Genomic DNA, 72,089 nt, shown 5'->3' on the forward strand with positions numbered 1-72,089 from the left:
GGGGCTGCCTTTCGCTTCTGCATAGCAGAGACGAATATAGCCAAGTTGCCTGCCCCTCCCGAATCTCTAACTTCCCTGGGAGAATGGAAGGTTAAGTGCTGGAGGGCTACCTCCCCCACTGATAGTGCTTACTCTTTTCGTGAAATCAGCCCAGTGTCACTAGACCTCTCCACTGAGGACATACTCTCTCAGCTTCGTTGTCTGGGGTCAGGAGGCCGCCTTGTAGAGGTTTCACGTCTCACCTCCCGATCTGGACAGGACGGCACATGGGTACAGTCTCGGGTTGTCTGACTCAAGTTCGAAGGCCCCCTGCCAGAGAAGGTCTTACTAGGACATTCCTGTTATGTGGTAGGTACTTATACCTTTCCTCTGCTACGCTGCTTTACATGCCATCAGCTTGGGCATGGATCCCTCTCCTGTCGCAACAAGGTCCGATGTGCACGCTGTAGCTGCTTTAAACCCTACCGCTCCACCACTGGGGAGCCATGCACAGAGGACCCTTACTGCTTTTTCTGTGGCGATGCCCACACTGTCACATCACGAACATGTCCAATATATCAACAAGCCCTTGCCATTCATGAGACAGCCCGAAACAACCCATCCTCCCTCCAATCTGTGAATACCAAGCTACGCTCCCTCAACCTGGCACCACGGACTGCCACACCCCCTCTCCCCGCTCAGTCAGCACCATCCGTGTCCTCTCATCCACCTAGCCGCACTGTGCAGAAGGGCCTCAGTTTTGCTGCAGTCGCCTCCAACCGTTTCTCTGCCCTACAGGACCTGCAGCCACCAGAGGCGGACATCACCAACAAGGAATCAGACACAGACATCCATCCATCCCCACCCCCTGAGATCGTGTCCCATCCTGTTCCAGATCTGAAGCCACAGCGTTATCGTCCTTGTCCCACCCATAGTGAGAAGCCAGTTTCTGATCCCCCCACCCCCCCTGTGGTCCCCTCGACCAGTCCCTCCTAGCCGCGCCCCTTTTCCTCAGCACCCCGTCCTGCCACTGCACATCGCTCATGCTCTCGCCCATCTGTACTACCTCCTCATCAGGATGACTCTCTGCCACCCTCAGGCCTCCATGAAACACCAATAACTGACTCCTTTATCAACATAATTATGGAAGCTTTATCCTTGTACCAAAGTGGTCTGTCATTACTGGATATCATTACCAGACTCTTACCGCGCGTGCTTTCTCTCCTCACCCGACAATAATGGCGCCCCCACATATCAACCGTTTCATCCTCTGGAATGCCCGTTCCCTCCTGCGTAAGACGCACGACCTGAAGATGACAGTGTCAACCCTTTCCCTTGGGGTCATTGGCATTTGTGAGACCTGGCTTTGCCCTAACCTCCATCTGTCTGTCCGGGGCTATCATGTTGTCCGCGCGTATCGCCAAAGAGTGGGAGGGGGCGTGGTGATTATGGTCCATGACTCCATCCCCTGTTCAGAACTCACAATCCCTAGGCCAATCCAGGGTGTCATGGAATTCCTTGCCGTCCGTCTTTGCCTCTCAATGGGCTGGATCTCAGTAGCTATCGCATACAACCCCTGCCAGGACTTGACCTTGGAAGAGCTCCGATACTATCAAGACCACCTCCAGCCACCATGCCTCCTTATGGGAGACTTTAATGCCCGCCATCCACACTGGGACCCGTGTGTAGCCAGTGGCTCTACAAATCGATCAGGCAGATCCATCTTTAGTTTCCTTTTTGAGAGTTCCCGCTTCGCCCTCCTCACACCTATGGGCCTCCAGACTCGTTTCGACCCACAGACTGGTCATCCCTCCACCCTATATCTCTGTGTTGGTGATCCGCTTTTTCAGCACGCGGCCGTGACAACTGGCCCTTACCTCGGGAGTGACCACCTCCCGGTTCTCCTTGATATTGCCGGCCTGTCGCCCCCACCTGAGTATGCCCCACGCCCCTGATGGCGGTTGGCCCCAGATCAGTGGTCACAATTCTGCGCAGCCCTTAGCATCCCTCCCCCCCAGTCAGACTTGTCCCTTGACGAACGGGCGGCAAAGTTCTCTTCATCCCTCGTGGAGGCAGGACGTTTTGTTTTCAAATTATCATCATGTCGGGGTGCGAACCGCCCACCGGTGCCATGGTGGACGGATGACTGCACCCGTGCCGTCCGAGCTCGTCGCTCAGCTTGGAATGCTTGGAGACGTAACCCCTGTCTCCGCCTCAACATTCAACATTGTCGCCGAGAGGCAGAATGCAAACGCATCATATCATTGGCACGACGTACAGCCTGGTCAGCCTTCTGCTCCACTCTGTCCTTCTCCAGCTCTACATCCAGAACGTGGAAATTTGTCCGATCCATGAAGGGACTCCCCAACGTACACTCATACCCTCTGGTCAAGGACGGTGCTACCCTCTTCACCCCTCATGACAAAGCAGAGTTCCTGGCACAGTTCTTCCAGTCACAGCTTGGTGTTCCCGTCCCCCTGACGATATTAGACCGCCTCCACCAGGTCATCCAGGATGGAATCTCATCCCCCTCGCCGGAGGGACTTGCCTCCCCATTCTCCCCCCCCTGAACTCCAACACGCACAGCATTCTACCAGAAGTGGAAAAGCTTGTGGCCCCGACTTGGTCCCTAATGAATTCCTAAAACACCTCCCACCCCTCCTCCTTACCTCCCTACTAGACCTGTTCAATGACAGCTGGCTGTCAGGCGCATTCCCTTCCTCATGGAAGGAATCCCTCCTTCTCCCCTTTCCCAAACCAGGACTGGACCCCTCCCTGCCTTCCTCCCATCGACCTATTGCCCTATTATCAAATGTCGGCAAGGTGCTTGAACGCATGGTTACCAGGCGCCTTACATGGTGGCTAGAATATCATGGTCTCCTCTGGGAGGACCAGTGTGGCTTCCGACCAGGAAGGAGCACTGCGGACATCCTCCTCCAGATCGAACACCACATCCGCTCCGCATATTGCCACCGTCGATATCTCCTGGCAGCTTTTGTGGACATTCAGAGCGCATTTGACTCAGCCCCTCATATTGGTATACTATATAAGCTCAGCACAAAAGAGGTGAGAGGTCCAGCCCTGGCCTGGGTACGAAGCTTTCTCACAGACCGCACATTTGCCGTTTCCCTAGGGAATATAAAATCATCTTGTTCTGTGATTCACAGGGGCATCCCACAGGGCTCTGTTCTCAGCCCCCTCCTTTTTAATGTCTTACTGTCAGACATCCCCCGAGTCCCGAGAGTTTCCTTCCTCATCTATGCGGATGACGTTTCTCTCCTCTATAGTGCAGATCAACTACACGATGCCCAGTCAGGTCTCCAGCAGGCAGTAGACGTCTTTGTCGCCTGGGCCGAGGCATGGGGTCTGACAGTGCGAGCCGGCAAGAGCTCTCTCATATGCTTCACCCTGCGCAAACTCCCTACCCTTCCACATATTCGGATAAACGGCTCTCTTGTACCCCTACAGTCTAGGCACACCTTTCTTGGACTGCGATTAGACGGCCCCAGACTGACTTGGAAACACCACATAGACTACCTCCGATCCTTCTGCCTCCGACGACTAGGCATCATGCGTAGCATAGCAGGAGTGCGTTGGGGTGCAACTAGGGAGAGATTGCTCCATCTGTACTCCGCATTCATCTTAAGCCGACTCACTTATGGCTCATCAGCTTATGGATCTGCCTCCTCTTCTCACCTGCTGAGGCTGGATGTAATCCAAAACACTGCCCTCCGTATAGCCCTAGGGGCCTTTAAGTCATCCCCAGTTGTATCCCTCCATTCCAGATCAGGAATGCTCCCCCTATCTCCTCCACCGTCTTCTTGGACATCCCCCCCAGCACCCGCTCTCTATCCTATATTCTCGAATCCCTCTAGTCAGTCCTCCCCTTCGATGGCCCCGTGCAAACCCACCCTTCATCTTTCATGGCCTACAGGCCTGTTATACCTTATCTATCCCACCCCCGTCTTCCTCCCCCACTCCCTCCATCACACCTGTCCCTCCGTGGTTTGACCTTTCCCCCATGGTGTCCCCAGACCTCCCTGTCCCATTTCAAAAGTCCTCTGATGCTTTGTTGGCCAACCAAATTTTCCACCTTATGGATACCTCTCTCTATGGAGGCTTCTTCAGAATCTTTACTGACAGTTCATACTCCCCTCCTGCCTCCTACGCCTCAGCAGTGTACTTCGAAGACCTCTCTCTCTGCCAGACCTGGACCCTATCTGGACCACACTCTGTCCTCACTACAGAATTATATGCCATCCTCCAAGCCCTGACTTTTGTCAAATGCCACTTGCCACCTCAACCAATAGTGCTTTACACTGATTCCCAGTCATCTTTACACCTCCTCCTCTCCAGTTGGCCATCCTCTCATGTGCGACTACTCCGTGTGAATCACTCCCTCCTTATATATTTTGCCTCCCCCCTCTGGACTGTACACCTTCAGTGGGTTCCTTCGGATGTAGGCATTTGTGGCAACGAAATTGTGGATCATGCAGCTCAGCAAGCCCACCACTCCCAACATCTCACTTGCCTTGATCCGGATCCTGCTGCTCTCCGCTCTCATATCTGACAAGCCTGTACATCTCTTTGGGAGCATTCCCTTTCTCTTGAGCTAGACACAACCTCTCTAGGACTCGTCCTTGCTGATGCTGCAATCCACCCCTGGGCCCGCCATCCCTGCCGCCAACTGGACGTGGCATTCACCCGCCTGTGTATTGGCCATACGGGCCTGAATGGCCACCTACACCGTCTAGGTTTGGTAGATTCCCCGTGGTGTCCCTGGTGTCCCCGTGCCGAGGAGACTGTTGAACACTTCCTCTTGTGGTGTCGCAGATTTCACTCCTACCAGGTGGCCCTCCAAGAACACTTGGCTACCCTTGGATACCCCCGCCTCTCCCTCCCTCTTCCTCTTGTGGTGTCCCAGATTTCACTCCTACCGGGTGGCCCTCCAAGAACACTTGGCTACCCTTGGATACCCCTGCCTCTCTCTCCGTCTACTACTTGGTGGCTCCAGTGACCCTGATACACGTCTGCAAGTCATGCGCCTGTTGTGTAGATTCCTGCGATTGTCGGGGCAGCTCACCTGTCTGTGACGTAAGACTCTGCACCATCAGCTGAGGAAGGGCAGTGGGTTGTGACCTCGACCGTTGCCCTCTACACCCAGAAGAAGAAGAACTGAATAAAGGAAGGTCGTAGAAGGGCTACCGTGTTGAGGTAGGAAATTTGTGGAAAAGTAGTGTGCCTTGTCCGTGAATACCTGCGAGCTGCTGGGCTTGTGCCCCGCATCTAGATTCTCCACGCACCTTGACAAGAGAGACAGAGCAGGCTGAGTTCCCGTGTCCTTTTAATTCACAAGGGGAGCGTGGTAACTCGGTGGTAGGGTGTCGGGCTCGTAATCGTGAGGTTGCAAGTTCACGCCCCACTCGGTGGCTGCTGTGCTGGGAGGGGTAGCGCTCCCCTGTAACTCTAGCAGGGCTATATGATCTGATGAGGTCAAGCTCGGGGATTAATCCCTTTAATTCACAAAGAAAAACGAAGACAAATTACACTTGTGTTATCTGCATTCCAGTTAAATTGATGAGAATTATAAGGAAGATGCATGGCACAGTGCAGTATCACTAACTGTGTATTTGTACATTTAAGCACCACACAGGTCAGTAAGTAGGACATATTGTTGTTGATGTGCAGTACAGTATGTAATGTTAAAGAACGCTGTCAGTATTTTGTTAGCGACCTCATTAACCCGCGCCGTCCCGAGGACGTACTTCCACGTCCTCACGTTTTGTCACAGCTAATCCCGAGGACGTACTTCAACGTCCTGCAATTGCAAGGTTCATAATTTCCACAATTTTCAATTTTCGCGAGTCATTTTTGGTATGTATACACGGGACACCTGCCTCAACAAGATGCCGGGCAGAGACAATGCCTTACCCAGCATGACCTCCTCCTCCCCCCTGCATGCCCTTTTCTCAGCAATTCACCTGTTATCAGTGACCTGGCCAGTATAGCCATGTCATGCCACGGTACGAAATTCAGGGCCAGAGTGATTCCCCAATCAATGACAATGTGGAGGACAAACTTTACATAGCATTAGAAGAAGAAACAGTTAGAAATGATGATCAGGTAATGTGGCAAAAAAAGGTCAGGTATTAGTGAGTGAAACAATGCTTATAATGCCTATATTACTGCTTGAAAACCAATATACTTTTGTACTACATATAAATTCGTAACAGTAAATAAATAAATACCGTTTATGAGTGATGTGAAATAGTTATCCTCCCATAGAACTCGTTTTCTTTGGTGCCAGCCTGATAGAAAACCCAGTAAAGTAAGGAGGCTCTCCTACCTGTAATGAGTATTTTAAACCTCAGGTGAGCGATTTCTCTATGAATTTTCGATGTTTCTCACCAAAAGCGAAAGTTTTAGCAAAAAAAAAAAAGATCGAAAATTGCCCGGGATTGGGGGGTACCAGTGGTCGAAAAGTGGCCGGGACGGGGCGGGTTAACTGTTGACATTTTTCTAGTGATAATAAGAGTTAATGATGATGGCAAATTATGCTAACTTTCTTGCTACCACAGTCAGCAGTTTTTAACTTTGGCAAAAAATGTAAATTCATACCATGGCAGTAGAGCTCCAGTGCCAAGATTATAATATTGTATCTTATCCTTCATAACATATAACCTGATTATTGAAGTACAGTAATGGATTTAAACAGTTGCAGAAATGCACAATTTTGAAGTTGTTAATTCAGAACCTCATCAGTTTTATATACCAACCAAGCCTAATAGAGCCTAACCTGACCATGAAAGCAGATTTTCTTCAGTCCTACCTTGGGGTCATAGTAATAGTTATATTGCAAAATTTGGATGTCATAGATGTTGGAGAGGGGCACCTATTGGTGGCACTGATATGCAGTATCTGAGCAACTCTCCTGCTCATTTATGAAAATGCCCCACAGGAAGGAAGGAATAATGAAGAACTAGCTTTAACCATGATATGGCTAAATACCACAAAGGCAGATGGAAGCATGAGAAATACACTAAATGTATGATGTGAAGAGTAGTATGAAAAGTGATAATATTGGAAAATAGAAACAATGGGAGTGTCACCTAGGAAACCAGCAAGTTATGGGGCTAACGTAGTGAGGAAAGGAAAGAGAAAACTGAGATGGCGTTGGAAGAAGGAACGGTAGAAGAAAAGGGCCTTGCAAAATTAGTTGAAGCAGCGATGGGGACCTAAAGAGAGAACAGAACAGAGTGGAGAGACACAACTGAGATGTCCACCCAGCAACCAAACCTCCACACACTACAGTAGAGTCCACTAAGGTACCCTGTGAGAGCTTCCCTACACATCGTCCCAGGTGACATCTCTAAAGCCTCCCAATAATGACATCGAGCAAGTAAACAAGGATGTGGGGGGGGAAATACCTCGCAGCTCACTCTCTATCCTCGGAAAGGGGTATGGTGGACTGCAGGAATGAAACATATTCAGCCTACAGTTTGCTTGATTTACATTCAGATGAACCTGGGACTGCAACTATTTTGTCAAATTATTTGCACTTTGATGACCCTTAATCGTTATAATAAACTTGTAATTGTTAAAGAGAGTTCTCCCAAATTTTGTCACTAATTTTTTCAATCCATGGGTTTCAGTTTGCACTGTATATTGTATATGCCGTATTTACAGATCTTTCAGATATGAGTGCAAGACGAGGACCAGCAGAGGAGGACAGTGAAGAGCTGGACGGAGGCCCAGGCTTGGCATACATGCCATTTGTGGTGATGGATGACTTGCTTGATAAACTCAAATTGCTCAGCTATGATAAGGAATTTGTTGTGGAGCTCAGAATGAAACCATTAAGCAGGTAAGACAAGATTCTTTCAATGCACATCAATTTGTCTAGAGTAAAGATATTTGTCACTATTACTTTATATTTATTCCTTTTTTTTAATATTATTTTTTCTGTTTTTTCTGTTGCCATTCATCTGTGAGCTGGAAATATGTGCATCACTTAAAGGTGTTTGGTTAAAGTAGCAAATTGCCTGTGCATATCCTAGATGTTCCATGAAAAGTGCCATTATGTAGCAGTAGCAGTATGTGGTCACATCTCCACTAAATTAATTTCCCCACAAATCCATTCCTGAAATAATCCAGCCATACTCTGAATCATTTCACCCAGACTTTGCCAAGTTGAGTTAATGTTTATTCATTTCAGTATTTCTCAGTGCCACATGTCGTGCATAACAGCTTTCTTCTGTTATTAATCCGACTGACTGTTGGCCTTTTTAGGCTTGAATGATCCGTGACTGGATGCATGACATTTCACTAGCCACTCTTTACAGATATTTCCTTATATTATATACTTGTGATTTTATAGTCTTAGTTCCTGTCTATATTCAGTTTCAAGTTGAGAATACTGTACCAATCATGATGATGATAACAATGATGATGATGATAACAATGATGATGATAACAACAGTGATAATGCTGATGATACCTTCCTTATTGAGAGTTCTTTGTTTTAACTTTTTCCACTTTAGGTGGGAATGATAATGATGATAATGATGATGATGATGATGATGATGATGATGGTCATTATCCGTAATACCATGTGTGCCATTTTTCCAGACATTATTTTGCCATCATGTCCAACCCCAGTGAACATTTCTACCTGTTTACATTGCTGCTGCAGTTGATGATGATGATGATAATTTCTACCTGTATATTTCTGCATTTTTTCCAGACATTATTTTGCCATTGCAACTAACCCTGGTGAACAGTTCTATCTGTTTACATCACTGAGTGCCTGGCTGATACGCAAGATTGGCCACCAGATGGAACCTCCACAGGAATTTGATGACCCAAACTCCACTGTATCCAGTATCCTTGACCACCTGAGGCAGCTGGTGGGTACATGTGTCCACAATACGGACAGTCTTAGTGCTGTAAAGGGATTCCTTCACCCAGTGACACCAATAAAACTGGGTGGCTTCACTGATTGGTTATATTCATCACTCATTTTTCATGGTTTCCACTTTCCTTGTTTGATTATGCGTGGATGAGTGATTCATCACAAAATGCCCTAGCATAAGGTGTATTTTGGGATGATTTAATAAATTTGTTTTTAACTTATCTTAAAATACACTTTCAACAAGTAGACTACAATGTCTAATGATATCTGGGGACACTGCAAAGGGTTTCTAAGCTGTGGGGACCCTTAAGATGGGTTTTCATTTTCTGTGGAGTTTTGCTTTTTGTGAGTGTGCTTGCAAAGGGTTTCTAAGCTGTGGGGACCCTTAAGATGGGGTTTCATTTTCTGTGGATTTTTGCTTTTTGTGAGTGTGAATGTTTCTAATATGAGGCGCTGAGTGGAATAACCTCTTGTCCGCCACAGTGGCCATTTGGAGTTAAGTACACCAACGAATTCCCCAAACCCTCTTCTACTAGTACAGTAATGAATCATGTGACAAAATGCTCCCAATAAGGGTGAAAATTCCATTTTATAGTGGGTACTTACTGACCGTGCTGCACACGAAGGTGTTTATACCTGCTAGGTGGACTTTAGGTCCATTTAGCCTGAATAATCCAGGCAGAAAATCGTTGTGGTTTAGCATTGTCTTCCCCAGGTCCTGAACCTTGGAAACCAACATCAGGCTTAGTTATTCCAGTGGTATTAAGGTTGATTTTTCTTATGTATTCACGTTAAGACATGGATCTTTTGTCAGCTCCATGTGGGGGAAGTTCCAGAATGCTAGTAATAACCACTCAAGCGCCACAGGCCACCACGTACTGAGTTGCTGGCCAATCATTAAATCCAATATTTTTGAGGATGTAAGTGTTATTATTCTTATAACATTGTTCATTAATTTTTATTATGGTTTTAGAATAACAATATTGTGGGAGAAAAATGTAACTATGAGTGTTCAAGGTCAACAGTATGTTACGGGCAGCAGTATGATACAGACAGATTTTCTTAGCCATATTTTATATTTTTGTGCTGGTTTTGTGCTATAGTAATGGATATTGTGAAAGTATATCCATACATCGTAAGGTTGGCTTGCAATAACACACATTTTGGGGAAAATGCAGTTCATTGTTGTCAGGCAAGAGGAGAAAGACACTGTTAATGTATTGTTCTTTCAAAATGCCATTGATTTACATACTGTAACATGCAAGCAGATGTTTTCAGCTACATTTGAAAAAAAATTCACCAGAATATATTTATTGGTTGAAAAGATATGGCATTTTGAAACAAACTTTAGCAGTGTTTTTTCCCATTTTTTATAAATGGCGCACGAGAGGTTATTCCACTCAGCGCCTCATATGGTACGTGCTAAAAATGAGGGTTGACTGAACGAGCACCCTACCCCTCTCTACCTGTCCCCCAAAAGGAGATGTTTGAACTGCAGGAAATGAGCATCTTGTCTACATTCAACCAGGTTCATGTTCAGATGTTCCTGGGGAAATAGTAAGAACAGCAACACAGTTCTTATTAAGCTGTGGTGTATTCCAAACTCTTATAGCATTTTCTTACAGCTTTTACAGTACCGTAAGTGAGGTGAAGCTTTCAAATTAACTTCATAGGTAGCAATGGAACTGTACAATATTAGCAGGTGCTATGTAGTTTACTGAGACATTGTGAGCTGAATGGTGTCAGATATAGATTTCATTAAGCCCTTCTTCTTCATCATGATGATCATTATCATCATCGTCATTGTCAGTCGTCATCATCAATCATCATCATCAATCGTCATCATCATCATTCAGGCCTCTTTTCCAGCCTAAGGATGGAGTGAGGTAGGGTCCAGAGAGCCATAAGAAAACTGATGGAAGGAGAATTAACCATAAGTCTTTGCAGCTGAATGGGCCACTTTCTCATTTATTGAATGAAAAAAAAAAAATCCATGTTAAACAGAAAAATATATTTTGTACCATAGGTAGCAGGAATGAAATTTTAAAAAATAATGTCCTCAGGTAGAATGACTCAAAAATAAAGTTGGCTTATAACAAGAGTCCATGTTCACAAACAGCCTGTTAGAGGAACGAAAAGAGACAAGAAAAGATTTTACACTCTCCCTTCCATGTTCTTTCTACAGTAAAAAGTCTTGATTACATTACGATATTCCTTTCACAAACAAGATTTGTTTCACAAGAGGGACAAGGAGAGATGATTGCATTACCATCCCAGGTATCTTGTTCCTGCAAAACTAAATCTAGTTATGACACAAAATAAGTTGTAAATATGTTCAGGAATCTCATCCAAGAATTTACTGTAGTTGGAAATTATCATATCTGTCTGTCTATCTATTTGTCTATCAATCTACCTATCCATCCATAGCCTCTTGGCTTAATTCTGGAAGGGGTGACCACAGACAGATCCTTTCGGTGTCCTCCACCAAAAGACCACTTTGTCTCGAGCCCACACCACCCTCAGTCATATACAGTATTTCTCCACCTCATCCTTAGTCGCTCTTACCCCCCTCTCGTCCTCCACCTCACATAGGCCTACACCCTCCTAGTGAGTCCCTCACTCTCCATTCTTTCTGCTTGCCATACCATGCCAAGTTGCTTCTCCTAACACTTTCCAGCACATCCACATGAACACTGACAAGGAGCCTACATTTGGTGGCACTGTGCACTCTGGGAGGACCAAAGCAGATGTGGCATCCACCCAGAGTCAAACCTCATCATGTTTCCCTGCACCTCACCACAGGGAAGGATCCTGGTGAGGTGCTGTCTATCACATGGGGGCACCAGTTACTTATATAATGTATGTACTGTAATGTACAGTCACCAAACTTTCCACCTGGCCCAGCTAGCTGCGAGAGGTGGGAAACGGGTGATGGCAACAGTGTATCTGTTTGTTCGTGTGTACATGCTCGACAAAAGTTCGGATCATCAACTCTCTTCTTCTGTGATGAACCTCCGCCAGTCAGAGTTCATCCCATAGATGGCTGGGTACAGAATTGGGTTAGGAGAAAAATGTCACAGGAATAAGGTGGCTCTTCCATCAACTCAGCCAGCTGCATGAAACTGGTCGCGTGGAAAATTGTTGTAATTCACCGGGTCGGCCAGGATCACTTGATGGTCATGATCGTCAGCTTTTTACCCTCCCGGAAGGGAGCTGAGAGCTCATATAGTCCGATCTAAGGGCAAGGCTGTGACCTTCACACATGCACACACCCGTCCCCTTGCTCAAGGGGAACAGTAACCACCCACTTCGTCAGTGAAACTTTTCGCAACCTGAGCGAGGCGCGAACTCCCGTCCACCAGTTGGCAAGCAAGAACGTTACCACTGCACCAGCGAGCGGTGTGCCACAGGTCGCGCTGGCCATGGCCAAATACATATGACTATATTAATTTTATAATAAGGTAATACTGTATATATATAATATTATGATATAAACATATACTACTATGTATAATACAATAATATATATTATACTATACTTATTTGGCCTTGGTCCGTACAACCTGTGGCAGGCAACAATTCCATGCGACCGGTTTCCTGTAACTGGTCGAGCAGGTGGAAGGGCTGCTTATGGGGGGAGCTTGGCATAGTGAAGGCCAGGGGAGGCACCGGATGGAGAGGGGGGGTTACGTTATTTATACCGACAGTGATAATAATTGCTGAACTAGTTTCTGAGATCCATTAGCAATCTACTAAATATTTGCAGTCTTAACAATACTAAACATTTTATTTTCTGTATTGGTTTTACATTGTTACCATAACATGTTAATCCACTATATCCTGGAATCACTTCAAGCCTTTCTTTCTCACACTACTGTATCTCCTTATATCAGTAATTCCATTTCACAGCATTATCACTTGATACTATTATCAGTATAGGGTGAAGAGGAATGCATTTACCTAACATCGACATCCAGTTACAAGTAAGATTACCTGCCATATTCACATCATGAGTGACACTGACCAATAAACATTAGGATAATGTTCAGACACTGTTAACGGTTGCTTATTTCCTTGTTGGTACTTCAGGTAGATGTTTTTATGTGTTCTGTGGTGCACCACGAAGAGGTAGGAGGTTAAAATACTGTCACTTCAACAGGCGAAGAGTTTATACATACTGTTGTCGAATGTGGTATTATATCAGCAATGATGATGACTTACCATATCATATTTCATGTGACTGTGGTTAATACAGCATACCTTTATAGTCCACTCATCTGTCGAATGACTGAATCACACATTACAAAGAAAACTGATTGTGAGCAGTGCCGCTTATGTGTGACGTCACGCATTTACACATATCGATTATTCACCGAACAACTTTATCTCACAATATAGGAAGATGAAGACACCACCTTTCCATCACAGTATGTAAAAGCTTCCAGTCGTACTAAGCACAGTTGCTGAATTGGTGGGACATTTACATCACCATTGCCTGTGATATTCCTTTGGTGATTGGTAAATGCAACATAACCAACATGAAGTTATCATTACAGGCTGGAACACTGTTTTTTTATTTTTTTTTATTTTACTTTTTTATCCCATGAACCTAGGCGCTTTAGCGCCCGTCACCGAGGCCCAGGGTGCGAAGATATGTGATGTTGGTTGTTGTCTGGCTGCTACTAAGACCTTGGTCATATGATAAGGGCTTGGTGTTTAGTAGGTGAAACCCATATCTCCTGACGGGGGTGGAACCACGTCACACGGATCGGCTGACTCGAGGCAGCATGCTGCCTCAACGAATGAGTTTCAACCTCCGACATCTACTTCCTATCTCTCCTACTTGGTTTAAATTAATATTCGCCCAGTGAGTAATCCTGTAACGATTAATGGGCTAACTTATCTAATCATGTCTCGGATCAAGAATGGTACAGTATTTCAATAGGTTTAATCGAGACTGACCCAGGACTGGCGAAATGCATAACTAACAGTCAGACACCGGTGCCTTTTTTTCTACCATAAGGACTGGTCATGCGATGGCTCTTCCCTCCAATATTCAGTAGACAGTTTTTAGCCATGGGTTTATCATGTAATAATGAAAAAGAATACTTTTATAAATATGTAATATATGTAAAGATGTGGTCTTTTAGAGTATTTTACTTGTAGTTTTCAATACTCGCATTACCCAATACTTTCAAGAAGTTCCTTTGAAATTCTATCGGCTAAAATTGTCAACTGAATATTGGGGTGAAATCTGACTGAGGTTCACTACATAAGATGAGAGCTGATGATCCGAACTTTCATCGAGCATGTACACACGAACAAACAGATACACTGATGTCAGCACCCGTTACTCACCTCCTGCGGCTAGGTGGCCCAGGTGGAAAGTTTGGCGACTGTACCGATTGGATGTCCCCACAGAAGCAGTTGCTTACTTGGGGTTGATGGGTCTGCTTGGCCAGACAGACTGGGGTTAAGCAACAAGAATGACAACAACAGTAGTCCACATGAACACCACAACATTCCTTCACTTCCCCGTTTGTCTGTCATTGTCACCATATAACTCCCCATTCATGTCCACCTCACCCATTCAGCAAAGTCCAAGCATCACTTCCATACATTAGAGATGGAATTGCAATACTGTATTACCATGCAGTGACTTCTTTACTTCCATGCTTACTTTCCCATTCATTATCACTGCCCTCAGTGAACCTTGAACCTTTCTTTCCAGCTGTTTCCTTGTGCGAACTTAATCCTTTAAGATTCTACCCTTGCCCATCACTCTTGTTACCTAATTATCAGAAGACACACATGATCTCCATTTCCTGACCATTCCTCCAGTTCCATATTACCCTTTCCAAGGTGGGTGCAGTGGCCCAAGGGTAGACTACTGTAGTTCAGTTCATGTGAAGATAAATGGCCAACCTACTTCCCTTGAAGGCATTACACGATAGAAAACTCCAACCACCTCTTGGGTAGATCGTGCAAGCAGAGTGAGAGAAGTTCTGGACAGTGGAAGTGTGCATGGAAAAGTTTGGAAGGAATGAGAGAGTGTTTTTGATTGGTGATATGAATGGCAAAGTAGGGAATGTCATGGTGGATGGAATAGTTGGTGAGTGGATGTGTGCCTGCTGAGATAGATGAGAATGGCAGTGTGTTAGTGGACATTTGTGCCGGGAGGGGGTTGGTGATAGCCAATACCCTCATCAGGCACAAAATGATCCACAGGTATACATGGCGAGTGATGAGAAGGGTGGGTGGTGAACTGAATGAAAGGAAGGCAATGATTGATTATGTGTGTGTGGATGAAAGGATGCAAAGATGTGTAATGGATGCAAGGGCTTATAGAGGTTGGGGGAGTGGACTTTCTGACCACTACTTGGTGGTGGCCAGAATCAAGATCCAAGTAAGATGGAGAAATAGAAGAAGGGAAGGATGGTAGGAAGGAGTAGTTGCAAGGAGAGTGGAAATGTTACAAGAGGAAGAGAAAAAGGCAGAATATAAGAGAGAAGTGGAGGAACGATTGGGTAAATATGAATTGGAGCAGATGGGGGACGTAGAAGGAGTGTGCAAGATATTCACAGAAGAAATATGTGCAGCATGTGATGTGGTATGTGGGGTGAAGAGAAGACGGAAGGGGGTGCAAGGAACAGCATGGTGGAATGAAGAGGTGAGACAGGCTGTGGCACAAAAGAAGAAAGCATACAATGATTGGATGAGAAATAGGGGCATGGAAGAAGTTGAGAGGCAGAAGAGAGAGTTATATGTAGAAAGGAAGAGAGAGGTGAAAAGATTAGTATGAGAGAGTAAGAAGAGGGTGGATGAGGAATTTGGAAGGAATTTGACTATCAAGTGGAGGGACTGTAAGAAAATGTTCTGGAAAGAGGTGAAGAGAGTAAGACAGGGTGGCAGTGAAGTTAGTAGGGGAGTAAAAGATAAAATTGGTAGATTACTAGGGGAGAAGGGAGAAAAAGTGAGCAGATGGAGAGAACACTTTAAGGAATTGTTGAACATAAAGAATGGTAATAATGTGAGTATAAGTGGCTGGGGAATGCTTGGAAGAAGGAGGGAGGTGAGAAGACAGGAAGAAATCAGTAGGATAGAAGTCGTGGAAGCAATGAAGAAAGTCCAATTGGGGAAAGCCTCAGGAATTGATAGAGTGTGTGGTGAAATGCTGAAGCATGGGGGATAGATAGTAGTAGAATGGATATGGAAGATGTGCAGATTGGCCTGGGAGGAAGGTCGAGTCCCAGAGGATTGGAAGTCAGATATGATTATTCCCTTATACAAAGGGAAAGGGGAAAAAGAAGTGTGGGGTAATCATAAGGGCATTTGTCTTCTTAGTGTAATAGGAAAAGTATACGGTAGGATACTTACTGACAGAGTCAGGCAAATAACAGAGGAATTAGTTAGAGAAGAACAGGGAGACTTTAGGAAGGGAAGAGGTTGTGTAGATCAGGTATTCATTCCTAGATCTTTAAGAGAAAAGTTTCTAGAGAAGGGAAAGGAGTTGTATGTGGCCTTCATGGATTTGGAGAAATCATATGACAGGGTGGATAGACAAGGATTGTGGAAAGTATTAAGAATACTGTATATGGAGTAGATGGGAAGTTGTTGATTGCTGTGAAGAGTATGTATGATGGTGCTAAGGCTGCAGTGCGTGTGGATGGTGAACTGAGTGAATTTTTCGGTTTTAAGGTTGGGTTGAAGCAGGGATGTGTCATGTCTCCATGGCTGTTCAGTCTGTACATGGATGGGGTAATAAAAGAGATACAAGGTAGGGCAGTGGATGATGGAGTGGCCCTAGTGAGAGAGGGTAGTGTGTGGAAACTCCCTGTACTGTTGTTTGCAGATGATAGTGTGTTGCTAAGTGAAGACGAAAGGAAGCTTCAAGGCTTGGTGGATGAGTTTGGGAGAGTGTGTAAGAAATGGAATCTAAAGGTGAAAGTAGGGAAGAGTGAGGTGATTGTCTTTGAGAGAGGTGAAGTCAGTGAATGTACAGCAAGGTTGGATGGTGAGGAAATGGAAAATGTGAGTACATTTAAGTACTTGGGGAGTGTGATGAGTAAGGATGGAAGTTTGAAGGGTGATGTACTTGAAAGGGTACAACAAGGAAGAAAGGTTGCTGGTTCCTTGAGAGCAGTGATAAGAAACAGGGAAGTGAGCATGGAAGTGAAAAAGTTACTACATGGCAGTATTGTGATGCCAACTTGAACGTATGGAAGTGAAGCTTGGACTTTGTTGGAAGGACACAAGTCAAGAGTGAGAGCAGTGGAAATGAGTTATTTAAGAGGAGCCTGTGGAGTCACATGGAGAGACAGGCTGACAAATGAGGATATAAAGAAGCATTGTGGTGTGGATGTGGATGTGATAGGAAGTGTTAGGAGGAACACACGGAGGTGGTTTGGCCATGTGGAGAGGATGGAGGGTAAGAGACTGACAAGGAGAGTGTATGTGAGTGAGGTGAAGGGGGGCAGAGGGAGGGGGAGGCCGAGGATGAGATGGAGGGATGGAGTGGAGAGGTATATGAGAGAGGAGGGTGTGAGCTGGGAGCAGGACAGGGAAATGGCGGGGGACATGGCGACGTGGAGGCGATTTGTTTGTGGCCACCCCGTACGGGATTGAGGCGTCTGGCAATAGATAGATAGACCTGTTGGGGATTGAACTTATCCAAGGCCATCACTCAGACCAGGGCATTCTAACCACTAAATCACAATGTTTCGTCTCTCTTATTTTTAGGGAATGACAGTAGACTTCCCACCCAGCAAGCTGAAGACTGGTTGTGGAGAACATGCCATTTTTGTGTTGGACCGCCTTGCTGACTTCGCTCTTAAACACACAAACTTCATCTGGAAAAAGTGAGTGTGTGTTTTGTGGATTTGTTTGTGTTCCTGTAGCCTTGTGTTTGTATGGTGTTTTTAATGCTTGGCTTCACTTTTGTTGTTGTCAGTGTTGTGACCCCAGGCTCATCTAAACATGAACCCGGTGGACGGCTGGCTGAAGGTACCCTTCTCCTGCACTTCACCATCTTCCTTTTGGGAAATAGGGAGGGAGCTGAGGATGTTAACACAACAGGGCAGTGGAACCATCAGTACCACCAGCCTTGTGTTTGCATGATGTTTATAATGCTAGACTTAACTATTGATCGTACTTAATCATAACCATTGCCATTCTAACTTACTTTACAAAATCTTCATTGTAAAGCTAGACTACCATCGTGAAGAAATACCCACATACAGTACTCATCTCACATCCTGGGAGTACAGCACCTTGATTAGAACACTATACTCCCTGCCCCCTTTCCCAACATTCACCTATCAGAGACATCCTTAAATAGAGCTGATTGAGTTCACTTACCCAGGGTTAGATCAGGACATCACCCAGCCCTTCTCAGTTACTGGTTTAGATTTTGGTTAGGTGGAATTATAAATGACATGTGCTTCACTTGTACAATAGGCCCAGTTGACATAAAGCACATTATGGAGCATTGCACAACGTATGCATTATATCATCCTTCTCCTCCATCAGGCCCATTTATCCAGCTGAGGACACAGGTGGAGAGGATGGTGATGTGGAGGATGAAGCAGAATTGACTCTGGATAAGGTAGAGGAGGAGATGATGGCAGAATTTGATGATGAAGAGGATGAAGAGGAGGAGAATATTCTACACATGGATGACCTTAAGGCTTTAAGTATGAATAAGGTATACAGTAAACTCATAATTATCCATCTGTGCATTATTCAGAATGCATCATTAATCATTATCCATCACAGCAGATGGCTGAGTTTAATAACATTCTTTGGGAAGCCCCCAAATCAGAATCCATGCCTCTCGTCTTGTCACCCAAATGAAATTCCTGGCAGCATTATTTGTAACTTGAAATTCTGGCCCTCAGCAGGTGGCTTTGACCATTCAGTACAAGGGCTGACGGACACTTTAGCTCTGGTTGTGGGTTACCACCTCTTTCCCGCTCACGGCTCCAGCCCAGTGGCCATGATGCCGAATGTTTGAACGTGTTGGCTGGCAGGCCGAAGTTCTCAAGGACTTTTATATCTGGATAATAGCATGTAAATTGGGATAATGGTTTAATATGCCAAGGTCCAGTATCCGGGTAATGAACGGGTCGGGATACTGCACGTCCAGATAAATGAGGGATTACTGTATTGTGATTTCTGCAGCAGGTTTAGTGTACCTCAACAGTAGCGACATTTTATGGATCGAAAAGTTCAGCATGGACTGCAGGTGGGAGACAAACATGGCATTCAGTTCGCCAGCCAATCAGAAACCAGCAGCATTGTCACGGCACCTACTGTCTGTAGGGTCACTGATATTCAGATGATGAAAGTGAAAAAGTTACTGCATAACGGTACTGTGATACCACCTCTAACGGATGGATGTGAAGCTTGGACCTTGTTGGAGGGACACAAGTCAAGAGTGAGGACAATGGAATTGAGTTATTTGAGTGGAGCATGTGGAGTCACATGGAGAGACAGACTGACAAATGAGGAAGATGAGGAAGTGAAAGAGCATTGTGGTGTTGATGTGATAGGAAGTGTTAGGAGAAACACACTGAGGTGGTTTGGCCATGTGGAGAGGATAGAGAGTGAGAGACTGACAAGGAGAGTGTATGTGAGTGAGGTGGAAGGGGGAGAGGGAGGGAGAGGCCAAGGATGAGATGGAGGGATGGAGTGGAGAGGTATATGAGAGAGGGTGTGTGTGACCTGAGAGCAGGGCAGCGAAATGGCGGGGGACAGGGTAACATGAAGGTGATTTGTTTGTAGCCATCCCTTATGGGATTAAGGTGTCTGACAATAGATAGATAGATAGAGATGAAAGTGGTGGTGGTGGTGGTGGTGATGATGATGATGATGATGAACAATTAATAATACAATAATAATGATAATAATAATTTATTTATCTCTCTACTGCCAGATGCCTTAATCCTATAAGGGGTGACCACAAACAAAGCACCTCCATGTCGCCCTGTCCAATGCCACTTCACTGCATTTCTCCTAGCTCACACTCCCCCTCTCTCGTATACCCCTCCACTCCATCCCTCCATCTCATCCTTAACCTCCCCTTCTCTCTCCCCCCCCTCCACCTCACCTGCATAGTAATAATAAAATAGTAATAATAATAATAATAATAATAATAATAATAATAGTGTGATGATGGTGATGATGATTTACCAGGAGACTGAAGCATGGCCTGAGGAAATCCTACACTCCAATACAACATGGGATGAGTGGCGTCTGGAAGTTGAACGTGTCCTGCCACAACTTAAGGTTACTGTCAGGGCAGGTATGATACTGTTGGCTTCACTACTGATACTACTGCTGCTTTGCAGCTTTACAGTTAAACCTTTTTATATATACAGTACCTGTGTTTAATATTTTATTATTATGTTGCACTCACCATCTACTCACTTGATTTACTATTACTCTTGGGTGACCCCCCTTTCCTCTCTTCCTTCTTTCTTTCCGTCCTCTTCTGTCTTTCTTTCCTTCATTCTTTCCTCCTCCTCCTCCTCCTCCTATCTACTGGTGACTAGACACTGAGTGACAAGCCAAATGTTTTCCTGTACACCAGGAAATCATTTACTACGCTGGGTGGTAACCATGTAACCAAATTATGGTGCTCCAACTGGATTGAGCCTGTGCAGGCTTATATCCAAGGGGTGTTTGGGGTTTATTGCCCACGTAATGCCACTCAGGGATGAATGAGGCTGGTCATTGTCGTCTTAAATGTGAGGACCATACCTAGCCCCGGGTTCCTACGTAGTTCATGGGGCAACACAGGATTAGGCGATGATGATGATGGTTTTCTTTTTTTGCCAGTAAGTCAGCAATAAGGTACAGAAGAATTGTCTGGTGAAGTTTCATAGCTAATAAAGCTGATAGCTGTGCCATTTTTTACATTTTATAGTTGTTGTTGTGGTGGCCCCAGGCTTATCTGGATGATGATCTCATGGATTACATGCTGAAGTTTACCTTCTGCAGTTCAGCATCATCTGTGTTGAAGGGATAGGGAAGGAGTTGAGGAACATTTATATAACTAGGAAGCAGAGCCATGGGGTTATATCAGTGCCATCACATAAGGCATCCATCTTCAGCACAGTGATACCATTTACTTCTCCACTATAACTACTGCTACTACTATGGTGTAACACTTTTATTGTCCCATCAGGGGTGCTGGGGTTCCTGATTGAGCAAGAAAGGTGTTGCACATCCCTGACCTCTAACAAGAACTGTCTGTTACAAACATACAGTGCATGCAGTTTAACACCTTAATATGAAGACCTACTCTTCCAGTACCATACTGTTTTCTTTGTGCAGATAACCAAGAATGTGTTCACGTATTGAGCAAATGCATGGCTACCACTCCAGGATCAAAAGGATCCATAACTTCTCCAGAAGCAACTGTTCTTTTTGCTATTAAGTGCACAGTACTGTACACAAATACAGTATTCATCACTGAAGTTCTGTTGCTACTTTAAAGTTGATTTGCCAATTTCTCCCAAATGTCAGTACCAGTTGTAAGGAAGATATTGTGATATTTTTGAACACATCCCTGACTATTAATGACAATTGCCTTCAGTGACAGTGTCAACCTGCTCAGTCTGGTGATGTGCTTTGTTGATTTATTCTTTTAAAAGTTGTATTATTTTACCCAGCATAAGATTAACATTTTGTAGTGAAGGAGTTAATGAGGGTTATATCCAACCTCACCTGTTTGAAATATGTGCCTGTAGTTGAGACAGATTTTCTGGTGTTAGATGGGGTGTTAAAGAAGTCAGTTGGGGAATGAAAGATAAAAATGGTAGATTACTGGTGGAAAAGGGAGAAAAAGTGAGCAGATGGAGAGAACACTTTAAGGAATTGTTGAACACAGAGAATGAAAATAATGTGAGTGTAAGTGGCTGGGGAATGGCTGGGAGACAGAGGAATGTGAGAAGAGAGGAAGAAATCAGTAGGATGGAAGTTGTGGAAGCAATGAAGAAAGTCTAAATGGGGAAAGCCCCAGGAATTGATGGAGTGTGTGGTGAAATGCTGAAGCATGGGGGAGAGATAGTAGTAGAATGGATGTGGAAGATGTGCAGATTGACCTGGGAGGAAGGTAGTCCCGGAGGATTGGAAGTCAGATATAAATATTCCCCTGTACAAAGCAATTGGGGAGAAAGAAGTGTGTGGTATTTGTCTTCATAGTGTACTGTACAGTAGGGCCTCGCAACTAGTGATCTTAAGAGACTGATGAAACCTCACTATTCATGAAACCGCTAGTTTGGAGGCAAACTTTATATAGTGAATAATAAAAATAGACTGGAACATTTAGAAAGTTCGATTATTTTTCCATTTTTGTCTACTTTTATCCACTAAATAGTCACATTTTTATATAGTTATTATAATTAATAGGACAAAGCAACAAAAAGTCGCCATTAAATGCTCAGAATGCAGTTTCTTGAAAGAAGAAGTTGGGAGCTGGGAGTGCACATGCATACTGGGAGTAAGTACCACCACCACTATCGCCACCCTCTTCTCCACCATTGCCACCCTCCTCTTCACCATTGCCACCCTTTCAAGTACCAGCCTTTCTCCGTATCTCCTGTAGTATCTCATCATCACTTTCAAACCCTTCATAGCCGTTAGGTTCAGTGGGGCTGAATGGGGCAACATCAAACATGCCATATGACCCGCTCGCTAGGTGTGGCTCATTCGCTAGACGAGACTCGCTCACTAGGAAAACTAGTTGAAATGTGCCTCGTGGCTCGCTCGCCAGGCAATGATTGCCACAGAGTCGCTAGTTTCAAGGTTTTTGTTACAAGATATGAAGCTGAAGACAGTTTCTATCCTATCGCTAGACTTGAAATCGCTAGTCAAAAAAACATAAGTTGCGTGGCCCTACTGTAATAGGAAAAGTATAAGGTAAGATACATGTTGACAGAGTTAGGGAAATAACAGTGGAATTAGTTGGAGAAGAACAGGGAGGTTTTAGGAAGGGAAGAGGTCTTTAGTGGAAAAGTTTCTACAGCAGGGAAAGAAGTTGTATGCGGCCTTCATGGGTTTGGAGAAAGCAAATGACAGGGCAGATAGACAAGGATTGTGAAAAGTGTTAAGAATATATGGAGTAAATGGGAAGTTGTTGAAGTCAGTGAAGAGTATGTATGAGAGTGCTAAGGCTGCAGTGCATGTGGATAGTGAACTGCGTTAATTTTTCTGTTTAAAGGTTGGATTGAAAGAGGTATATATCATGTCTCCATGGTTGTTCAAAATATATATGGATGGGGTTATAAAAGAGGTACAAGGTAGGGCAGTGGATGTTGGAGTGGCCCTAATGAGAGAAGGCAGTGTTTGGAAACTCCTTGTACTGTTGTTTGCAGATGATGATGTGTTGTCAAGTGAAGACGAACAGGAACTGCAGGGCTTGGTGGATGAGTTTGGGAGAGTGTGAAAGAAACAGAATCTGAAGGTGAATGTAGGGAAGAGTAAAGTTTTGGCCTTTGTGAGAAATTAAGTCAGTGAATATACAGTGAGGTTGGATGATGAGGAAATGGAAAATGTGAGTGCATTTTTAAGTACTTGGGTAGTGTGATGAGTAGGGATGGAAGTTTGGAGGGTGAAGTGCTTGAAAGGGTACAACAAGAAAGAAAGGTTGCTGGTTTTTTTAAAGCAGTGATAAGGAACAGGGAAGTGAGCATGAAAGTGAAAAAGTCACTGCATAACACTATTGTGATACCAACTCTAACGTATGCAAGTGAAGCTTGGACCTTGTTGGAGGGACACAAGTCAAGAGTGAGAGCAGTGGAAATCAGTTGTTTGAGAGGGGCATGTGGAGTCACATGGAGAGACAGACTGACAAATGAGGAAGTGAAGGAGCGTGTGTGGTGTGGATGTGGATGTGATAGGTAGCTTTAGGAGAAACACACTGAGGCACTGAGGTGGTTTGTCCATGTGGAGACGATGAAGAGCGAGACACTGACGAGGAGAGTGTATGTGAGTGAGGTGGAAGGGGGGAGAGGGAGGGGGAGGCCAAGGTTGAGATAGAGGGAAGGAGTGGAGAGGTATGTGAGAGATGGACGTGTGAGCTGGGAGCAGGGCAGTAAAATGGCGGGGGACAGGGCGACATGGAGGCGATTTGTTTGTGGCCACCCCTTATGGGACTAAGGCGTCTGGCAATAGATAGATAGGAAAATGAAATTTAACCTAGAGGCCCCCCATGAGGGGAATCACACCTGCCGCGTGCTAATATTTATCTAGCACCGCTTGGAATATGACCTTGACCTTGACCTACATGCACTGCAAATTGGCTTAGGACCTACACACAGAATTGCTATGGGAGAGTTGTCTGTCTTTGCTTTGTGTTTCCACCTCTCTCAAGTGAATTTTTGGGCAAGAAGTAATTGGCAACTCCTCTGGTGTTGACGGGAGGTGGTGAAATACTCAGCACGTCAGTGCTTGCCCAGAAGCGAGAGTGGGAGTATATGTTCCTGTCACCCTGAGCTTGCACTTCCCTCTTTTTTTGTATGCATTACTGTTTGCCCTGTTATTTTCCTAGAGTTGAGTCATCATGCCTGTAAAGTACTGCTCAAGGGATGAGAGGGTCTGTATCATTGCATGGAGGCAGGATAATGTCCCTATCAACACGATTTGTGAACATACTGGATGCGCCAAGTCGACTGTCATGAAGATTCTTGCAGAAGGAGCTGGGTTTGCCAAGCCACACCGCAGCCAAGAAACCACTTCTCACTGACCGCATGAAGAAGCAGTGCATTCAGTTTGCCAAGAAGTATGCACACTGGACATCGGATCAGTGGAGAAAAGTTATATTTTCCGATGAAAGCACATTTCAAGTGTTCCAGGTGCGTTCTGCCAAGGTTTGTCACACTGCCTCCCGTAGTCAATATGACCCTGCTTACACAGTGCTGACTGTTATGCACCCACAATCAGTAATGGTATGGGGTGTTTCTCAGGTGAAATGGGAAGGGGAGGCCTCTACTTTCTTCCTCAGGGCTTGATGATGAATGGTGGCTGGTACATTCAAGTTCTGAAAGATCATTTGTTATAATTTTTTGCTATCGATGGGTGCGACTTTTTCATGCATGATTCAGCTCCATGTCACAAATCAACAAAGTTGACAAAATAGCTTCAGGATAATGAGATTGAGGTCCTCGACTGGCCTGGCAACAGTCCGGATCTAAATCTGATAGAAAACTGCTGGGCAAAGATGAAGAAAATCATGGCAGAGAAGAAGATACCCAATCTAGACAACCTGTCCTTAAGACTGAACTGACAAATGTTTGGTGCAAAGAAATGTCCTTGGATTACTTTAGAGACCTAAGTGATTTCATGCCAAAATGCATCCAACTGGTCTTGAAAAACAAGGGAAACATGATTTTATGTTAACGAATGGCATTTCGTGAACAAACATTGTGATATACTACGATTTCTGTGTTTTTTAATACCTTGTGGGGAGAGGTCCTGAATCAATTTACGGTAGCTTTACTTTCATTAATTTTTGAACTCGTAGGACATTTTCATCCTTACTACACACCTGTAAAATTTTGTGATGAAATCTTGAGCAGTTGCAAAGTTTTTGTGGTAACAGACACACACACCTTGACCTACTTTCACCAATTTCGAACTCTTAGGAAATTTTCATCCCTACTACACGCATGTAAAGTTTTGTGATGTTGTCTTGAGTGGTTGTGAAGTTATCATGCTAACAAACACAGACACACGGACAGACAGAGCAATTGTGAAGTTATCATGGTAAGACACACACAGACCTTGACCTGCCTTTCACCAACTTTGACTTCTTGATAAATTTTTTTCTCTACTACACACCTGTAAAATTTTGTGATGATATCTTGAGCAGTTGTGAAGTTATCGTGCTAACAGAAACACAGACAGACAGAAGGACAAACAGATAGTTAAATTGAAAACAATACCAGCCTCACTATCGCTGGTGGTAAAGATGTCACTGGAGTGATTGGTCTAAATGAAAGAACTTTAAGTGAAAACATACTATATTGTGGTGTAATTTTGTGCTGGTTACCGTAACTTCCAGTAGCATATTGAGCAGATGCATGAGCACTTGTCCAAGTACAGGTGGCCTGCTCTGTAAGTCAGTAGTATGTTTTAAAGTATCACAACTTTCACCTTACAACTGGCACCATCAGCTGAGGAAAATTGACGGTTCAGCTTTGTAGGCAGCAATGAAACTTCTAATGTGTAGGTATCTCTTTCTGTAGTTTATTGTGGACATAGTATGGGAAAAAAGTATAAAAAAAGGAACATATAACAGGGCCTGACTGGAGGCAGTTTATCTGTTATTTAATGTCCATTTTATAGCATTATAAATGTCCAAAATAGGTGACCTAAAATGAGAACTGAGTTTTTCACCTTAATTTGGAGATGTATGTCTATTAGCAGCTTCGTTCCAGTAGACTGATGTCAGAATAAGGCAGTGCTACAGCTATACAGTACATCTTTCCATAGCACTTCTCCATTATTAGTACAGTATCACATTTTAGTGTTGATCTCTTGTTACAGCTCAGCATTAAAAATGGAGAGGTATCAGTTTGAGGTCAAATGAAAGTGAAGAGAGTATGATTTTGACCAGATAACCGAGACTGGCACTTGTATACAGTATTGAGCAGATGCATGAGCACCAGTCTAAGATGTGTGAGACATTGAACTTTACACAAAAGTAGCTGTTGTATGTCAAGTCGACATTAATGTTCACAAATATTCCCAATTCAAGTTTTATTGCTACCTTTAAAGATGATTCACCAGTTTCCCTCAACTTACCATTTCATTTGCTGGAAAAAAAAAAATTGTGACAATTACTTTAGAACACATCCTTGATGTATGATGAGGATTGTGTAAAGCAAAGTAGCTATAAATGAGACTTTCTGTACTGTTCTGTATCTTTGTGCAGATAATCGTGACTGGCGGTCACGTATTGAGCAGATGCATGAACACCGGTCCAAGATCAATGAAACTCTGAACTTCACCCAGAAGCAACTAGACAACCTTCACTCGGAGATCACGCGAAGTCTGGAGAAGATCAGCTCTAGGGAGAAGTACCTCAATGGACAGTTGGAACCATTATTGCTTGAGTACCGCAACCTACAGGTCAGAAGAAAATATAATGTACAGTATTACGTTTACCATCCTTTTTTTTTTTGTCCTTTATTGGGCTGGTAGGCTAATAAAACTGTGGAATGGCCATAGTATTGAAACAGTACAGTAAAACCTCAATATAACAGACCTCAATAGACCGGAATTTGCTTTTATCGGAATTGAGGAGCTACTGGACTAAATTCTTATACTGTATATTGGAAAACATCCGATAAAGCCAGAAGCAGTCTGGACTGCCTGACCACTTCAGCTATAATCACCACAATAAGGTAAATAAAAGTCATGTTTATCAGTGCACATTACAGTAGTGTACTATTATACAGTAATCCTTGTAATATCCGGACGCCCAATTTCCGGACATCCCCAGTTACCGGACATTTCGTCTCAGGATCCAATATTCCCAAAATGGGGCAAAAATCGCAAAGAATTCGAAAAAAATTTGACTTCTTTCCTTACTGTAATTTGAAATTGCCACGTTGCGCCAAACAGCTGTTACACCATGGACCCTTCACCCCTTCCTTCCTCCCCCCTCCCCCTCCCTTGTCAGGGTTGCCATTTGGTATTTTTCATTACCAAATGTGGACAATATGGTAATGAAAAATTCGTTTGGTAATGAATCAGAATAATACAGTACGAAACAGATTTTTCACATGTATGAGGATACACGGGATGGAGATGGTGGATTGTTTGCCCTCTCTGATTAATTTTGTAGCCTATATAGCGTGATAATAATCAACATGCTGTTAATTATAAGAAGAGTGATTACATGGATTTCCACTTGTATATGTAATTAGTGAAGAATAGATGCAAGCTTTACAAATTTGGTAATGAAAAGTTAAATTTGGTAATGAAAATTGAGGAGTTTGGTAATGTGGCCGTTGCGATCTGGCAACTCTGTTACCCCATCATCAACAGTCACAGCCTAACTCCAATGGAGAGCAGATGTTTATCGCAATGCGAGCCACATGTGCTCGTTTTTTGTGAATAAACACTGAATAAGCTGCAATACCTTGCCACTAGAACACACAGGAATTTACAGTGTTGTGCAGTGTTAAGAAATTAGAATTTAGAGTGCAAAGGATTAACTGTGGACTGCAAACTGTTGGTTGAAACCAGTCCAGGAGCCAGGGACTTGTTGTAAGTACCCAGAATGTTTAATATTGTATAAACTCACCTCTAAAACCTCATTCTCTGGTTCTTTTGCATTTATTTCAGTTTTTTATGTCTCTTATTGGTGTGATTTGGGTCTTAAATAGGTGCTATGCATGTCCAGAGGGAGTTGTATAGGTGTTTTTCTGAGTTAGGGTCCATAAGTACAAGTCCAGGAGGCTGGGGCCCACTATCTGGACAGGACTACTTTCCGGACGTGCCTTTGGCTCTATTACATCAGATGTTGGGGGGATTACTGTATATAATATACCATTTGATTATTATAGTGAATGTATAATACAGTACAGTACTGCAGTGGTAGTGAAATTAGTTTAAAAACCATTGGCACGATCTGGACTAATGTCTGATATATCGGACAAAGTCCAGGCTAGCAAGGGGAAGTCTGGATGTCGTTTTTATTGGAATGTCACTTTTTTTTCGGAATGGCTTGGGCCCCAGTTTGTCCATTATAGTGAAATTTTACTGTATTAAAATTTTGTTGTTGTGGCACAAGGTTTAACTGGATTTGAACCTGGTGGATTGCAGACTGAAGTTGCCCCTCTTTTGTAGTCCACCATCCTCCTTTCAGGAGACAGGGAAGGAGTTGAGGGACACCTGTATAACCACCAAGGGGAGCTGCCCAATTATATCATTGCCAACATGTGGAGGCATCCCTCTCCAGCACCATCATTTTTGATTCTCTAAGAAATGACTGGAGAACTTTCAGCCTTGTAACACCACCAGGGACATAAACTAGTTGCAGTACTTGCCTTTACAGGTTCTGTTCCATACTACAGTAACCGAACTTTAAACCAAGATTTTACAAAATCCACCTCATTAATGCACTGCTTTCTCTTGGGGACCCTCACAAAGAGCTGACCATGACAGAATGTTTCCACGTGGCTTTTTTCTTACCTATATCTCATGCTTATGATTTTTCAGCCACTCCTTTTCATTAATTTTACAACTGTGTGTGATTGTTGGGTAATTAGATGATAATGATGATGAAGTACAGGTATACAGTACCTCGATATATGATACCCCTAGATGTGATATCCCGGCTGAACAATGGGGGTAGAGATACCACCATACCCTACCTAATGATGGCCAACCCCTGGTTTAACGATGGGTTTTGATTTTTTTTTTTTTACCGATTTTGATGATATTTTAGACTAAAATTGTGTGTTTGGGTTGATTTATAAACTGTTTTTAGACTTAGATTAATGTGTTTTAGCCATAGGTGGGGTGAGCATCGTCATTTTGGGGTACAGTTTACTAAGCTTGATTTTTTCCCGACTTATATTTCAGGATTTTCAGATTTTATTTGTTGGTTTTCCTGAGTTATTTAGAGGTGTTAGGTGTAGGTTAGCTCCTTTTAAAGCTGTTAGGCCATTTAGATTGGCATTAAACTTGTTTTTGAGCTCATTTGGGTGGATTTTGAACTTGGTTGCGGGGAGAAACCCATAGCTGAAAAACGCATCCCATTACATTAGCCTACATGTTAAATCTACCCCAATACATGATACCTCGCCTAACAATAGGTTTTTACCTGACCAATTGAATCGTTACACTGGGGTATACCTGTATTTAATTTCCAGTATTGATTGTTCTTTGTAATGTGTCATCCTACAGAATGTTGCATCAGAAACTCGAGAGCAGTACCGTCAGGTGTCAGGGAAACTGGTGGAGAAGTCACATGAACTAGCACAGATCTCAGATGAACTGGACTGTGTCAAGCACGAGATGGAGGAGAGAGGATCCAGCATGACTGATGGAAGTATGTGCACTACAAAGCTTCATGCATATACAGTATATCTATCTATCTATCTATACTGTATATATACTCTCTCTCTCTCTCTCTCTCTCTCTTTCTCTCTATACTATATATTTATGTATACAGTATATACATATATATATATATATATAATATATATATATATATATATATATATATATATATATATATATATATATATATATATATATATATATATGTATGTATATATATATATACAATAAAATGTCACTATAGTGGACTAATTGGGGCCCAAGCCATTCCCCCCCCCCCCAAAAAAAAAAGCAAAAGTCCGATAAATGCTGCATCCAGACTTCCCCCTGCTAACCCAAACTTTTTCCGATATATCAGACATTAGTTTGGATTGCACCAATTATTTTTAAACGGGGGTTGTAAAGGAGGTGCAGGGTAGGGCAGTGGATTTGGGGGTGGCTCTAATGAATGAGGGTGAGATTTGGAAGCTTCCGGTGTTGCTGTTTGCTGATGATACAGTACTTTTGAGTGAAGATGAATGGGAGTTGCAAGGTTTGGTAAATGAATTTGGGACAGTGTGTAGGAGGAGGAATCTGCAAGTTAATGTAAACAAAAGTGGTGTTTGAGAGGAATGAAGTCACAGAGTGTGCAGTGAGGTTGGATGGTGAGGATATGGAGAATGTGAGTGCATTCAAGTACTTGGGTAGTGTGATGAGTAAGGATAGAACTTTGGGGGATGAAGTGCGTGAAAGGGTACAGCAGGGAAGGAAGGTCATTGGTACACTGAAAGCAGTGATGAGAAATAGGGAGGTGAGTATGGAAGTCAAGAAGTCACTGCATGATAGTATCGTGATCCCTACCCTGACGTATGGAAGCGAGGCATGGACCTTGCAAGAGGGGAACAAGTCAAGAGTGAGAGCAGTGGAATGAGTTACTTGAGAGGAGCATGTGGAGTGACGTGGAGGGACAGGTTGACGAATGAAGAAGTGAAGGAACGATGTGGGGTGGATGTGGATGTGGTTGAGAAGATTAGGAGAAATACACTGAGGTGGTTTGGACATGTGAAGAGAATGGAGAATGAAAGACTGACCAAGAGGGTGTATGTAGGTGAGGTGGAGGGAGGGAGAGGGAGAGGTAGACCGAGGAAGAGGTGGAGGGATGGAGTTGAGAGGTATATGAGGGAGGGGGGGGTGAGTTGGGGGGAGGGTAGTCAAATGGTGGGTGACAGAGCGACTTGGAGGCGTTTTGTCTGTGGCCACCCTTTGCGGGATTAGGGCGTCGGGCTATAGATAGATGGATAGATTTTTAAACGGTTTTTATTCCAGTTACAATACTGTTCTGTGTTATGGATTCACTAGTCATGAAATGTTATACTGTATTATATATAATAATTCTGTACTGTACACTGATAGACATGTCTTTTATTTACCTTATTGTGGTGAATATAGCTGATGTGGTCAGGAAGTCCGGTTACTTCTGGCTTTACCAGACTTTTTACAATATATAAGAATTTAGTCCTGTAGCTCCTCAATTCCGATAAGAGGTAATTCTGGTCTATTGAAGTCCATTGTATTGAGGTTTTACTGTATATATAAAATTATCCTTTAATTTTTAGCTGTTTTGAATCTTCTGTCTACATCAAGAAAACATTGAAAAAAAATGTACAGTATGCAGATGATTTTTGATTACATATTTGAATGAAGGTTACAAAGACCTATGTGACCCATTTCACTGGGTGCTTTATTGATACATATGCTTTTGTGCTCTCTCTTTGCTGGTTCTCATAATGGTCGATTGTAATTTGATTAGTGGCTTCATGTTTTCTAATGTTTTATTTTTCTGCAGCTCCCCTGGTGAATATTCGTAAGGCATTGACTCGAGTGAAGCAAGAGATTACTGCGATGGATGTGCGTATTGGAGTCGTGGAGCAGAAATTACTACAGGCTAAACTAAAGGACAAAAGCAACTTACAGCGTGTCCTTAATGAGCCTGTCTATAACAATATGGATATGGGTCTTTTCTGAGTCTTTCAGATTTGGTGTGTACTGTGTTATTTGCCACTTTCTCTAGTTTATTCTCATTACAGTATATTATAAGTAAAAATATATACCTGTATCTACTTTACAGTAAACTCCCAGTTATCTGTTGCTGCAATGTCTGGTGCAGTTATCGTGGCTCTATTAAAGCAATATCCGGTGATATTATACAACATCTGATGCTGAAAGAGGATGTAACAGACAGTTCTATGCAATATCCGGCATCGAGGTGTCTCAACCGTCTCATAAGCGGTAGCCAACCAGTGCCTAGAAAAATCCCAAAACTCTTGAGCCAATGAAAATGCCTGCTGTGAGCAGAACAAATACCTGATCTACACATCCTTTTCCCTTCCTAAATCCCCCTTGTTCTTCTCCAACTAGCTCCTTTGTCATATGCCTAACCCTATCAATGAGTATTCTACCATATATTTTTCCAGTCACACTAAGAAAGCAAATACCCCTATGGTTACCACATACTTCTCTCTCCCCTTTTCCTTTGTATAAAGGAACAATTATACCTGATTTCCAGTCCTCTGGAACCCTTCCCTCTTCCCAAGCCAGTCTACACAACTTCCATATCCACTCCACAACAGTCTCACCCCCATACCTCAGCATTTCACCACACACACACCATCAGTTGCTGGTCTTGGAAGAGCTATTTGCTGTACAAGTTTTATCGTACTGGTAAGCACCTTTTATTCAGTGAAAACACTGGCTTTGGCCCATTTTTGACTGGCAGACCATGTTTTATGTATAATTACCCTGTACTCATAGTTAGACAGAATCTGGCATCTCCCACCATGTACTGGATGTACAATCAAAGACAAGAGTCATGTCCTGAAAATTGGTGAAAACATCTGCTGAAAGGTTCAAGTTTTGGTGTGTTCTTCTTTGCGTCATTCAGGCAGTTGGTAGCAGTGACATGAACTGCCATTTGCTGTGAGCTTTGTGGATGCTACCATATTTTTGATAACTAAGCAAAATAAATATACTGTATGAGTAAACTCTCAGTTATCCGTTGTTGCAGTATCTGGCCGAACACAATTTCTGGTGCTGTTGGCATGGCTATATTAAAGCAATGTCCGGCAAAATTATGCATCATCCTGTGCCAAAACGGGAAGTAACCAACAGTTCTATGCATTATTAGGATGCAAGGCATACAAACCACTTGTCTGCACTAGTCAGCCGGTGCCTGGGAAAATTCCACAATGCACAAGCAAATGAGAAGGCCTGCAACACGCCAGCCAATTGGAATTCATTGTGGGAGTGGCCCCTGGCACGCCGAGCCTACATTCTGTATCTCTCATGGTTTTCGTTCCGTGAAGACGTATCTATACATTCTGCTCTTGTTACCATTATGACAAAACCCTGGTGCTAAGACTTACTCTTTGGCCTCTCATGCCTTACTTTTTGTTGTTGCAAAGCTTGTTGCCTCACAATGCTTCATGTCCTAGTGTTCTTTTGTGATTCTGAAATTACTGTATCTTGTAATTACTTCCACTGGACTACATGGAGACTAAGTGCACTGAACTGTACTGCATGGTGTGCAATACCCTCCATTGATGCCAACACTAGGTGAGTACATAGTATGCTTTGTACTGTATTACTGTACTGTGTCAATACTGTTATGTATTTTGTTTAATTTTCATCTTTCTCCTACAAGGAGAGTATGTTTTCAGCCCTGTTTGTTTGTTTGTTTGTTTTCTGTTAGCAGGATTACTCAAAAACAGAAAGAGAGATTTGAGCCAAATTTGGTGGGTAGATAGCCCATGTCCCGGGGAATAATTGTCTAACTTTTGGGACCAATCTGGGTCGTATTACAGATTCTGGATCTGGAAAACATTTTTTATGAAACCCTAATCAGTGATGAGAAAACTTAACCCATATGAAGAGTGCTTTGGAAATTACATTGCCTTTGTCGGAGAGATGCGCCCCACTGAGTGCCCCTCTAGTTTACTTATGGGAAAGTCTTTAGGTTAGAGGGTCGAGAAAAGCAGGACGAATAAATCTATTGAAAAAATGATGTGCATTTCATTGGCAGAAAGTGTGTGGTACCTGTATGGTTTTCTACCTAATGAACCGTTACTAACTACCAACGAACTTGCAATATCTTACAGTATCTTGGCAAGCCCAGTCAGTTAAATGTTGCTCATAAAAACATGAAAAAATGAAGTAAAGAAACAAATCAAGCATTTATTGGTGAACTGATGATCTGGAGAGTAGTGTTGTACAGTAGAATTATCACGACTCCCTTGCTTACAGTTATGCAAACAACTGCGGCCCACCAATTTATTCCTTACCTGACTGCCATCACTCTGCTCCTCACTTGCCACTCAGCTGTTTAGCAGATAATACGGTAAATACATACGAGTTGCTGAGGAAAAATAAACTAAAGAAATAAATCTTAAGCATTTATTGGTGAACTGATGATCAGGAAAGAAGTGTTGTTCAATACAATTATCATGACTTCCTTGTTCCTAGTTACGTATAGGGCTGTGGCCCACCAATTTATTCCTTGACTGACCGCTGAACTCCACCCCTCACTCACCATTCAGCTGGTATGCAGATAATACAGTAAATACGCATGAACTGGGAGCACAGTAATTTTATCCAACAAAGCAAACCTTCATTTATATTGGCCAGATTTTGTCTTCTTTGCCAGTGCAAATGCATTCTACGATGATGTATAAATTTCTCTTAGAATGTATTTGGGGAATTAATTGGTGAGCCGTGGCCATACACAACTATGAACAAGGGAGTCGTGCTAATTCTACTGTACAACACTTCTTTCCTAATCATCAGTTCACCGGTAAATGCTCAAGATAAATTTCTTTTGTTTATTTTTTCATGTTTTATGACTAAAATAACAAATGATGTTTAACAAAATGACCTTACTGTGTGCACTGTGCACACCTGCAGGACACTACAATCATGTGTTTTATGCCTGTGAGGTGTGTTTAAGAGGAGGTTATGTTTCAAATGGAATTGTTTGTGTGGCCCTGGATATGAGTGGTATTGTATATATTATACTGCAGTGATATAGCCTATGTATAGGAGTATGGAGTATACTGTATATCAGATGTCTATCTATCTATTTATCTATCTATTGCCAGATGCCATAATCCCGTAAGGGGTGGCCATTTGACTTTGAGTCATTTGTTTTACAGGGAGAGGCACTAACCCTCCACCAACCCACTTGTTGTCTGGGAGAAATAAGTAACTGGGAAGGTAAGCTTTCTGGTTAACTGGGATTGTACTGTACAGTACGGCTGCATTGCATCAATACTGCACAGTATTGTATTTTACGCTTAGCATTCTTCTTTTATTCATGGGAAAGTTTTTAGGATAGAGGGTTGAGACAGATCTATCTGTCTATATACCTAGGCTGCTTCCCCCAAGGAAAGGGAGGTAGCCGAGACAGGACGACACACTCCCCACTTACTCATCCATTCAAACACATTCATTCTCATCTTAGCCCCAAAGGGAAGAAGGGACAGATCCTCACCGCACCACACCGCACAAGGGTCAACTGCGCAGTGCAGTCAGTGACATCCGCAGCAGGGTCCGACAGTAGAGCTGGTTTACCCCTGCCACATCATAATAGACCCATCCTCTTACCTGCACCTGACCTGACTAGCTGATCAGACCAAAATGCAGGAGAATATCCCCTTACGGCTGCGTCATCACTTATTCATTCACAATTTCTCTCCATTTATTTCTGTCACGCACAGTCACTCTTCCTTGCTCAACAGACATCTCTCTTGCATCCAGCGCTCTCTTCACACTGTCCATCCATCCTATTCATGGTCTCCCTGTCAGCCTTACACCTCTCACATCAGATCTAGTTACCTTTTTCACCAATTGCTCATTATCCATTCTCTCCATATGCCCCAACCATCGCAACACCCTCTGCTCAACTCTACCAGTCATCTCCCGAACAGCTCCAGTTCTCCTTCGCACTTCACCATTTCGCACTCAATCCATACGCTTCACTCCGCACATACTCCTCAGACACCTTATCTCCATTACATTCAAACTTTTCCTCTCTGCTACACCCATATTCCATGTTTCAGCCCCATATAATGCAGTCTGTACCACAACACCCTCATACAGCCTTCTCTTTATGTCCATTCTAAGCGAACGACATCTAAACACTTTTTTCATTCCTCCCAGCATCTTACCTACTTCATTCATTCTAAACTTCACTTCTGCATCTATTCTTCCATCCACAGCAACATGTGACCCTAAATATTTAAAACACTCTACCTCCTCAAGCAGCTCACCATTCAGAACTATATTCATCCTCCTACCATCTACCAACCTCGTACACTTCATCACTTTACTCTTATTCTCATTTACTTTCAATTTCCTCCTATCACACACCCTTCCAAACTCCTCTACCAACTGTCTCAATCTCTCCTCTGAATCAGCCACCAGTGCAATATCATCTGCAAACAGCAGCTGCTTCAGATTCCACTCTCCACCATCAACATTCACCAGACTCAGACCTCCACCTAAAACTCTTGCATTCACCTCCCTTACAACACCATCCATATGAATATTAAACAACCAAGGCGACATCACACATCCCTGTCGCAACCCCACTGTCACAGGAAACCAATCACTCACAGCATTTCCCACTCTTACACACGCTCTACTATTTACATAAAAACTTTTCACCCCTTTTAGTAACCTACCATCAAGTCCATACAATCTTAAAACAGTCCACAAAGCCTCCCTATCAATGGTATCATATGCTTTCTCTAAATCCATGAATGCCCAAAACACATCCTTGCCTTTCGCTAAAAACTTTTCACACATAGGGGTATTTGCCTTCTTAGTGTGACTGGTAAAATATATGGTAGAATACTCATTGATAGGGTTAGGCATATGACAGAGGAGCTAGTTGGAGAAGAACAAGGGGGATTTAGGAAGGAAAAAGGGTGTGTAGATCAGATATTTGTTCTAAGATGTTTAGTGGAGAAGTATCTAGAGAAGGGAAGGAAAGTGTATGCTGCCTTCATGGACTTGGAGAAAGCTTATGACAGAATAGATAGGCAAGGTATGTGGAAGGTACTAAGAATATATGGAGTGGAGGGGAAATTGTTGAGTGCTGTGAAGAGTATGTACGAGGGAGCTAGGGCTACGGTGCGAGTGGATGGTGAGCTGAGTGAGTTCTTTGATCTCAGTGTGGGACTGAAACAGGGGTGTGTGATGTCTCCATGGCTGTTTAATATATATATGGATGGGGTTGTAAAGGAGGTGCAAGGTAGGGCAGTGGATGTGGGGCTGGCCCTAATGAATGAGGGTGAGATTTGGAAGCTTCCGGTGTTGCTGTTTGCTGATGATACAGTATTGTTGAGTGAAGATGAATGGGAGTTGCAAGGTTTGGTGAATTAATTTGGGACAGTGTGTAGGAGGAGGAAGCTGAAAGTTAATGTAAACAAAAGTAAAGTTATGGTGTTTGAGAGGAATGAAGTCACAGAGTGTGCAGTGAGGTTGGATGGTGAGGATATGGAGAATGTGAGTGCATTCAAGTACTTGGGTAGTGTGATGAGTAAGGATGGAACTTTGGGGGATGAAGTACGTGAAAGGGTACAGCAGGGAAGAAAGGTTGTTGGTACACTGAAAGCAGTGATGAGAAATAGGGAGGTGAGTATAGAAGTTAAGAAGTCACTGCATGATGGTATTGTGATCCCTACCCTGACATATGGAAGCGAGGTGTGGACCTTGCAAGAGGGGAACAAGTCAAGAGTGAGAGCAGTGGAAATGAGTTACCTGAGAGCAGCATGTGGAGTGACGTGGAGGGACAGGTTGACGAATGAAGAAGTGAAGGAACGTTGTGGGGTAGATGTGGATGTGGTTGAAAAGATTAGGAGAAATACACTGAGGTGGTTTGGACATGTGGAGAGAATGGAGAATGAAAGACTGACTAAGAGGGTGTATGTAGGTGAGGTGGAGGGAGGGAGAGGGAGGGGTAGACCGAGGATGAGGTGGAGGGATGGAGTTGAGAGGTATATGAGGGAGGGGGGGGTGAGTTGGGGGGAGGGGAGTCAAATGGTGGGTGACAGAGTGACTTGGAGGCGTTTTGTCTGCGGCCACCCTTTGCGGGATTAGGGCGTCGGGCTATAGATAGATAGATAGATAGTCTCACAGCGAACACCTGATCCATGCATCCCCTCCCTCTCCTAAAGCCACACTGCTCATCACCAGTCACTTCCTCTGTACCCTCTCTAACTCTCATAATTAACACTCTACCATACACTTTACCTACAACACTCAACAGACTTATACCCCTAAAGCTAGTACATTCATACTTATCACCCTTGCCTTTATACAACGGGACCACACAAGCACTTGCCCAGTCAGTTGGCACCATACCTTTCTCAAAGCACACATTCAATAATCTTACTAACCAGTCAACAATAGTCACTCCACCACCCTTCAGGCATTCCACAGCACACCCATCCATACCTGCAGCTTTCCCTGTTTTCATCTCCTTTACTGCCTTCTCCACTTCCTCCTTCATGATCAAAGAATCATTCAACTCTCCCAACACATTTATTCCTTGCACTCTTCCATCTGCCACAGTCTCAGCCACCCTTTCCTCCTCTACATATAACAGTCTTTCAAAATACTCTGCCCATCTCTTCCTTACTGCATCGATCTCAGTTAACATCCTTCCATCCTCTGCTTTTACTTGCTCTTCCTTCCCAGACTCTCCCTTTCGCACCCTTTTAACCTCCTTCCAGAACATTTTCTTATTCTGTTGAAAATTCTCAGTCAGCCGCCTACCCCACCTCTCATCTGCTGCCACTTTAGCATCACACACAGCCCTGCTCACCCTATTCCTCTTTTCCTTATACCTTTCATATGACACCTCATCCTTCCTCTGCAGCCACACTTCATATGCACGTCTCTTCTCAACCACAGCCATACTTACTTCCTCGCACCACCATTCACTTCCTTTTCTTACACCACCACCCACACGTCTCACACCACATACCTCTTTTGCATGCCCCACCACAGCACTCTTAAACAACTGCCATTCCTCCTCCACAGTGCTATTTTCCTGATCTTTCACTCCGTTCCACTCATCTTTCAATTTCTCCTGATACTCTATCATTTTCTCTCTTTTATCCAACTCACTCACTTTCAAAACCTCCCTGCCACACCTAACCCTCCTAGCTCTCACCCATCTCTTACCTACTCTTAACTTTCCTTCCACCAGGTAATGGTCAGACATACCTCCACCCTCCCCTCTCAGAACTCTCACATCCAACAATCTTCCTATTACATTTCTAGACACAACCATATAGTCCATCAATGCTTTATCCACAACCATTCCATCCCTCTTGTCTCACCCATGTATACTTATAATATCTTTCTTCTCAAACAGCGTATTTCCAATCACCATCTCTCGCTCAACGCACATCCCTATCATTCGTTCCCAATTTTCATTTCTTCCAGACACACCATGCATACCAACTACACCTTCAACTGCTACATTTCCCACTCTAGCATTCAGATCTCCCATCATTACCACATTCATTTTCGCTCCAAAACTCTGCAGACACTCATCAACATCATTCTGGAAAGACTCCCTTTCTTCTTCATCCCTTTCACTACCAGGCCCATGTGCACTTACAAACACCCACAACTCACGTTCAAACTTCGCTTTCACCTACATCAGTCTCGATGACACCTCCTTCCATTCAATCACACACTGCTGTATTTCTGGGCTCACTAACAAGGCCACACCTTCTCTTGTCCTTCCTCTATCAACACCTGACAATCTTCCATTCACACTTCCAAACATAGACTCACCTTTCCCTTTCATCTTCGTTTCACTCAAAGCTAACACATCCAACTTTCTTCTCACAAACATTCTCCCAATCTCCTCCCTTTTAGCCTCAATCGTACTACATCCACGCAGATACTTACACAATATCCCGCTGAACACTTAATGTTGAGCCAGTGGGAATGGTACAATGCAATACAGTATCCGGCATTTTGCTTTATTCGACATAGAGCTTGGCTGAATACAACAGATAACCGAAAGTTTACTCTAGCTATGTCCCAAATCTGAGAAAGTTCAGTTCATACTTAAGTTCCCTGGATCAACCCGTCCACTACCATAACGTCTTTATTTTATGTGGTAGGTGGTGGCGACCATCATCCACTCACTTGATGTAGTGCTGCCTACTCCTTCCTTAGTCTTTATCATTCTTTTTCTGTGCCTGTCCTCCTCTCTTCCTATTTCTCACCATCATCCACTCACTTGATGTAGTGCTGCCTACTTCTTCCTTAGCCTTTATCATTCTTTTTCTGTGCCTGCCCTCCTTTCTTCCTATTTCTCCCATCTTTCCTGTCACTTCTTATTGCTTTTCTTTCCTTTACAGGTGGCTTTACATTGAGTGACAAGCCAAATGGTTTCCTATAAGCCAAGAAACCATTTACAACGCTGGGTGGTAACCATATAACCAAACCATACGTGCTCCCTACGTGCTCCCTACGTGTCAACAAGTGAGTTGGTGGAGGGTTAGTGCCCCTCCCCGTAAAACAAATAACTCAGAGTCAAATGGCCACCCCTTACGGGATTATGGCGTCTGGCAATAGATAGACAGATAGATAGATAGTGTTTTTTCAACTGTGGATTTTACTTATCATATGTATATGAACAGTTTGTCACCTGTTCTCTTTTTTAATATCATGTTAGGAACACTGCAGTTCATTTAGCTAAAGACATGTCCGGATTTTGGTTCTGCTTATCAATTTAACTTCTGTATAGCTTAAGTTGGTAATTATAAGCTGTGATTGTCATTATCTGTCAACAAACAACGTTGTTACACATGAGGACAGAGTTAGTGTATAATTATAATCAAATGTTTTGTTATGAGTGGCAAAAAGAATCCCACTGGCTGAGGTTCAAACACATAACCCAGAATACTAAAGTCTGCACACAACTATTTGTGTACAGTACTTCATTCTGGATACAGTTCATTTCTTACAGAATAAGCGTAGCTTGCATGTACTATTTTCTGTCGTTATGAGTACAGTAGGCTATTTCCTGTATCTGTATTGGTGTGGTAACATTAGGACGACCTGAACGGTAACTGTTCTCCTTTGTGCCTTCTTCCCGGATGCGCCTAATCCACCTTTCTACAGTTCCGCTTGCACCGAATGTTTGAACTATCTGTTCAAGAGTCTTTCATCCTAAGTAAAGGTATACAGTAAAACTCCAATATAACAGATTTCAGTAGACAGGAATTCGTGTTTTTCGGAATCGAGGAGCTATCTGTCTATAACTAGGCCTATAGCCCAACGCCCTAATCCTGCAAAGGGTGGCCGCAGACAAAATGCCTCCAAGTCGCTCTGTCACCCACCATTTGACTACCCTCCCCCCAGCTCACTCCCCCTGCTCTCATATACCTCTCAACTCCATCCTTCCACCTCATCCTCGGTCTCCCCCTCCCTCCATGTCACTTACATACACCCTCTTAGGCAGTTTTTTATTCTCCATTCTCTCCACATGTCTGGACTAAATTCTTACATATCAGAAAAAGCCATAAGCAGTCCTGACTGCCTGATTGCTTCAGCTATGTTCACCACAATATGGTAAATAAGACATTTTTATCAGTGTACAGTACAGTGTTATTATACATATTATACCATTTGGCTATTGTAGTGAATGTATAATACTGTACAGTACTGCAGTGGTAGTGAAAAAACAGTTTAAGAATTGTCAGTGCAATCTGGACTAATGTCAGATATATCGGAAAAAGTCTGGGTTGACGGGGAAGTCCGGATGTCGCTTTTATTGGAATAATGGCTAGGGCCCCAATTACTCTGTTATAGCGAGGTTTTACTGTATCATATCCTCTCTCATCTTCCCAGTAGTTAGGTGTGTGTTGTTTTGCCCTTTCCATACCAAGGTATATACTAGGTCTGCCTGACATTTTGTGGTAAGGTGTAAGATGTAGCAGTCAGGCAGTCATCACTTGGCTGAATGTGGTTCACATTTTGTCTCGCGGATGCAGCAGTTCTCACAAATGGATGCTAAGGCTTTGGAATTTCCCAGGTTCATTTATATTGTCATCTCATCAGCAGCAGATATGAAGCATGAGGAAAGTTAGGCTAACCAACCATGAATATGTAGTTGTAGTAGAACTTTCATAATGTTTCACATGTTTCACTTAATCTTCGGACAAAACTGGGACACGACTTTTGTCTTTGACTGTACAGTGCACTGCCAGTCTGTGTACTACAGTGCAAGTATGTACTGCAACAGCTGACAGTGGGAAATATGAATTATGGTGACCATCATCCACTGACTTGATGTAGTGCTGCCTACTTCTTCCTTAGCCTTTATCATTCTTTTTCTGTGCCTGCCCTCCTCTCGTCCTATTTCTCCCATCTTTCCTGTCACTTCTTATTGCTTTATTGCTTTTCTTTCCATTACAGGTGGCTTTACATTGAGTGACAGGCCAAATGGTTTCCTGTAAGTCAAGAAACCATTTACAACTCTGGGTGGTAACCATATAACCAATCCCTACGTGTCAACAAGTGGGTTGGTGGAGGGTTAGTGCCCCTACCTGTAAAACAAATAACTTAAAATCAAATGGCCACCCCTTATGGGATTGTGGCATCTGGCAATAGATAGATAGATAGAGAATACAAGCACTGTAGATAATCTCCCTTCCAGTCATATGATGTGGCTAGGTACTGCTAGAGCTGAGCTGTGCAGGGCAGAGGTAGGAATATGTATAACTTGTGTTGTCATGATAGAGGTTTCGGAGGGGATGCTGTGGTGATAGTCAGCTTTGTAAATCTGAAGGACATCTATGTTAATAAAGAAGAGCCCAGTACAAGATGAAGTATCTATTTTCATAACGTTAGTTATCTATGTACAGTATTGAATCATGATGGGTGTGTGTGTGTGTTCTTACCTAACTGTATCTTTACAGGAATGAGTCAATCTCGTAGTGTCTCGTGTATTGAGCCATTTTTTTCATTCATATCCTTAAATTTATGAATAGTTTTGGCACACACTGTTTCATTCAGTAGTGCATTCCACTGATTAATTGCCCTATTTGGGAAACTGGATTTCCTTACGTCTTTATCGCCTCTCTTTTTATGTAGTTTTTTGCAGTGTCCTCTTGCTGATGTTTCCCCATAGGTTATATATTCATTTATGTCTATTTTATCTTTCCCTGAGATGCATTGTTGTAGCACAATCATGTCTCCCCTTTTCCTTCTCTCTTGTAGTGTTGGTAGATTTAATTTTTGTAGTTTTTCTTTGTAGCTCAGATCCCTTAAGCTTGGTGCCCATCTTGTAGCTGCCCTTTATACTTTTTCAGCCTTGTCTATGTGTTTTTTGAGATGAGGATTCCAGACTATTGATGCAAACTCCAGGGTTGGTCTGATGAATGATGTTATTATCTTTCTCAGCATGTCTTCGTTTATATATGTGAATGCTATTCTTATATTAGCAAGCAGTGTATACATGTTACGTATGTTCTGACTGGTGTGGTCAAATGGAGATAGTCTGTTATTGATAATCACTCCTAGGTCCTTCACCCTTTCTGATATTAAATTTGTAGGGTTGAACTTCCTAACTTATAATCCCAATTTGGTCTTTTTCACTTTTACCAAGCTTACTTACATGACACTTGTACACACTAAATTCCATTTGCCATTTATTGCTCCATTCATGAAGTTTATTTAATTCTTCTAGTAGCTTTCTGCAAGAATCTTTGTTAGTAATTTTCCGTCATGTTTTTGCATTATCAGCAAACATATTTAGATAGTTTCCATTTGCGATGTTGTCTATGTCATTTATACATACTAAAAACATAATTGGTGCCAGCACAAGCCCTGTGGAAATATACTAGTCATTTCCCTCCATGATGAGTAATTTCCCCTTAGTACTGTTCTCATTTCCCTTTTTCTGAGAAAATCATGAATCCAACAGTACAGGTTGCCTTGGTTACCTCCTTTATGGTACAGTTTCCATAAAAGTCTTTGGTGCGGTACTCTGTCAAATGCTTTCTTGAAATTTAAATAGATACTGTCCACCCATCCTCCTCTTTTCTGTAATGTTCCTGTAACTATCATAGTAGCTTAGTAGATTAGTAACATGATTTTCCCTTTCTAAAACCGAACTACCCATCTGTTATCATACTGTTTTCATCTAGATGGTTTATCTAAACTTTCCATATCAGCTTTTCCAGTATCTTACACCACTGGTCAGTGATACTGGTTGGTAGTTGAATGGATTCTGTCAACTCCCTTTCTTGAATAGGGGAACAATGTTTGCTTTCTTCCAAATATCACGTAGTTTACCTTGACTTAAGGATTCCTTGAGTATTAAATGTAATGGTCTGCTTAACTCTTCTGCACAGTCATGTAGCACCCAACCTGAAATTCGTGAGGACCATATGCTTTTCGTTTGTCTAATTTACATAACTCTTCCTGTACTTCTTTTTCTGATATTTGTATATCCGGTAATATGTGTGGGTATGCTTGTTCCATATCATCGCTTTCAAAATTAATTTCTTCTGTAAAAATTGACTGGAATTTTTCATTCAGTGCTTCACAAATATCTTTCTCTTGTGTATAGATAATCCTCTCGTCCGTAATGGACTGTATTTTATCTTTAACTTTGGATTTGTTCTGGATGTAGCTGTAAAATAGCTTATGTTGAACACAACTTTTATTTATAATGTCTTCCTCTACCTGTCTTTGAGCTTCCCTCCTTATCATTGTATATTCATTTGCCTGTTTATAGTGTGTGTGTGTGTGTGTGTGTGTGTGTGTGTGTATTTACCTAACTGTATTTACCTAATTATGATATACCTGTACAGGAAATGAGCTACGCTCGTGGGGTCCCGTCTCTGTTTCTCAGTAAGTCAAATTTAGCATTAAACTTGTTTAAGTTTTTAGACTGGATGATCTCTTTGTCCAGGCTATTCCACAGGTCAATACATCTATAAGGAAAACTATATTTCTTGATATCTTTCAAGCAGCTTGGCTTCTTCAATTTCATTCTGTGTCCTCTTGTTACTCTCTAATCCCATAAAAACAGATCTTCTTTGTTAATTTGATCTACTCCCATCATAGTCCTGAACACTGCAATCATGTTGCCTCTCTTTCTCCTTTCTTTTGAAGAAGGCAAATCCAGCTTTTCCAGCCTCTCTCTGTACGACAGATCTGCGAGACTTGGGACCATTTTGGTTGCTGTTCTTTGCATTCTGTCAGTCTTGTTTATATCTTTCTTTTTGTGCGGGGACATACTACTGCTGCATACTCTAACCCGGGGCGAATCATGGCCACTATCAATTTCTTCATCATCTCCTCATCCATATAATGAAAGGCTACTCTTATATTAGTCAGGAATTTATACGTCTGTCTAACTGTCTTAATGTGTTTTTCAGGTGACAAACTGTCATGGACCAGCACTCCCAAATCTTTCTCTTCTCTCGCTTTTGTGATTGGTTCATTACCCATCAAATAATTCAGTGATGGCCTCTTGGTACTTTTTCCCATTTCCAAAATTTTACATTTTTTTTGGCATTGAATTTCATTTCCCACATCTGGCTCCATTCGAGTATCCTATAAAGATCCTCCTACAGCATTATACAATCCTCCACAACCTCTACCTTCCTCAAGATCTTTGCATCATCAGCAAACAGACTTGCATAACTGTTCACTCCATCTACCATATTTATGTAAGTCAAGCTGCTTGAAAGATATCAAGAAATATAGTTTTCCTTATAGATGTATTGACCTGTGCAACAGCCTGGACAAAGAGATCATCCAGTCTAAAAATGTAAACGAGTTTAATGCTAAATTTGACTTATTGAGTTGCAAGGTTTGGTGAATGAATTTGGGACAGTGTGTAGGAGGAGGAATTTGAAAGTTAATGTAAACAAAAGTAAAGTTATGGTGTTTGAGAGGAATGAAGTCACAGAGTGTGCAGTGAGGTTGGATGGTGAGGATATGGAGAATGTGGGTGCATTCAAGTACTTGGGTAGTGTGATGAGTAAGGATGGAACTTTGGGGGATGAAGTGCGTGAAAGGGTACGAAGTACAGCAGGGTAGGAAGGTTGTTGGTTCACTGAAAGCAGTGATGAGAAATAGGGAGGTGAGTATGGAAGTTAAGAAGTCACTGCATGATAGTATTGTGATCCCTACCCTGATGTATGGAAGCGAGGCATGGACCTTGCAAGAGAGGAACAAGTCAAGAGTGAGAGCAGTGGAAATGAGTTACTTGAGAGGAGCATGTGGAGTGACATGGAGGGACAGGTTGACGAATGAAGAAGTGAAGGAACGCTGTGGGGTGGATGTGGATGTGGTTGAGAAGATTAGGAGAAATACACTGAGGTGGTTTGGACATGTGAAGAGAATGGAGAATGAAAGACTGACTAAGAGGGTGTATGTAGGTGAGGTGGAGGGAGGGAGAGGGAGAGGTAGACCGAGGATGAGGTGGAGGGATGGAGTTGGAGAGGTATATAAGGGAGGGGGGGGTGAGTTGGGGGGAGGGTAGTCAAATGGTGGGTGACAGAGCAACTTGGAGGCGTTTTGTCTGCGGCCACCCTTTGCGGGATTAGGGCGTCGGGCTATAGATAGATAGATAGATAGAAGTCAGGAACATTACTGGCACCAACACCGAGCCCTGGGGGACTCCACTTGTTACTTCCCTCCATCCAGACATCCTATCCTTTATTACTGTCCTCATTTGTCTGTCTCCCAAAAAGTCTTTCATTCATTCCAGGAGGTTCCCCCTCAGTCCTCTTATATACTCTGGTTTCCACATTAGTCTTTTATGTGGTACCTTGTCGAAGGCCTTCTCCAAATCTAACTACTGTACACACAATCCACCCAACCATCTCTCTCCTGAAGCACGTCAATTGCTCGAGTAAAAACTCAACAGGTTGAAAACACATAACCTTCCACTTCTGAATCCAAACTGACTATTAGCCAAAATATTAATCTCTTCCACATATTTTACCCATCTATCTTTCAGAATTCTCTCGCACAATTTTGCGACCATGTTGATTGGAGACATGGCGGATTCTGAAAGCTCAGAAATCCTCGCAAATCCACCATCTTTGGGCGTAAGAGCAACTTTTCACTTAAGTGCATATTCTGGAGCCCTAGAAAACGAGCGCAAACCCTATGCGGCGTTGTCAATTCTCCTCGTAGAGTTGCGCCATGTGAGGGGCAGCCCTTAGTACATCGTAAGCCTTATAACTCTCCTATTTTTACAAATGTTGTAGCTCAAACATCCCCCAAATCCTCAGAATTAAATCATGCATCAATTAATCCTTAAGTGCATACAACTGTTGCGATTTTTCAAAAAATAATAATTACAAGTGGCAACAGACCGTCGTAGACGATGCCAGAATACTATAACGGAGCAAGTACTACTTCGACATAAGTGGTAAAACTAGCATTTTCGACCAATATTGCCTTTTCTACAAACAAATTATAGCCTATTGATATAATGTTCACAAAAATTCGATTAAACAAGCCAGTGTTAAGAAGAAACTCATCTAAAATATGGTGATAGCCTTCATGACACAATGTCGAAAAAATAATGGGTATTATTGTATAATTACTCCCGTACGGCACCGGGCACATTTTCTTCCATTATCTTACTTTGAATATGATACTTAGCAACGCAGAGTGTGTCCTACCCGTCGCAAATTTCATTTTACTAGTTTAATTACCCACTAACTAATGTACCTGACAAAGGCGGGCGGACATGTTGACGGAGTGGAGGCTAGGATATTATGTGTTCGTGCGTGCGTTAGCAAGGGTAGGGTGTGTGTTAGTACGTGCGTTACCGCTGCGTGGGTGGAACTAGGCATGTAAGTCGGCTTCAACCAATCACATTCAATAGACAATAGCCAATCAAGTGCATCCTTTTCATTTCCCCTCGAATTTCAAATTTTGAAACTTCGTCAGTCCCCTGAACTAAGTCATTGCGCTCTGGCGATCTGTAATTGGTGCGAGTTAAATTACATGAAAGCTTTCGCTACCTTTTATGAAAACGAAGATACTGCCATATCGTTCTTGAAAGACCATGGAGTAATTAGATCTACAGTTCCAAAGTGCCCAGAACATAATACAGACTTAGTTTTTTGAGAAAAAGACAAGATCTGGCTGTGCAGGCATACTTTTTATTTGAATAAGACCAAGAAAAGACGCAAAGAACGGACGACTCTCGTCCTGGACCATCGTATCTCTAGGTAAGCATTCCCCTAGGATAGGTTAGGTTAGGTTAGGTTAATGTAAGGGGGGTCTGGGGGGCGGAGCCCCCCAGTTGGGAAACACGGCCAGGTGGGGGGTCTGGGGGGCGGAGCCCCCCAGTTAGGAAACACGAGGTCGATAAGAAGCTTAAAATTATATTTTTCTGTGGTTTTTGATGCGATTTGAGTTGTTTTTTACTTCACTTTTTTGGGAAAATGCTTGATTTCACCTACTTGTCCAATCAAAGTTCATGATTGGAAAAGAGGGGAAATGAGGCATTTCCGACGAAAATGAAGGTCAGAAACATTCGATATCGCATCAAAAACTGCCAGAAAAATATATTGCACTACCTAGGGGGTGTATTGTCCACTTGTAAAAATTTACCGGTTTAAGTATGGTTAGGTTAGGTTTATTTCAGCAAGGTTAGGCTTTTGCATGGAATTTTCATTTTCCCAGTATTTTCAGTGTAATTCATTTGAATTTGACCTTCATTTCTGTCGGCAATCACTCGTTTTTGCGTAATCCAACCTGCCAGAACCTCCTGTTCAACAGTGAAACATTGGGGGTGGGGGGGTGTAACTCAAAAACGAGTGATTTCCGACAGAAATGAAGGTCAAATTAAAATGAATTACGCTGAAAATACTAGGAAAATGAAAATTCCATGCAAAAATGGCGTGCGGGAGTAAAAGTAAAAATTTACCAAATAATGAATCAGCGCACTTATTTCTTCCTCTGAGAAGTTCACTGCCCTTCTGTACATAATATTTTGGTGGTCTTCCACTGCTTCAATACTGTCTTGGAAATTATGACTGGCGGTGTGGAAACATCGTCTGCTACCACTGTGACGTCATACTCCGGTGTACTGTGATTGGTTACTCAGGTTTAAATAGAGAAACCTTCCGCTCCTTGATTGGCCAACACTTGCGCTGGCGCAACCTGGTGTTGGTCTTAAGATTGTCGTACAACACTCTCCAGAATTATGGGAATACCACTTGTCAAAACCTCGTATGCACATCGCAAAAGTTCTCGCAGATTTTCTCGTAACCCAGACACCTTTCAGAATCCGCTGGGTTCTATAATTCAGGGGTTCTTCCCTGTTTCCTCCTTTATAAAAATTGGTACCACATTTGCCGTCTTCCATTCTTGAGGCACTTTCGCCTCTTCCAGAGAATACACAATTAAACTGTGAATCTTATCCGCGAATTGTTCTCTACATTCCTTCAGTACCCAATTAGAGATTCCATCTGGTCCTGGGGCTTTCCTTATATCTTGAGTTTCCAGTAATTTATATACTTCCTGTACTTCCGCTTTTATATATTTTATCACTACATTTCTAGTCACTCCCTCTCCTTCCACAAACTCCTTTTCATTAGTGAAAACTGATTGGAAACATTTGTTCATTATTTCTGCTTGAATCGCCGCATCTTTATGGAATTCTCCTTCTACTTTCAGTTTGGTGATTCCCTCCTTTTGTTTCAACTTGCCATTGACAAATCTATAAAACAGTTTGGGTTCATCCTTACATTTGTCTATTATACCTTTTTCAAAATTCCTTTCTTCCTCTCTACGTATTCTTGTGTATTCATTTCTAGTTCTTTTATATTCTTCCTTTGTTTTGTTGTTACCTCTCTTTCTCCAATTGTTCCACGCCGTCTCTCTCTCTCTTTTTGCTATCATACACCTTCTATTAAACCACTCCTTTTTCCTGTTTTCTTTCCCCCTTACTCTTGGCACAAATTTTTCCATTCCCGAATTATCGTGTGTGTGTGTGTGTGTGTGTGTGTGTGTGTGTGTGTGTGTGTGTGTGTGTGTGAGAGAGAGAGAGAAAGAGAGAGAGATTGTCTCTTAACATAAGTTACAGACTTCATCTCACGCTGCCTGGTCTTGCCTTTCGTCCTCCGCAACCCCTCTTCCTTCCCTCTTACATCGCTCTCTCTCTCTCTCTCTCTCTCTTCCTGACCTTTATCTACAACTCCCCTCCACCCTTTCACATCGCTCCGTCTCTCTCCCTTATCTTCCCACATAATCCTTAACCCTGCTCCTCCCTGTTATACCGTAGTCTATCTCTTCATTTCTTTTCTCCTCAACTTCCTTCTTTCCCTTTTACATATCTGTTACTTCATCCTTTGCTTCTGTTTGTTTCCGAAGAAACAAAATGCACATTTGCCCACTAAAACGTAAACTCGTCCTAAACAAAGTTGAACAATGGGTCATTGCATCAGCACACAAAGAGAACTTAAAGCTTACATTCATGTGGCCAGCAGTCTAAACAGAGATGCTTCCAAGATGCTGACAAGGCGATTACATATGAACAAGTACCAGATGAGACTAGAAAATCCGCCCATGGAATTGATGATATGAACATTAGAAGAAAGGATAACTGCAGTAGGTTGGTTGGCTCGTGCTAGGTAGCTCCTAGAAGAGTAACTGAACTTATAGAATGAGATAAGGATAGCAAAGAAGGCTCTCCTCCGCCCTCCAAACCTTCCAGCCGTTGCCGAGAGGAAAAAGTCAGAGGGAACACCATGCAGCATAGAAAAACTGGTGTGGACACTTTATAGGAAAGTGTGAAAGCAGAAATAGAGACTGTCAGTGTAACCTGAAAAGGAAAAAGAATGAATTTGTACTGGTTATGAGTTTTTTTTTTTAATACCTTCCCCTTATGTGTCATATGCTTATCTAGCCAATGCTTGAAACTCTTAATGGAAGGGGCAGTAGCTACATCATTAGGCAGCTTATTCCATTCGTCTACCACTCTATTGCCAAACGAATTCCTACCTATTTCCATATTAAAACGGAATTTATCCAGTTTGGAACCATTACTTCTAGTTCTATCCTGTATGCTCACTTTAAGTACCTTGCTAATGTCTCTCCTTCATCCACTTAAACCCCTCAATTAAGTCTCCCCTTGCTCTACGACTTTCTAGTAGCCTTTTTGGTCTGTCTTCAAATGAAAGGTTCCGAACATCATGTATCGTTTTTGTCATTCTTCTCGGTACATTTTATACGGAATTTATATCCATTCTATAGTACGGACACCAAAAGTTAAGTGTTCCATCGTCGACTTACAGCCCAAGAGCATTAAGGATACACCTGGAAAAAAATTCGAGAAAGCTGATTTTTTCAGGAAAGTTACATAGAAGCCTCGTAAGTCAAAATCAAGAAACATTCTAAACATTCCACGTAAGTTAACCGTGTGTGACGAAAAATCCAAGATGGCCACCATCGGCGTGGGAGGCGCATGTAGGTTTGTGACTAAATTTCACTCTTGGTCATGTAATACCACCTTTTATGGGTTTTAAGGAGAGATAAATCCATTTCTGCTATTATTTTAAGAATTCTATGTCACTGATATACACAGAGAACCTGCACCAAACGCAAAAAAATCGGAAATCTGTTTTGATAATTTTTCTATGAATTTATAAACTAGAAAATACATCAGATTTTTTTTTTTCTGGTTGGATACAGATTGAAGTGTAGATGCAGAAGTACGTAGATGGATAGAAGACAGTGTGGATGGAAGGGGATGTCATCACAAGAATAGTGATATTTGCGATTTTTGTGATAAGCCAGTCACCTCTGACCGAAGTACTGTCACAGAAAGAGGCCCTCCTAGCATATTGAACAGTAGTGCTGATCTGAGGGATGGACTTGATGGAAAGCTATTATCTAAACTGTTGCTAGTTCCGGCTTATAAATAGTGCAAAGAACATTACATCATGCCATCATGCATAAAGAAACGAAAAAGGGAGTCAGAAGAATTGGAGGGACAAGTGCATAAGAAAGTCTCCTGCCGTTCACAGGCTACTATGTTTAATATAAAACAAGACTGTCAGTACTGTGGGAAATATGTAGACTACAGTAAGATCGCAAAACAACCAAAGGACCATCGTGAGGCGACTCAAGAAGCAGCAACAACTGAAATATTATCATTTGTTGCAGTCAAAGTGACGGAGCTGATAGCTGGGGAGAGTCTGTATATACACACATTCAAAATGTGGGTGATCTTGTGACAGATGGGGCCAAGTACCACCATCAGTGTCAAATCCGTTTTCATGATGGGCGAGGGCTTCAGAGGAAACTAAGGGGGAGGCCTTCAGGGTCAGAGGAAACCAAGGGGGAGGCCATCAGGGTCAGAGGAAACCAAGAGGGAGGCCATCAGGGTCAGTCGACACCAGAAAACACACAGACCTCCGCGAATCCACAATTGCATGTGATAGCAGAAACTTTTTCATCTTTCGGAATTACCTACCACACCATTCGCCATTTACCTACACAGGTGGATACCACGAGAGACTGGTCTGCATTGATGCTGGAGCCGTGGCCATGTATTTATGCTAATGCAGGTTGTGCAGTCAACTCAGGTGAGGATGCAGCTGCATGTATCACTGGCCTGAACTATGTTGATGTGAAACACAAAAGGAGTGACAAGGTTATATCTATTGGTGATGTAATCCATTTCTGTGTGCCACAGCATCGCTCCAGTTCATTTATGTGATGGGCGTCACGTGTTAATATGGCAGTGATTTTGCAGCACACTTTTTACTCCATAACATCCTCAAGTCCGAAAATTCTTCTACCGCCTCCGTTATCAATAGCCTGTGCCGTTTGAAATGGTGTATGCTGTGTGCATCTGCATGCAAATAGGCTACGGCGGTCAGCGTGTGAAGAGCCTCGGTACCGCGAACTAAACCAATGTTGGGACACCATATGAGTCTTTCTTTGGATCCTGTTTTCTTTGGGACAGAAGACTTCGTAACACATCTTTTGAGATTTATTTTGCATATTATACTTTAGCATTCCCTTTTACAACATAACATATGCATACTGATATAGTTAGCACAAATAACATACAAATGAATATTAAAATGAGGTATGTAGAAATAAGCTGGTAAAGAGGAGGTGCTAGGAAGCCTCTTTAGTTCGTTTACAATACCATCTTTTTCTCGCACCGCCGTTCGACTCAGGCAAAGGGATGCGACGCTACTATGATTCATAGAATGCACTTCATTTCGCTCCTCGGCTCACTGCGTCTCGGTCAGTGATCATGGTGCCTTCTTGTTGCTTATCTCATTTTCACGATATTCTAATCATTCTGTCGTTTCCTTCCTACCCCTTTTGATTCCTCCTCCCCTCAGTTCCCCGCTCCTCTGTTGGCAATGGTGGTGTCTTTAGTTTTTTATTGCTAAGTTTTTCTTTTTTCACTTTCTTCACATGTCCCCCTCCCGTCTCTCTCTCTCTCTCTCTCTCTAATCTACTGTGTCGTTTTCTTCTTTTCTCTCGCATCTGTCTGTCTCTAACCCAGTCATTCGTGTTGTTCTTACCTATTATATGCTGCTTTGGACAATTTTACATAAGTAGGCCAAAAAAAAAAAAAAAAAAATGGGTTTCACTGTGTCGTTAAGCAATACATTTTTTTTTTTAAACTGTTTTATTTCAGCCAATGCCTTACAATTTCATTCAGGTGAAACTGAGACACAAGCCATAAACTGTTCATACTGTCAGAATTACCTCTCTCTTAGTCAGGACAACTAGTATTCTGTTCCAAGTATCTCCCTCTCAAAAAGTCAGGACAACCTTGCCCAGTGGTTTGTTTCAAGAGTACCGCACCAGACCGATTTTATTCAACTGAGAGCGAGTCGTGGAAGCTTGAGAGTGCTAACATGTTTTAAAATGACACATTAACCTCTTCATTACGGTGACTTCTTTCAGTAAAGGCTGCCTTCATTTCACAGTCCTTCCTCCCCCCCCCCCCACGTCTCTCTTTCTGTGTGTGTGTGTGTGTGTGTGTGTGTGAAGTTCCTGAGTTATCATGCTACAATTGAAAGGCTACATTGAGAGAATGGGTAGGTATGTGTGTTGGTGAATTGATTGATGGACTGATGGGGAGAATAAGTACAGTGGGGAATAGGTTCATGGGGTAAGGAGGTCCTTTGTTGGAATAGGTCCATGTGAGAAAAGAGATCCACGGGTGAATAAGTTATTGGGCAAATTGACTCAAGTGGACACATAGGTCCATTGGGTAAAACCAGGTCCATTGAAGAAATAGGCCCATGGGAAAAATGAAGTTCATATGGAGATTCAGTGTTTCCCCATGATGAGAAAATAGGTCCATGAGGAAACCATGTCAAAAGGCAAGAATAGGTCTCTGGAGGGAAGACAGATCAATAGGAGTGAGAATTGCATGACAGAGTAGGTTTGTGGTGAAAAATAGGTCCATGGTGGAACTAGGTCCATGGAGACACACACACACACACACACACACACACACACACACACACACACACACACACTAACGTTTTCTTCCATATTCAAGCTATAGCCATATTAAAAAGATATACACAACATGAAAGAGATTATCAGCACGTATTCTCCTAAGACTCACTCCGCTGAATAATAACAGTTGCAGTTAGCTGGAATAAAAATATTAGAGTTTTCCTGATCATTAGAGGGGAACGTGTATTAAGCGGCATGGACCGGCAACGTATCGAATGGTAATCTCATATTTTTTCCAACACAAAGGTTGAAATGTGGCATAATAAGGAGTGAGCGAGAGCAGCAGGTAATTACTGAGATGGGGAGGGATCGAACACCTTATAATATAACCTAATGAGGGCAATAAGTATTTTAATCATACCTGTCTTGCATTATTTGCACATATATCAGGATTTGTGTGTGTGTGTGTGTGTGTGTGTGTGTGTGTGTGTGTGTGTGTGTGTGAGAGAGAGAGAGAGAGAGAGAGAGAGATACGAACACCTCCGTAATCCAGAATGTATTGGCGTGCTTAGCTGTACAGTTTGCAATTAAGGGGCGCGTATTTTTACCAGATAATTGGCAAACTTAGAAGGGAGTGAGTTTCCGGCATTTCTGACATGCGACATTCATTTCCTGGGGACATCTGTTTCATTTTATTCTTGCCGGTTCCAGAAGATTTTAATCAGTTTAGGATAGACTTTCTGAACTGAAGGAATTAGATATATCCTTCATAAACCCCTTCAATACGAGACACCTTTCCCAAGTTGAATGAAATCGTCTGGTAGTAGCAAAAATAAGCCGAAAAAAAAAAAAAGACGTCAACCGGATTGTAGGGGCTAATGGAGGTACTTTTATATATTTTTGTATTTAGTAGAAGCTCCTTTCTGCATTTTAAATAATATTGAATAATTCTGTCAACAGTTCCAGTCTATACGTCTGATACATTCATATAAATAAGTGATAGACTGGAACCTTCTTTATGCACGAAGAATAGTTCATCTTTCCTAAGTTGGATTTCCTGGTTTCCAGTTCGTTTCCAAGCCATGTGTCAAGTCTCCAGCGTCAGACAAATATCTGTTATATACATCTCTCTTTATAAGCCATTATCTCTCGACCCTTCATTAAAACTCATAAAAGTCGCCCATTGGTGTTTGGCATACACAAAGGGTTAGAGGTATCATATTTACCACAAAGTTGATAAACACACAAAGGAATGTGATGATTGACGGGTATGTGTAGCTGGATGAGGAGAAAGAATAATGGGTTATATTACTGGAATGTGAACTGAGTGAGGGATTGGTGAAAGGAAGGATACAAAGTTGGGGAGGCTGATGGGCGGGTCGTTGTGAGTTGCAGAGAAAGGAAGGATCTTTGATGTTGCAGCATCTTTAGGAGCAGCCCTGTCCATGCGCCTCACTAACGGTTTCTGGGCACAAGACTTTCACTTCCATAGACTTTACCAACACCCCATGTTACAGTCCTGATGGTTCCGCATTTATCTAGTACTTTTTTTTTGGGGGGGGGGGGGCACGGGGCAGGTTGAATGATGGGTGAGTGAAGAAAGGGATGACAGCACACTACAAGTATGGAAGAAAATTATATCCATAAACAAAGATAGGATGGAGGTAAATGTCCTCTCAAACTAAGTTATGCTGAAAGGAATGCCAGTACCGTCAAATTAACGTCTGGCACTGGAGTCACTATAGCGAGTAATACACTAACTATAGTTTGTAAAATGACTGGCTCAAATCAAATCTTTTGCCGGGGTTAACTTTTGTACTGCATTTGATTTCATTCATTACTCATAAGTTGCAGCGATATCTCTATAAACACCCTCGCTAATGTCAACACAGTAGTCGCGAACGATATAACTACTCTTTCTCCAGAAAAGTCCAGTTTTTTACCCTAGGCTAAAACAGTGTCACTGATCTCGTGCTTGTCGCCTTAGGTCATCACAGTCTATAAGTCCACCAAGTTTGGTGGCTACAGCTTTAATCCTTTATGGAAAGTTAGATGATATCCAAATATACGGAAAAGTCCAAAATTTTTACCCCAGGCGATCTCGGAAAATAATAAATCGGTTGGAACCATACTCCTTTCCGCACTGCGTCCTCCTTAAGATTATATTTTAGTAAAATTTCAGCTTCCTGGCTTAAGTGGTTCTTGAAATAGCGTGGCTGACTCACTTTTCTGTGTTCCAGATAATATCTGGAGGTCAGGTTGATGGATTGCCCCCATATTTGACTGACAGAAGTGAACAGCTGTCTGACTAAGTTGACCAAGTTTGAAAGCTCTAGGCCAAATAGCCTTTGAAATCACAATTTTAAAATAAGTAATAATAATAATAATCAAACTTTGAAACTGAATCCATCCGTTCAAGTTACCACCCACCAAATAGTTAAGTTTACGTCTTCCCTGTTCTTTCCTTCTTTCCATTACAGTGTATTTTAAACACTTGTGAAGATCCTTAGGCATAATCTACTAGGTCCTAGAATATTAGCTCATTCAACCAGATAACTTTTTTACTTTTTTAAGATCGTCATTGGAAATGGAAGGCCATTTTATGTAACTGACATTAACACCTTCACTGCAAAAGTTTCACCTAAGCTGCATAAAATCTTTTATAGTAAGTATGAACGGATTAGAACATTCGTAGTTAGCTGCATGGGGTTGACCTCAACATATACTTTCATTTATACGAGTATTCCTGTATAAATTGAACAGTTTCCATTCAGCTCTGGAGAGGCAGTTCATAATGACGAGGATAAGGCTGAATATGTCTAACCCTTCGCTACAAGAGATTTGAAATGAGTTAAATTCCGGCAATAAAGAAAGGAAAATTATCCTGCTAAAGCGGTTAGCAGTCATTATACAGACTAATGCTAATCTGAAACAGTTTAAACCCGTACCTGGAATCCTATGCTCATTAAAATATAGTGTTTGCCGTGAATACTTGGCTGAATGTAGATGTTTAAAGCATTTGCAACACGCTTATAATCAGCAAGTTTTAAGCGCCTCATTAGGGAAACGCCCATTGCTACATCATACTGAGAGAGAGAGAAAACTGTGGTTTTGTTTTTACTAACGCTACATCCAGATGAGTTACATTAAGCTTCAAGGAGCTTTTTCTTTAAAAAAATTGCTAAAAAATGATAGAAGTATTATACCCTTTAATATGCTCTCTACGGTCAGATGATACTTTTGCGTTTAATGAAAAACTGCCGTTGTGAAGGGGATTAGAAATCTAATCTGTATGTGGCCATATTATCTCATCACGCTGAGGCGATACTTATCGTAGCGGGAGGGGATATACAAGTCTTTACCTTTCAGATCGATGATGTCTGTTTTAATTATCTTATTGTTAGAGCCACGTAATTTTCTTCATCTTAACTATCTTACTGAACGGGTTAACGCCTGGCCGGGTAAGTAGCTTACATTTTACTGGCAGTGCTATCCGACGATGCAAGGGTTAGTCAATTAACGCATGACTGGTGTAACCATTAACACACAACGTCAGTTAATTTTGGAAAACAGGAATTCCTTTGGTACCCGTAAACTGCTTAGGCCTATATCATGCACACTCCAAATTTCATTCCTATATCCTGAAAACTGTGAACATTACATGGGGGTAGGGAGGTCGAGGGTCGGGACTCCGCTCCATTCCCGAACCCTCAGATACAGTTCTTTTGGTGGCTGGTGCCTAGAACCACTTAAGAATGAAATTACACCCATATAGCACTCCATATCTGTACCTTAAAAACTATGAATATTTACCTCCCCCAACGAACGGATCCGGATCCTATCTCCACGGATCTGGATTCGGATCCTTTTTTCATGGCAATGGCATTGGCGGAGGTATGTGCTCTCTGAGTGCTTTCTAGTTTCTTGCTGCGGCTGCATTGGGATCGTGGGCTGTGTACCTTCCCAGGAAATCCACGTGTAGTTCCTTGGGATCGGTTAATAACTTTTCTCTTTGTATTCACGCAAAATTTTCAGTTTTTATTTTAAAAAGTGTAGATAATTTATGGTGTGTGTGGGGGAAGGAAGGGGGGTTCGGAATGAAGAACTGCGCTTCCTCTTCCGAACCCTGTGCGCTATACAGTGGGTGTTTGTGACCATCAACTCCAGAACAGCTGAAAATTGTGGCCGTGCATATGGGAAAAAATACAGAAACTGTGAAATATTTTAGAAAATCTTCCTACGATATTCAGCGTAGAATAATGCCGCAGTAGTAAGAGTTAATAAAAACTATATCCAGACTTTCTAATCGAGAAGTCTCGTTTAACCTTAATATAATCGCCTGTAGATAGTGACTCTATACGCGAGACGTCAGTACAGTGGAGGCGGTCAATCATTTTCGTTCTCTTCCAAACAATTTCATTTATGGGAGTTAATTACGGTCCCATTTTGGTAGGTGCGCCAACACAACTGAAGCGAGACTGTGCAGTGGCCCTTACGACGAGCCGGCGTAATGCTGAATGCTGCAGCCACCCTTGAAACTCCCGAGCCTCCTTCAGTCCTCTCATTGTGTCAAAGGGCCAAGATAAACACGAGAGAGCCAGCTGCGACTGAGAGGGGAGGAAACAGCAGCTGGGAGGCGATGTTCCTGTTGCTTTTACTTGTGATAATGCTGGTTAGTTAGTTCTCTAATTGTTACTTGTGACAATACTGGCTAGTTCGATAGTTAGATCTATGCCTACCGACTCCACAAGCGTCATAAAGGCAGAGGCTCACTATGCACTTCATATATAAGGAGAGGATATCAATGACCTCCACTTTCCCTGCAAAATCTGGTGTTCTGGCGACATTGTCCTCTTATATTTTAACCACCACTCCCTGTTTGACTCATAAAGCAGTTACACTGGGAAGGAATGGAAACAGTGACTGTGTGGCGGTGCTCCTGCTGTTAGCCTACCTATGACACTGCTGGTTGCATTATGCCCAAAGACTGTCTGGTCATTTAGATAGCGCGATATTCCATGTTCCCCCAATCATTCTTTATTCTGTCTCTTCCCTTCCCCCCATCTGTCTGTCTGTCTTTCTGTCTGTCTGTCTGTCTGTCTGTCTGTCTCTGTCTCTTCCCTTCCCCTCATCTGTGTCTGTCTGTCTTTCTGTCTGACTGTCTGTTTGTCTGTCTCTGTCTCTTCCCTTCCCCTCATCTGTCTGTTTGTCTGTGTCTGTGTCTGTCTCTGTCTGTCTGTCTGTCTGTCTGTCTCTGTCTCTGTCTGTCTGTCTGTCTGTCTCTCTCTCTCTCTCTCTCTCTCTCTCTCTCCCCATTAAGGAAGCCGTACTTTACCCCTGCCTTTTATTCCCCCAACGTCGTATCAGTCACGAGAATGGCCTATTTGCCCGGGAGTCTCTCATCAATATGTTTCCATCCTTCCTCTACTTTTCCTTTCCATCCATTAACCATTCTCTTATAAGTTCTATTTCGTATTTTCGTCTCTGGTCAGTAGGATTCCCTCCCTTCTTTACGTTCCCTTCCATTAATCCATTCAGTACAAGGACGTCTCCGATATTCATTTTTTGGTAATTCCAGATAATTTTATTCCTTTTAGTGGGGCTTTCAGAGAACAAGTGTGTGTGTGTGTGTGTGTGTGTGTGTGTGTGTGTGTGTGTGTGTGTGTGTGTGTGTGTGTGTAATCAAAACAAAAGTTTTGATCTGATCTGGGATAAACGTGGTGGAAGTGTTAACGGTCTTCCCAGTGGCTGACCTATTATTTCTGGGAACAGTTGGTCAAAGGCCCAGGTCACATGGTAAGGTCAAGTCTAAAATATTATATGATTTAGATCAAAGTGGGTTGAAAGGTTGATGTTAAAGCAAGAATGAAGTTTCTCGTAATTTATTCTGATAATTATCAGTCAGAAGATAGGGCCATAGGGCCAGTTCAGTGATTCCCCTCTATCACCTCGAGCACTTTTGAATGATTACTATGGCAAGTACACCTGAAAAATTAGGTTATCCAAGCACCGTTTTGAGGCAAGGGCCTTTATTTTAATACTTGTGACTTTTTGCCTCGAAACAGGGTAAGACGTTATACGTAAGAAAGTAGAGGCCCTTGCTTCAAGGTGGTAGTTTAATTATCCATTTTGATTTGGTTTGGACCCTGGGTGGAAGAGTGATGGGTTATTCAGTGACCAACAACTAATGTTTTGGTTTTTCTTGTGTTGAGCATCATATCCCTGACGTGAGACCATTGCTCAGTCCGTTTCAACATAGCACTGAAAGTGTTATGCCACCACAGACCAACTCAGTAGGTTATTGACAAAAGGATACCAGAGTGGTATCATCAACATAGATAAAATGAGTTCTCAACCACAGCAGACAGATCAGCTGTACACTAAATAAAACTGGACCCAAAGGGGTTAACACGTGGAGTATTAGACACAATCTCACAAGAGCCATCATAAGCACTATCAAGACATAAACTCTCCCCTACAGAGTATACACATCCTCCTACTCCAGCGGAGGCAAGTTTATACGATTATCTTCAGTGCTTGACCCTAACAACGGCAGCTATGAAATCAGTCTGCACTAGTGTACTCTCACATCCAAAATTCAGAGTTGTTATAAAACATAACCCCTTGTTAGCAATGTTGGCAATGTATTGCAAGTACCTAGACTAGGCCGATAACCAAATCGACACTCTGGAACCGAACCACTGCACTCAAACCATTTGGCCACCTTAAAGTCAGCCTTAGATAAAACTGGTGTCCGTAAAATAGGGTGCCAATCCCTTGCCCCAGATAAGGGCGTAACCTTCAAAAGGGTTAACACATTAGCAATTCTCCATCAGTGAGAACAGACATCAGACCCCAGAAACACCCTAAATATACGAGTCAACCGAGAGGCAAACACCGAAGGAAACCAATGGTAAAAAGGGGGAAAAAGGGGGAAAGAAACCTAAGGGATTAGCCCAACCATGGTCATCCAAATCCATGAACAGACGCCTCACCTCTCTGGCACGGGAAGCAAAACCACACGGAAAAGCGGCACAACGACAGGATGCAGGGAGTTACAGTACACGGCGACTCAGCTTGGAATCGAGCATCCATAAACAAATCAGTCTATGCTGCAGAATCAGAAACAAAACGCCCCGAGGAGAGATCAATCCGAAGTGGAAAGATGGTTACACTGCCAAGTGCAGAGTCATTCATGTCTCACCATTCCCATAGTCTAACTCATCTTTCCCTTCCCTCTGGTCTTGCCACACTTCTCTTATAAACCATATCTATCATCTCTCCCTCATTTCTGTTATATCCGTCCCTTCCCTTCTTATATTTCAAACATTTCCTTATGAATCATGTATCTCATTATTAGCCTGAATAGGCTTATATTATAAAGCAACATTACTTTCCGTATTAAGCCTAGGATGGTGTGGATGTTGATGTGACAGAAAGCGTTAGGAGAAATACATTGAAGTGGTATGGCCATGAGGAGAGGATGGAGAGCGGGAGACTAACGAGGAGAATATATGGGAGTGAAGTGGAGGGAGGGAGAGGGAGGGGGAGGCCGAGGATGAGATGGGGGGAAGGAGTGGAGGGGTATATGAGAGAGGGGTGTGTGAGTTGGGAGCAGGGGAGTGAAATGGCACTAGGCAGGGCGACATGGAGGCGATTTGTTTGTGGCCACTCCTTACAGAATTGAGGCGTCTGGCAATAGATGTATAGATAGACAGAAATTATCCTGGTCATTTATATCCTCATCATTTCCTTCTTTCAAGGCAATTTTTCTTTATCCTTCTCATTTTGTTAATATTTCCTCATTATTACCGTATTCCAGTCAACCTAACCGAGCCAATATCCTTCTTTCTCTCTATCCATCCTTCTTTTGTAATATCCCACCTCAATGGCCAGTCTCCTCTCCCCTCTTAGTCCTCCTCCCTCCCGCACCTGAGCTAAGCACAGGGACATTTAGGCTGATAGATTGCCCAACATACCTCCACCCACAAGAACACCCAGAGGACATTTTAGGACATTCTTCACTGACAAAACAGGAGGGGGAGAGACAATAGTGATAAACTGGGAACACGAATAAACAGCGATTTAGAGAGGATGAGGAGGATTTGGCTTAGGAAACATAAACGGAAAGGGTAGAGAGGCTGCGGGGTATTACACCCAGTGAAATAACACTAATAAACAGCGAGGATAGTACTGGATTAAGGGCATTTGGGCAATCTGCTTTCCGTCCTCGTTCTGTTTCCTTGTCTCTTTCTCTTTACATTCCTCCAGGTATAATTTCGTTTTAATGGACACTTAAACACTCACATTTTTTTGCCTAGGGTATTTTCCTTGAGGTTTATATTATTTACCACAGTGTACTCTCTGTTAAAAAGTTTATTTAGTATTATTTACATCATTATTGCGAAATAACGAAATAACCAGATATGATATGCTGGGAATTCTGGATTGAAAACTGAATTACTGTCTACTAACTCACTGTGCAATCAAATGGACACGTAAATATTTGCCATCTTTTATTCCATTCCCATACCAACTCAGAAGAAAAGGATATAGGTCGACAATAAAAGAAGATATTTCAGGTTAAGCTCAAATGAAATGATAAACTAAATAGGTAAATAGACAGTAGCAAGGATAAGTTAGTCCCGGTCGCTATTTTTCCGTTGTGGTTTATGAAATTTCATCGTAATAAACCCCTGGTAAACTCTGTTCCTCTTCTAATTACCTCAAACTTGTCCTAAATATACCAAAAATGATAAATATAAAAGCACACTGTACTGTAAGTAACCTGAAGTATGGAGGTAGACCACACCCAACATCCTGACTACATCATCCAGACCACACCACTCACACAATCACTCCACACCTTCACTCTACACCATCACCTTACACCCCACACTGCACTATCATCCCGCACCAGTGAGACTCTCAAAAGTCTTATGGCCTGTGCAGTGGCAGATACGTCCATGCAGTGAGAGATAGTGCCTTATTAGGCAATGTTTGGGTTCACGTTCTGTCATGTGATGACTCAGAAACTAACCAAGTGCCTACCACGCTATAGGCGATCAGCTAATAGAAAGTGCGTTACAGGCGACCTGACTGTACAATGCCCATCGCCAATGTCCAGTCAGGCTGAATCTGATAGTCCCGGATCCCACAATAAGTATGCATTCCTCAAACATATTCTTCAGCCAAGACATTTGTCTGTTAACTTGAAAAATATTTATATAATAAGTCATGTAAAGAAAATCTTATAACTCGAACCAAAGTGTTATATTAGGAAAATATTTCAGATGGCACAGGAGGTTTTGTACAATTTCTTTCTTATCAATTTATTTTGCATATTACACTTTTATAAGTTACTGGAGAAGGACATCTTAACCATACGTTTTTCACCCCCCTCCCTACCCACGAAAAGAGGATGGTGGACTGTAGGTGAAGAGCAACTTTAGTCTACAACGCACCTGATTAACGTCTACACGAGCCTCTGGTCAGCAACAACTGCAAGAGCAACATTGTGGCGTATTCTCTTTCCATTTGCTGCCATAAGTCTGGGCCATTATCCCTTTCATATTACAATACATCCACATCGCCCGTGACTCTTAACCCCATCAACATTTCTTCTCTAAGCACTCGTATGACGGTAACTGGAACAAAATAATGTATGTATGGTAGTCACTGGCTTGCTCACGTTTGGCTGGGGCTGCGTAATTCTGCTAAAGCCTAAATGTTCTCACCCTGTATTCCCGGACCTGACAAGCATCTGATCCGCACGGCCGAGGAACACTATTTTCTGTCACTGGCAGTGTGATCCGCCTGCACCCAGCCCTTCACACAAAAGTAAAAAAGTGTGGAAGGTTTTTGGAGTGTAGGGTGAGAAGTGCATGTGGAAAAATCTGTTGCTGGAATTGTTATGCTTGTGAGTGAGAGTCTGTACATGTCATCGAGGTGCGCTGGCTGAGATAACCACGGTCAATACTTGACCAGTACATTTAATTAAAGTTTATGAATATATGAAAATTCTGGGACTTGTCAGGACTAAAACTGGACCTAGTATAAAGAAGCATCCACACTATGACTTGGTGAAAGGCACAAGATATATGTGGTTGCATCGACCCTTCAAGTTAGTACAAACACCAAATTCTTGACTCCGCTGAGGGTTTTAAGTTTTCCATGAAGAAAGGTACGGCTGTGAGGGATGTCGACGAAACACATTGCTGTAGATGTTGGTCCCTTATTAACTCGCTGTATCTCCATACATGCTTGTTGACACCAGGAAGATTGAACTCGTCCCAGGTCAGGGCAAGGCTTGAAAAGTACTGGAAAACCAGACAATGACCATGTTGGACCCAGTCTCAAAAGTAGAACCCTGTGCCAGAATTTGGTTGAAGTCCTCTCTCAGACTTACACCCCTGAAAGTGTTGAAGCTTTCAGATAGTTTCAAGCAAATTATTATGGCGAAAATGTTATACTGAAGTGTGAAATAAAGATCATACGAGTATTTCAATGAGTTAAGATAATGGAGTTGCCCTTTGACCACCCTAGCCTCTATATTGTTAGACTGACACTGCACAGGATAAGAACTCATCACCCTTATTTCATAATTACAAAACAATTTTTAGTATCAGAAAAGACTGCGTAGTTTTAGGCCTCCTCTAGGGTAGCAAGCTGCTGACACAGCTGGTAAGTACTTCTTCCCATATCTCACAATTTTCATGGCATATTTCATTTTCAACATTACTAATATGGGTCTCATATTATCGAAATATCTTGTGGGAATTTAGAAGTCGATGTACAAACACATAATGGGGTTAGAAGGAAAAACTCCAGGCTGGGAGACACGGTGTTGTCCCTTAGAGGCCAAAACACAGGGAGAGGGAGAGAGAGAGAGAGAGCTCGTCTCTCCCCTCAGTGAAGCGCTCAATCTCCCCTCAGGGACCCTTATGATAAAGCTTTTAAACTGTCTATGATATTTCCCCTTAGGAATGTGGATAAATGTAACAAAATATATAGGAACACATTAATAATATTTAAGTCTCAGGTGTCATCGTTCAACTGAGAAAAATAAATGCTAAATCGACGTAAAGAATACATAACATCAAGGTAAAAATGTATAAAAAAGTGGTATATTACGGTGTCAGGAAAAAATTATTATTGGCATTTATTTTCAACCTGTACAGAGGGAACCTGGACAAGGTACAACCGTGTACAAGGTCATCTAAGGACATAGCACTGCAGCTTGTTAATTGCTGGGAGGATGCAACTGAACTTGGGTGGTTTAACAGATGCATACGTTACAGACCCGATTGGTGGGGGAGTCAGAATAAAATGAGGTAGATGTCACTATAGTGAAGGAATTATTGGAGAAATTGTGTCTCCTTCCGTACGATGGACATCGCTGATTTATAAAAAAAAAAAAAAAAAAAAAAGCTAAAATGAGCAAAAAAGACGTTATTACACTCTTTAACCATGTACATCTCCACACGATAAGCATTGTAAGTCCTCATTTACACCTAGATATATATTTCAATTTCACATGTACACATTTCAAGCCATACTCACATATTTCAAGCACACAGCCTACAGACTCAGTCCATTGCTAATCCATGTCCGAACAACCTCCCCACATTCACATCCTCGCTAACAACACTCACTCCCCTTTCCCTCCACTGTCAATCAGTTTATCTGAAAGTTCGTTGCGACCCAATCAACCCAAAGCGAGAGAAGGCTGGCTTATAACTCGACAGAAAGCGAGGGGATGGAGACGAGGGAGAGCGGGGAAGAAAATGAAAGCATTGGAGAGAAATGAGAGTACGTTATTGCATAAACATGAGCTTGTATGACAGGAAACACGACATGTTGTAAAGAATTTTAGTCAGCGCAAAGTGAGGGGAAACACACAACAGTGTAAGATGAACTTAGCAAAGAAATAGTGAAAACAGCAAGAACATGATGAAGTGGGAAGACCAAGCAAGAAAAGTGAGGACACGCAAAAAAAAAAAAAATTATAATAAATAAATAAATAAACGAGTAAGCCAGTTGTTTTGTGTCTGTGAGAAGAGCCAAGGAAGATTATTGTGTCCATGAACATGGTTCTTGTATTCACAGATTTTAGTTTCTTTTCTTTTTCTTTTTGTGTGTGTGTGGGGGGGAGGGGTCAGCACAGACAATAGCATATACAACGGTCAAAATGAATATTATATATATATATATATATATATATATATATATATATATATATATATATATATATATATATATATTAGAAGAGAAAAAGATTATTAAATTGGACAAGGGGAAGTAACAAAAATGTGAAAACAATGGAAAAAGAATTTTAAAACAACGAATTCAAATTTTAAAGATGACGAGGCGACATTTTCATTCACAAGATCATTAGTTGTGGACTAACTTTGGTAATGTCATCATCTTCATAGACGGCTTCAGTTCTGAGCCTTTCTTAAGTTAAAATAATATAGGTTAAATCGTACCAATAAATCACTGATAATGTTACTACAGTTTCAGTTACATCATGGGTTTTTATTGTCAATATATGCCAGACAGATATAACTCTTCTTTTATGATTTCCACAAACTTTCTCAGTAACTTAAGACTGTACTGTTGTCAACGATCAGTAGAGGTTCATGCTTGTCTACTTGGTTGCTCTTAATATAAATTAGTATTGATCCGGTTATTAAACATCAAGTTGGTAAACAAATATGAGAAGAATTATAGGTCTGCATTATCATTTGAGACTTTGGTGTCTTGTGGCAAAGTGTTAGAGTAAATTTATTTTTACAAGCACTGGGTGTTGTTCTCGTTTCAGAAAAAGAATCATAACGAGTTTGCATAATGAATCTGCTGCAAACACTATTTTACACTGGTAACACTATTTTCACCAGTTTTCTTAATCCTTATCTTTACATGCCAAATTTTATGCAATACCTTCGTTGGACAATTAATGTTATGACAAATGAATTCTCTTTCAGAACACTTCCTCAAAAATGTCTTTACAACTGTACAGTCTCGTATATACCTCATCTGGTATTTCATTTCCTTTGACCTGTTATTTGTTAAATTCTAATTCCTGCTTTATTCTTCATTTCACCACTTTCCCTAGCGTCATACTTAATCTTTATCCACATTTCCACATCTGATCTCTCTCGCTGTACATCACCTATCGTCTATCACATCACTCTACCTTCACACTTCGAATCTTCTTAACAGTACTTTTGAGTACCACCTCACTTCACCTTCAGATTCCTCTCACTTCACTTTCAAATTCCCCACACTTAACTTTCAGATTCCCCTCATTCACTTTCAAATTTCCCTCACTTTACTTTCAAATTCCCCTCGCTTCACTCTCAGGTTCCTGTCACTTCATCTTCATTTCTCATCACTTCATTTTCAAATTCTTCTCACTTCATTTTCAGATTTCGCTCACTTCACTTTTAAATCCATTCACTAAACCCTCAGATTCTCCTCACATCACTTTCAGATTCCTCTCACTGCACCTTCATTTCCCCTCACTTCACCATCAGTTCTCCTCATTACATCTTCAGTTCCCTTCACTTCACGTTGAGATACCCCTCACTTCGCTGTCAGATGCCTCTTACACAATCATTTTAGTCTCAGCAAAAACACTGAATAAGTTTGATCTCAGGAGGAAAGGGGAGAAATGTAAGAGAGAAAGTTAATCAAACAGAGTGTCTGAATTCGCTTGTTGTTCAGTTTTATTTATTTATGTATTGTGGCATATCGCTTTATTTGATTTCTTCCCTCATTTTTTGCCAGCCGATGTTTCCTACTTTCTTTTTTTCTTCACTGTTATTTTATATGATTTATTCATTTCCTTGTTCATTTCATTACATAGGCCTCTGCTGTACTTGATTTTTCCTTGCTGCTGTTAGACAGGTTTGTTCATTATATGGAAGAGGTCTCATTGTGAAGCTTTTAGTCACCATGAATACCCAAGTAAGAGTAATGTTCATGAATGTACTCTCGTCATCGTCAACTAATTGCATTGACTCTCCCATCGTGAAGCGACTAGAGCAATTTACCTGCCTGGAGTGTCCCATTGACGAATATAAATTTCAAACGATAACCAGAAGAAATCACTTAACTGCATCAATGGCCTGAGGAAGTGGTACTCAGTAAACTAGTCTTGGTTATATTCATGCATTTCTACCCCATACCTAGTAACACGACTCCTCCATTATTTCCTTTCTATCACAATACATCCACACCATATATGGTCAAGTATTTTGCTGCAAGAAGCCATCTCTAAAGTGAATCATATCATAAACCAGCAACAGCAAGCTAGTTATGTATTGTCACGATGGAGAGAGAGAGAGAGAGAGAGAGAGAGAGAGAGAGAGAGAGAGAGAGAGTCACAGAAAACCACTTCAGTATTATAACATCGTCTATACTTCGTCAATAGTACCAACAAGCGGTTATAGTTGCCGTTTATTTAACTCCTCTGACTAAAGGAGTAAACACACACACACACACACACACACACACACACACACACACACACACACACACACACACACACACGCACGCACGCACGCACGCACGCACACGCACGCACACACACACACACACACACACACACACACACACACACACACACACACACACACACACACTTTTGCAACCCTCCGACCTCCTTTGCATTTTATTATTGCTCTCGCGCGATGATTTTATTTCGGTTAACAGAACGGCTCCTACGCTAAAATGGATGAGTAGGGTGATAGTTAAAATGCACGAAAACTATGCAAAAGGGAAAGGAAAAGGAAAAAAAATGAAAGGCAGTGGCAAGATAAGCGAGAAGTGTGTGGCTGGGAGTCTAAGAGGCTGCTGGAGTAAGATGATGTTATGCGGGAAAGTTTGGCTCAGTGGAACGGCTGATTTAGTCTTAAGAGAAAACTTGGGTGTCACAGAACTTAAAGGTGAGGGTGTGAGAATGTGTTAGAATAGGATTTGAAAAGACTCTCTCTCTCTCTCTCTCTCATGTATGTATGCATGTATGTATGAACCAATGTATGAATGAATGCATGTACGCATGTATGTAAGTGTGTATAGGTATTTTTAAGTAAGAAGTTGTAATATGAACAACGACTAACCAGAACACAAATATCGTAATATATTAATCATAAACATATTGGAACATTGAAAGGAAATGAACTAAAAGAAAGAACTGAAGCAAAGAAAATTAATATAATAACTAGAACACGGAGGCAGAGGTTTTAAAAATACATGAGGGAAGACCAAACTAAGGAAAAAATGGAAAAAATGAGGAATTTAAGGAAAGCGACCATCCCGTTAACCCTTTCGCTCCGAGGACGTTACTCATTGCATAGTGTTGCTCTCTTTAGACATTTTTAGTCACACTGGGAGAGCTCCGTAGGGGTAAAGTGATTAGTACACGATCTACTGACCCGTACAATTTGAGTACCTGCGTGAAGGAAATCCCTCAGGAGATGAGATGAAACTAAAAAAATGCGTCATTGGATTGAACGACCACAAATAGAATGGTATTGTGATTATCTTGGAAGAAGAAAACGTGCAAAGTAAAGAACTAAGTTATCGAAGTGAAAGAAATATCACCACTGCCACCACTAGCTGATCCATAATTCCCATCTGAGACATGAGGTAAAGTACGACCCAGAAGCGAAGAAAAAACAAAAAGTAGGGGAACTATCTAGCAGCGCGCGCACGCACGCACGCACACACACACACACACACACACACACACACACACACACACACACACACACACACACACACACACACACACACACACACACACACACACACACACACACACACACACACACACACACACACACACACACACACACACACACACACACACACACACACACACACACACACACACACACACACACACACACACACACACACACACGCACGCAACGAAATCTACACTTATGGTTTATTTTCCATTTTAAATGCGTTCCATGTTTCACATAATTAAGCCTCCTGTACGAAGATATCTATTTTATATTTTTATTTTTGCTAACCACAAGGCGATTTTATTCAGCTTGGGAGAGAAGTTTTATGGGGCAGGAAGAAAACTGCTTTAACCCACTTACTATAAAAGTTTCTTCATAACACGAATATAAACGTCTTAATATAGCATGAATAAAATACTATACGTCCTCAGGCTACAGAAGGTGATAACACTTTCTAGAGAAGGCTGAGAGAGTATTTCGCAACTCCTGGCCTCCATTTCATCATTGGGAACCTTTTTCGTCTGATCCTTCATGTGACTAACTGAGCTGCACTAATCACAGAGATACCAGGCTTGTTTCGCCAAGGCAGTATTGTATTGTAAAAGTTTCCAGATACAAACCATGGTAAATCCCACCTCGTAGAGGTCGAGCACCCCTGAAGCAAAATACAACACTCATCCTCCCAGCAAGGTATACTGCTCCTGTTTGTCTCACCCAAACTGCTTAAAATTCCACCCGTAACTTCTCTCTCTCAGGTTGGCCCCTACTGCTTCCCGGGGTAGTTCATGGGTAAATAGATGAGCCTGGGCAAATCTGAATTTTAGTAGCATTATACATATTTTCTTAAAATTATTTGAAGGCGCACAGATTACAAGCGGAAAATCATTATTCATGTTTGCTATATAGCTGTTAATCCGTCTGAAACTCCTGTAATCAGTACAATGCATGCTTTGTCAGCTCTTAAGAGATCTGGTTCTGTAGAATTATTCCAGTATAGATTTTGCTTTACATTTTTTCTTCATAGATTTATATAATTTTAGCCAGTCTGTGTGAATTACTAGTTAAATTCCCTGAAATTATAAGAATAAGTGCTCGAGGTATTTGCAACTAACGAGATTCACTGCACTAAGTATAGGTATCAAGGTTGTAATTTCCATACCCTCCTTTGCTGACACTATCTCCTGATCCATCAAAGCTCGTTCAAGCTTTTTCCTGAAATTCATGGCCTCAGCCCCTGGAATCCGTCTAAAGTCTAGCTTTGGAGTATGACTATGCCCCCTTTACTCTAAATTGCCATCTCTCCATCATCAGTGTTCACTTGTAGCCATAGATTAGGAACAGAACATGAAGGTAGTCAAACTGAAGTATTATGGAAACGATGTGGAGTTGTTGTGTTGTGTTTTTCTGTCACTGAGTTACGTGAAATAAGTTGCAACAGGATGAAAATCAGCGCCAAGTTAGAGAAAAGGAAGCATTCTCCGTTCTTTTTTTCAGTTCAATGGTTGCCTCAAAAAGTGTCCGTACAGGTAAAAGGTTATACGGTGAGCCCATGTAGAAAAAGTATCGTCTACAGCGAAACCTGGGACTAAATAATAACTACCAGAATACCGTAACCCAAACCATTATCCTGCTTCCGACACACGGACGGTCAATACTTCACACCCAGTGCCATGGTAGCCCACGGGCCGACACTGGAAAAACATCACACAACTACACAACTTTTCTCAGCAAGTTGTTTGGATTTTGTTGGCTCTGTGTGTGTGTGTGTGTGTGTGTGTGTGTGTGTGTGTGTGTGTGTGTGTGTGTGTGTGTGTGTGTGTGTGTGTGTGTGTGTGTGTGTGTGTGTGTGTGTGTGTGTGTGTGTGTGTGTGTGT

General features: G+C 42.3%; 1 protein-coding gene across 1 annotated transcript; it reads left to right on the forward strand.

The window, feature by feature from the left end:
* Positions 1–7,240: 7,240 nt before the first annotated feature.
* IFT57 (intraflagellar transport 57) lies at positions 7,241–31,972 on the forward strand. Its single transcript, XM_080275266.1, has 9 exons — positions 7,241–7,304; positions 7,675–7,843; positions 8,723–8,885; positions 17,630–17,748; positions 18,419–18,593; positions 20,084–20,192; positions 26,829–27,025; positions 29,813–29,957; positions 31,794–31,972. The coding sequence occupies exons 2-9, from the start codon at positions 7,677–7,679 to the stop codon at positions 31,970–31,972; spliced, it is 1,254 nt and encodes a 417-aa protein (XP_080131392.1). The 5' UTR covers positions 7,241–7,304; positions 7,675–7,676.
* Positions 31,973–72,089: the final 40,117 nt, after the last annotated feature.

The sequence above is a fragment of the Coenobita brevimanus genome, chromosome 61 (assembly GCF_032717465.1).
Source record: "Coenobita brevimanus isolate Jiangsu-jjx chromosome 61, ASM3271746v2, whole genome shotgun sequence".
NCBI classification, from domain to species: Eukaryota; Metazoa; Arthropoda; class Malacostraca; order Decapoda; family Coenobitidae; genus Coenobita; species Coenobita brevimanus.

What these genes read in the sequence shown, in the direction of transcription:
- IFT57 (XM_080275266.1), top strand. Translation starts at nt 7,677, where the DNA reads ATGAGTGCAAGACGAGGACCAGCAGAGGAGGACAGTGAAGAGCTGGAC. An exon ending in AGAATGAAACCATTAAGCAG is followed by an intron (nt 7,844 to 8,722) that starts GTAAGACAAGAT and finishes CATTTTTTCCAG; the next exon opens with ACATTATTTTGCCATTGCAA. An exon ending in AGGCTTTAAGTATGAATAAG is followed by an intron (nt 18,594 to 20,083) that starts GTATACAGTAAA and finishes ATGATTTACCAG; the next exon opens with GAGACTGAAGCATGGCCTGA.